Source organism: Vigna unguiculata, chromosome 1 (genome assembly GCF_037176805.1).
Source record: "Vigna unguiculata cultivar grain cowpea cultivar isolate G323 ecotype 2 chromosome 1, ASM3717680v1, whole genome shotgun sequence".
Taxonomy (NCBI): domain Eukaryota; kingdom Viridiplantae; phylum Streptophyta; class Magnoliopsida; order Fabales; family Fabaceae; genus Vigna; species Vigna unguiculata.
The window spans coordinates 33,098,129-33,170,217 of NC_140792.1; the positions used below are offsets into that span (position 1 = coordinate 33,098,129).

The 72,089-nt window shown below is 29.1% G+C and overlaps 3 protein-coding genes, 1 non-coding gene and 1 pseudogene across 5 annotated transcripts in view; 4 read left to right on the top strand and 1 right to left on the bottom strand.

The window, feature by feature from the left end:
• Window positions 1–21,172: 21,172 nt before the first annotated feature.
• LOC146888874 (putative disease resistance protein RGA1) lies at window positions 21,173–24,048 on the top strand (annotated as a pseudogene).
• Window positions 24,049–35,626: 11,578 nt separating this feature from the next.
• LOC114194705 (putative disease resistance protein RGA1) lies at window positions 35,627–38,559 on the top strand. The gene is made up of 2 exons (XM_085671663.1): window positions 35,627–38,073; window positions 38,156–38,559. The coding sequence occupies exons 1-2, from the start codon at window positions 35,738–35,740 to the stop codon at window positions 38,217–38,219; spliced, it is 2,400 nt and encodes a 799-aa protein (XP_085527789.1). The 5' UTR covers window positions 35,627–35,737; the 3' UTR covers window positions 38,220–38,559.
• Window positions 38,560–47,457: 8,898 nt separating this feature from the next.
• Window positions 47,458–47,529, top strand: TRNAE-UUC (transfer RNA glutamic acid (anticodon UUC)). Its single transcript has one exon. It is a non-coding gene; the product is annotated as a tRNA-Glu (tRNA).
• A 10,761-nt stretch (window positions 47,530–58,290) lies between these two features.
• LOC146888876 (putative disease resistance protein RGA1) lies at window positions 58,291–66,741 on the top strand. Its single transcript, XM_085671666.1, has 3 exons — window positions 58,291–60,027; window positions 65,473–66,226; window positions 66,309–66,741. The coding sequence occupies exons 1-3, from the start codon at window positions 58,443–58,445 to the stop codon at window positions 66,370–66,372; spliced, it is 2,403 nt and encodes an 800-aa protein (XP_085527792.1). The 5' UTR covers window positions 58,291–58,442; the 3' UTR covers window positions 66,373–66,741.
• A 3,310-nt stretch (window positions 66,742–70,051) lies between these two features.
• Window positions 70,052–72,089, bottom strand: part of LOC114173005 (calcium-transporting ATPase 4, plasma membrane-type-like) — an 11,229-nt gene continuing 9,191 nt past the window's right edge. Inside the window, exons 4-8 of one of the 2 annotated variants that reach the window (XM_028057191.2) lie at window positions 72,070–72,089; window positions 71,643–71,814; window positions 71,257–71,555; window positions 70,766–71,083; window positions 70,052–70,548 (exon numbers count right to left, since the gene is read on the bottom strand). The exon at window positions 72,070–72,089 is cut by the window's right edge and continues 139 nt beyond it. In XM_028057191.2, coding sequence (XP_027912992.2) covers window positions 70,778–71,083; window positions 71,257–71,555; window positions 71,643–71,814; window positions 72,070–72,089 — 797 coding nt within the window. In that variant the 3' untranslated portion in view covers window positions 70,052–70,548; window positions 70,766–70,777. The remainder of the gene's footprint in view (window positions 70,549–70,765; window positions 71,084–71,256; window positions 71,556–71,642; window positions 71,815–72,069) is intronic. The other variant, XM_028057200.2, reaches the window with a different exon arrangement.

Here is a 72,089-nt window from a genome sequence, read left to right on the forward strand (position 1 = left end):
TTGTTGTCGTGGTTTCGTCTAGGGTTCATCTTAGTAACCTTGTTTTCGTTCTAGTGTTAGTATTTTCAGCTCTCAAATTTGTTTCTTGAGTTGTGGTGCTCATTTTGTTGGGTGCCTGTTTTTATTTGCTAGCATCTAATCAGGTAAGGGAAGTTAGGGTTCACATGATTTTACAATATTCTACCTGTTTTAGCTTTGCTTCATGTTTATATGACTTGTGTGCTACTGTGGTTGCCTGAAAAATCTTGAAATGTTGTTTGGTATTGAATGTCTGGTTGTTGCATGTGTGAACAGTGGCGAGAACTGGTATTCTCACCCAAGCGAGCTTGCCTCGCCTAGGTGAGAATAATAGAAGCTCGCCCTGGTTTCTGCTCGAGCTCTTGCTCAAGTGGAGAGCTTTTGTTTTGAGCGACGAATCATCTCACTCAGGCAAGAAGGTCTCGCCTAAGCGAGAACTCGTGGAAACCTAATGTGTTCTCTGCTCGAATTGTCGCTCAGGCGAGGGACCTTAGTTTTGGGCAACAAGCGATCTCGCCTAGGCGAGAAGGCCCCGCTTAGGCGAGAACTCGCAGAACACTCACTATGTCACTATCGTAGCTCTCGCTCAGACGAGAATGTCTAGCTTAAGCGAGAGAGTTTATGTCACTTGGGCGAAGGCTTCTAGCCTAAGCGAGAATGGTGCAGATTTGATTTTTTTTCTTCCTTGTTTCATCTATGATTGGCTGTATATCTTGGAAATGCATGAAGTATAGGGCTCTGCATGTCTTATGAGATTTTATGAACTGGAATCGATGAGCTTGGTATGAATTAAATCATGAATCATGGCTGGTTGGTTGAGTATTGACATGCGATTTGGATGTTATGAGTTAACATGTGGAATATGGTGTGGTAACATGGATGTGGCATGAGATAGACATAATTCCATGAATCTCTTGGTGAGATTTCATGGTGGTGTTGTAGTGTATATAATTAGATAAGGATTCAAGTAAGGATTGCATCCCAAAACTCTAAAAAATCAGTTAGTCTCACGTAGAGCAGACTGATTCAAGTGGTAAGAGTAGCGGGAGGCCCTACTCTTTGGCAGGATAATGACCTTAGATGTTTGAAGGCTAACCTTGTGTGTGGTAGGGTGAAACCCATTGGCAATGACTTTGTAGAGCAGTAGAGACCACCACAAGTGCAGACATCCAATGAATCAGATCTTATTATATGTATCTAGATAATTAAGTCATAGTATCCTGTCTATTTGCTATCACATGATTGTATGCCTACTTTGTTGCATGTTTATGATTTGTTTCAATTTCTGCTCGCTATAACATGTTTAAAATTATTTTTACTCTAGCTTACCCTTTTGCTTGTGTTTGTTTCTTGTGTGATTTTTTCTTTTGTAATGATCATCAATTTTATTGGTGTGAGCCGATGTTGAAACCCCTAGTGGTCACCAGGGTGATGGAAACTCTACAGTGTAGTCAAGCCTGGGTTGGATCTCGTACCTTAGAGTACTCTTTGAAGGCACTATTGCTTATGTAATATCTTGCTCTATGAGCAAGCTTTTTGGACAACTATCAAACTCTTAAATTCTGTTTTGGTTCATGGCATCGTGGTGTGCCTTAGTTTTCCTTTCTAAGTATGTTTATGGATAATTGTAATGGTTGATATTTATATTTATGTGATGTTTAATTTAGTAGTTTTATTCTATTTAAATGGGATGTCACAATCTCCAATCTAAATTTTTAATATGTTAATTTTAAATAAACCCACATGTTAATTTAATTATGATAAAAAAATAAAAAAGTAGGTAGATAATAAAATGCTATCTTTTGATGTTTATTTAATAGAATAATTATTAATAATCAAATATCCCAAAGAAAAAAAAATCTAATTAAGTGTTTATATAAAAACATGTTTTAATTATGTTTTATAGATTAATTTCCAAATAAGGTTATATATATATATATATATATATATATATATATATATATATATATATATATATATATATGTATGTATGTATGTATGTATGTATCAGTTGACACTTTCTCATCAATCATTTGTTATAATATGAAAGTTTGGTAAAAATAAATAAATAAAAGAATGCGAAGTATGTGGAGACCACACCAAATTCATTCATGATAAAAAATATAAATAAATACATGATGGTAAAACATTAAACTACATGTAATGTTCTCTATGAATCAAAGTTAAGCATTATTGTCATTTCCTCTAATACTCCAAGGAACCATTCATTAATCCAAAAAGTCATGATAGATTCAAAAGAACCACTCTTTAACCAAACCTTTGAAAGTTCTCCCTCTAAGTATAATCCAAAGCATAAATAACCCCATAAATTCAACATAAATAGAAGTTTGGACCCCTTAAAAAGCTTAGAAACTATTCGCGTATTCACTCTGACTTTCTCCAAAAATAAAACACTTCATTTCAAACCAACAAAATTCCTTGTTGCACCGTCAATATTGATCTTGAGCCATTAGCGAGTGAAGTCTGTCATATTATGTCCATTAATGAAACCATTCTACCCTTTCTAATTTGAATTTTGAAAAATTTCAGCATATTGAAAATCAGCATAAAAAAAACTAAGACAATATTACTCGTATACACTTTTTAGATAAATTCTGAGTCATACACATTAACCCCTCAATTTGAAAAATAGGCAAAAAAAACACAATTGGATCCTAAATCTATTATGATCTTTCATCCTCCAAATTATCCAAATAATTACAATAATAATATCTTTAATCATTTTAAGCAAATGACTATAATGAAATTTCATAAACTGAACAATTAAATAAATAAAAGTTGCAACTCCTGAAAAATATTCAACATTATAAAAAAAAACATATATCCTACGACTATCGGATTATAAAAGTCTAAAATACATTAAAGTTAATTTGTTCATGTTTCTTTATAAAACTAAATGGGTGTGTTGCCCCTATTTTTTTCTTTTTTTTCTTTTCTTTTAATTTCTTATTTATTTTTTACGTGATCTCTCTTTTGGTCTCCGTTTCTCCAACTTCTTTCTTAATTTTTGTCTTGATTAACAATGTTTTTTAAGAATAGATTACAAACTAAGGTAAATGATTAGAGAACTTTTAATTTTTTCTCTAAGCTTTGTCTCCTTTTAATTTTTTTACTCAAAACCCTAAATCCTATACTTAAACATATATAAAATTTCATTGTTATCCCGGTCAATGAAAAATTGTTGTCCTCTTAAATCCTTCATCCTTTAATTTTTACTAACAATGATACTTTGTGATATGAAATAATTAAAAATGAATATTATGGAGAATAATATCAATAAAAATTTGTTCTTTAATCAACCAAGATGTATGACGCCATGTGATCCAGACCTCACCTACTAAAATAACAAGGTGAGATAAAGTTATTGAAATGGTAAACAATAAAGGAAAGAAATATTTTTTAAAAGCTTAATTAAATTTTTTAACGGAGTACTTGATAAATTTTTGTAATTTTTATTAAATAATTAAACTTTTATATTTTTTAATTGAATTTTTATAATTATTTAAATTTTAACGTGATTGTTATATTATCTTATCATCACTTATTAGTTATTTTTTTCACATATAAAAAATTAAAGTCTTAAAATATTGTAATCTATTACATATTAAGAAAAGAATGTATTACCAAAATTATTACATTATCCATTTTCTTTTATTGACATGTGTCAAAAAAATTAATTTTTTTGTCATTTTAAAACTTTGGTACAAAAGAACTCGGGTTTAAATCCTACAAAAGTTAATTTGTTTTTATTTTTTTATTTATTATGATTTCAACTATAATATTAATTATAAATAATATTATTAATTGTGATATTTTTATAAGTATTATTATTTCTAATTATTAATAATATTATTATTATAAATATTATTTATAGTGATAGTAGTCAAATTATAACAAATATTAGTATTATAATAATAATTGTTATTATTATTATTATTATTATTATTATTATTATAATATGTTACTATTATATATTATTACTATTAGTATTATTAACATTTTTAGCAGTCAAGTTATTACTCTTATTTGTAATATATAATATTATTACTATTATATATTTTTGTTAGTAATTATGTCTCAATTTTTATTAGATTATGATAAATTATTCTTTTGTCTTAAACTTAAAAAAATAGATATATTGATAAATATATGATTAATTTAAAATTTCACTCCAACATTTTATTGTTAATGTTCATACCCATTCAGATTTGAAGGATTTGTCAACCATTATTGAATTATATCAATCTTTGACAAAAGCAAACAAATTAAAGATATTTTACTTGATTGATTGTTTAATTCATTTTATTTAACTCTTAATATTTCATTTTTTACAACGAAGATTATCAAAACAAAATTCGAAATAAGATGAAAGATGAATTTCTTGAAAACAATATGGTTATTTACATTAAAAAATGAATAACTGGATATTTTTATTCTGAATATTTTTATTTATATTATTATATTACTATTATTATTAATAATAATAAAAACTATTATTATTATTGTTAGATACACATTTTACTTTTACTTCAATTACTTGTCATTTTTATTTGTTTTGTTGTTCATTTATCTTTCCATTTGAAAAATTATTTCAATTTAAAAAAATAGTTACTAAAATTAGTAAAATAATAAAACTGAAAAATAAATTTTTTATTGTAAATAGTTATTTAAATTTAAAATATAATAATTAAGAGGATAAAATTGATAAAATAAAAAGAACACCAAAGATGTTTATCTCTTTATATATATAGTTGTATTAATATTAATATTATTATTAGTAGTAGTAGTATTAGTATTATTTTTTTTATCACTATGCGATATTATTATAGTGATATTATTATCATTATTATTATTATTATTATTATTATTATTATTACTATTATTATAGTTAGACACATTTTAGTTTTATTTACTACGATATCATATTTCAATTACTTGCTTTTTGTATTTGTTTTGTTATTTATTTTATCTCTATATCTTGGTATTTTTGAATTAAAAAAAATAGTTACTAAAATTAGTAGAATGATAAAATTGACAAATAATTTTTTATTATGAATAATTATTTAATTTAATAAATAATAATTAAGAGGATAAAATTGTAAAAACAAAAATAGTTATAAAAAATGTGCATCTCTTTATATATTTAGTTAGTGGATTATTATTATTATCACTATTATTATTATTATTATCACTACGGTATATATTATTATAATGATATTATTATTATTATTATCACTACGGGATATTATTATAATAATATTATTATTACTGTTATAGTTAGACACACATCTTAATTTTATTTACTACGAGCTCATATTTCAATTAGTTGTCATTCTTAATTGTTTTGTTGTTGATGTATATCTTTATATATAATTATAGATTATTAGTATGTCAACATTAGCTATGATATTTGCATTGACACTAATATTTTTAGCATAAAAATTATTATTATCAATTGTTTGTTATTATTAGTATCATTATTATTACTATTCATAGTGATATTATTAGTGTAAGTGTTTTTTTTTAATTATAATAAACGTTATTATCTAAATACTTTTGCTAAATAGATTTCTAATCTTTTAAAAATTTTATCATTTATATTAATATTATTATTATTATTTTTAATGGTTAAATAAATATAATAACAATAATATTATTATTCTAAATAGATTTGAAATAAATAAAAAAAATTTGAGTACACGCACATGTCATATACTATTATAATTATATTGTGAAATCAATTAACTACACCATATTGTGATATTAATTTTATTTATTATATTTAAAACTGAATTTACAAATTCATTTCATTAATATTAACATTTATAACAATATAACCTAATTTTCATGATATTTATTATTTTACTTTTGTATTATTGTTATTATTATCAATTATAACTCTAATTATTATTATTATTATTATTATTATTATTATTATTATTATCATCTCTAATAATAATAATTATTACTATTATTAAATATAATTGTTGTTATCAACTATAATTATTATGATCAGTACTATTATAAGTATTATTATTATCATTGTTAACTACAATATTTCTATTATTATATTACTATTATTATTATTACTACTATTATTAATTAGAACTATAATTATTATAATATTTATTATTATTGTTATTGTTTTTATTATTATGGTTACATACACATTTTACTTTTACTTTCTATCTATGAATCATGTTTCAATTACTTGACCATTTTATTTGTTTTGTTGTTAATTTATCTTTACATTTGAATAATTATTTAAATTCAAAAAAATAGTTACTAAAATTAGTAAAATAATAAAACTGAAAAATAATTTTTTTATTTTAAATAATTATTTAAGCATAAAATAAAACAATTAAGACGATAAAATTGAAAAATAAAAAAGGACACAAAAGATGTTTATCGCTTTATATATGTAGTTGAATTATTATTATTATTATTATTATTATTATTATTATTATTATTATCACTACGCGATATTATTTTAGTGTTATTATTATTATATATTATTATTATCATTATTGTTATTATTATTATTATTATTATTATTATTATTATTATTATTATTATAGTTAAACACATATTTTACATTTATTTACTTCGGGATCATATCTCAATTACTTGCACTTTTTATTTGTTTTGTTGTTCATTTTATTTTTTATATCTGTGTAATTATTTGAATTAAAAAAATAGTTATTAAAATTATTAAAATGATAAAATGGACAAATAATTTTTATTATGAATAATTATTTTAATTTAACAATTAATAATTAAGAAGATAAAATTATATAAACAAAAGAGGACACAACAAATGTATATCTTATATATATATATATATATATATATATATATATATATATATATATATATATATATATATGTAATTGTTGTATTATTATTATTTTTATCACTACGATATATTATTATAATGGTATTATTATTATTATATTTAGACACACATCTTAAATTAATTTACTACGGGATCGTATTTCAATTAATTGTCATTTTTATTTGTTTTGTTGTTAATGTATATTTTTACATATAATTATAGATTATTATAGTTGACATTAGCCTTAATGTTAACATTAATATTAATATTTATGGCATAAATATTATTATTATTATTATTCATAATAATGTTATTATTATACGTGTGTTTTTTTTAATTATAGAAAACATCGTTATACTAAATACTTTTGCTAAATAGAGGTTAATCTTTCAAATAATTTTATAATTTATAATCTATATTAATATTTTTGTTAGTATTTTTAATGTTTAAATAAATATAATAACAATTATATTATTATTCTAAAAAAATTAAAATAAAAAAAAACAAAAAAATATTTGCACAGATCATAAATTATTATAATTATTTCTACAATTAATTAATTGTATTATATTGTGATATCAATTCTATTTATTATATTTAAAATTGAAATTATTATTGCATCACTTAAATTTACTAATTATTTTAATAACAATATTTATAATAATATAAATTAATTTTCATAATATTTCATTATATAATATTTTTACTATTTTATTATTTTAATATACAAAATAAAACAAAAACTATTTTAATATATAAAATAAAACAAATTAGCTCCTGCGTGGGTCATTATACTAGTAATTAATATAAAATGACAAATAATTTTTATTAATTTTATTAAAAGAATTGTTGGATAACAATATAATACATGAGATCGAAGATTCTCTAAAATGCAAATTTGACATGACTAGTATCAACTTAAAAGCTGACTTATTATCTGTCTATACAACAACAATTCTAGAGAACATGAGTCGAGTAACACAAGATGAGACACAATACTAGAAGAATTCATTCGAAAAAGAAAAATCAATAATAAACTAAAAGAAATTATTGACAAAAACTAAAAATTTTATTAGTTAACAATATCTAAAAGAATTAAGTCATATTAACTACTTAATTAATAATGTAAATATAAATTAACAATAATTCATGACATTATTTGAGATCTTACTATTACCTGCTTAAAAAACATTGTTTGTTTAAAATGTAAAATACTTTTGCTTTAATGAAATAAAATAAAATTTAAGTTTTAAGTACCAATCCGAAACCTTTAATTGTGTATCTAATATAGGGATGACAAAAATATCCGTGCCCGCAGATATCCGCGAATAAAATCCGCGACGGATAGTTACTATCCGCGGGTATTTATTATCTGCGGGTAGCGGGTAACGGGTATTTTAATACCCGGTTATAAACGGGTCGAGTACGGGTATCATACTATCCGCACCCGCGGATACCCGTTACCCGCAAAAAATTAAAATTAATATTTAATTTATATTTTATTAAGTTAAATTTAATTAAAATTAGAAGTAACAATATATTTTATTATGTCAAATTTAATTATAATTATAATTATAATTATAATTATAATTTAATTTAATTTATATTTTATTTTTATAATTTTATATTAAAAAGTTTATAAAATTCATATTTTTTTAAATATTTGCGGGTATCGGGTATCCACGGGTACCCGCGGGTTTTAACAATATCCGCGGGTATTTTTTAAGCGGATACCCGACGGGTAAACGGGCGGGTAACGGGCGGATTTTTTTTTAGTGGGTCGGGTACGGGTATCATACTATCCGTGCCTGACCCGACCCGTTGCCATCCCTAATCTAATAAATTTGTATGATGTATTAAAAATTCAATAAACTTATTTTTTTTTTCATTTGAGTCTTGCTATTTAATTTTTCAAAAATGATATTTAAACATATATTTTGAACTTACTTTTGAGATAGTGAAGTGTCAATCATTTTTCTTATTTAAAAATTTGTTTTATTTTCTTTTAAAACTAAAACACGTGTGGGAGAAGATGGGGAAGAGGTTCAGCAAAGAGAACTCATAGTTTTCTCATTTGGCATAGAGAACTGCAACTTGAGAGAAGAGAGAAGCAATGTCTCGCGACGTCATCGAACAGAGAAGTAGGGTCTGAGGTTTGGGTTCTCAACGGCGATGGGTGGTGGTTCGTTTTGACTTTGTTCTTTGTTTCACTCTCACAATCGCCAATGATTCATTTTCGTTCAAATACCATACGTGATTGAAATGTTTGTGGTTGGTTGTTTTGTGGGTGAGTTGTAGGGTTTTTCCATTCTATCATCGCTGTTGGTGTAGATATCATTTAGGATTTAGGTTTTTTCTGAGTTGAAGATGACAACACTAGAACCACTCTTAACAGAAAAAAATATGACAGCAAGAGTCACACAATGTGGGGATCTATATGCAAATAGGTGGGGAGTTGCGTTGGAGTTTTTGTACAAATACTGGACAGTTCTGCAAGTATGAGACATCATGTTCAATGTGAACCATAAAATGACATTGAAGTCCTCATGAAGAACTAAAAAGTCTGTTAGACCCAATCTTAATGAAAAAAAAATATGACAGCGAGAGTCACTAACATGTGGGGAGCCATGTGCAAATAAGTAGGGAGGTGCATTGAGGTTTTTGTACAAATACTAGACAATCATGTAAATATGAGACAACAACTTCAATATACCTAATGTCAACCACAAAAATCACATTGTAATCCTCATGAAGAACAGAAAGCTTCATTGGACCCAATCTTAACGAAAAAAAATATAACAGCAGAAGTCACACACATGTGGGGAACTATGTGCAAATAAGTGGAGAGTTACGTTGAGTTTTTTGTACAAATACTGGACAATTATGTATTTATGAAACAACATGTTCAATGTTCTTAATATGGACCACAAAAATGACATTGCAGTCTACATGAAAAACAAAAAAGTCTGTTGGACTCAGTCTTAACGAAAAAAATATGACAGAGGGAATCATAAACATGTGGGGAACCATGTGCAAAGAAGTGGAGAGTTGCGTTGGGATTTTAATACAAATACTAAACAATTATGTAAGTACGAGACGACATGTTCAATGTATATAATAGATTAATCATTAATAATCAAATATCTGAAAGGAAAAAAAAACTCATTAAGTGTTTATATAAAACATGTTTTAATTATGTTTAAAATGTTTTATAGGCTATTTTTCAAATAAAGTTAAGTTAAACATTACTATTAACTTTGAATTCTCAATTGATACTTTGAAGTTTATCAATCATGTGTCATCACATAAAAACTTATTAAAAAATAATAATAAAATAATACAAAGCATATGAGGACCACACCAAATTAATGAAAAAAAAATTACATCGAGGCAAAATATTAAACTACTTATATTCTTATTTGTGAATCAAGGTTAACTATTAGTGTCATTTCCCTCCAAGACTCTAAAAAATCATTCTTTGATCCAAAAATCCACGGCAGACTAAAGAATATCTCCCTCTAAGACTCCAAGGAACAACTCCTTTATCCAAAAAAAAAAAAAAATCATGAGAGACTAAAGAAGAATCACTTTCTAATCAAAGTTTCTAAAATCTCTCCCTCAAAGTATACTCGAGAGCATAAATGACTCCTATAAATTTAGCATAAATAAAAGTTTGCACTCCTAAAAAAGCTTAAACTACCTACATGTGCACCCTTACTTCCTCTAAAAATAAAAATACATGAAATGAAACCAAAGTCACTCTTAGTTGCACTATCAATATTCACCTTGAGTCAATTACTAAGTAAACCTTGTCATATTAAGTCCATAAATAAAACCACCATATCCTCCCTAATTTGAATATTGAAAAATATTCAACACCAAAAAATCATAAACGTATTGCTCATATATTTCTTAGATTAATTATGGAATCATAGGTACTAACTCCTCAATTTGAAAAATAGGAGAAGAAAACACAATTGAATCATAAAATTTAGTATGATTTCTCATCCTTCAAATCATCTAGATAACTATAATAATGATAGTGATTTTAATCACTTTCGACAAATGACAACAATGAAACTTCATAGACAACTAAATTCAAAGAAAAAAAAATGTAAATTCTGAAAAAAAATCTCTTCAATCATTTCCACAACCATATAGTAGCACACATAAAAAAAACAAATAAGAAAAAGATTTAACATTATTTCTACACAAAAGATATATCCATCTTATCACTATTGCATTATAAAAATCTAAAATACATTATTGAAGTTAAGTTGTTCATGTTTCTTTATAAAAGTTAATGGGTGGGTTACCACCTTTTTTTTTTCTTTTTTTTTTTACGTGACCTCTCTTTTGGTCTCCCTTTCTCCAACTTCTTTCTTAATTTTTGTCTTCATTCACAATATTTGTTTTACGAATAGATTTACAAACTAAGATGAATGATTAGAGAAATTTTAATTTTTCTCTATGCTTTTTCTTCTTTTAATTTTTTACTCTAAATCCTAGACCTATATCTTAAACATATAAAATTTCATTGTTATCCCGGTCAATGAAAACATGTTATCCTCTTAAATCGTTCATCCGTTAATTTGTATTAACAGTGATACTTTGTGATATGAAATAATTAAAAACGAATATTATGGAGAATAATATCAATAAAAATTTGTTTTTTAACCCACCATGATAAATGACACCACGTGATCCAAGCCTCGCCTAGTGAAAAACCAAGGTGAGATAAAGTAATTGATATAGTATAATATTAACAATAAAGAAAAGAAATATTTTTTAAAAGCTTAATTTGATTTTTTGTAAAGTACTTAATAAATTTTTGTAGTTATCAAGTAATTAAAGTTATATATTTTTTAATTGAATTTTTATGATTATTTAAATTTTGATGTGATTATTACATTATCTTATAATCATCTGTTTACTTGTTTTTAATATATAAAAGATTTAATTTTTGAAAAAGTTAAATATGTTTTTAGTCCGTGTATTAACATGCAAAATTAGAATTCGTCCATTTTTTAAAGTTCATATAAAATCCGTTCTTATACTTTAACAATGCATGAAATTTGTCCTCCAAAACATAGGATGTTAACTTTTAGCTTACATGACTAACACTAGATTGTCATGTCAGAACACATGACAACCATGTGGCTGACACATGTAATTTTAAAAGAAAAATATTTGTTAATTATTTTTCTTTTAGCTATGAATGACATACGTATTCTATGTATTATTAAAGTATATCGACGAATTTTATATGAACTTCGAGAGATGGATGAATTCCAATTTCACATATAAATACATACAGAAACTAAAATCATACTAAAAACATGCAAAACAATTGATTATGTTATATAAGTGCCAAATAACACTTATATAAATTAACATTGAAATTTTAACATTTTTCTAAATTTTGTATAAGTTGGTTGAATAAGTATTTATTAAAATAATATGTATTTTTCAAATTAAAAAATAAATTTATTATAAGTTAATATCTTATTATATATAATTAATATATTACAAAAATTATATGATAAATTCATTAATTTTCTATTAGTGTAGATTAAACTAAAAATAGTATATATCAAAGTATAATTAAGTCACTAAATTATTTAAATAATTTATGATAAAATTATAAATAAAAATTAATTAACATGAATCTAAAGATCGTGTAAATAAAAAGACAAAATGAACAAATAATATAGTAATTTAAATTCAGGTTAAGTATGTTTAAATTTAAATTATTATAAAATTAAATTAATTCAAGTTAAATTAAATTTAAAATAATAAATAGTTCAAACAATTATTTATATTTTTAATTTCTATGTTTACATCCGAAATTAGAATTTGACGCTTTTTCTTAAAATTCATATAAAATTTGTTTTTATATTTTAATAATGTATATATCATTTATAGTTAAAAGCACAATTTTTTTGTTGAAATTATATGTATCAGTCACGTGACAGACATGTGGTAGCCACATTATTTAACATCTCAGTTCAGTCAACATGTCTAGTAGTCACATTAGTTAAAAGTTATGTGAACGAATCTTTTATAAACTTTGAAAGAGAAATAAGTTTCAATTTCACGTATAAGTATAATGAGTAAAAATATACTTAACCCAATTTTAAAATATTATAATTTTAAAATATTATAATTAATGTAAATAATAAATAATTTCTATTAATTTGATTGAAAAAGTATAGATAATAAGTACAATACATGATAAGAATGAAAGATGCTCTGAAATGCAAATTGGACTCGACTGACATCAACTTAAAAGTTCCTAACAATTTTAGAGAACCATCAGTCGTGTAACACGAGATAGCACACAATAACAGAAAAACAAGAATTTGAAAAAAAAATCAATAATAAACTAAAAAATTAAAGGAATTATTGATAAAAACTAAATTTTATTAGTTAACAATACAATATTTAAAAGAATTAAGTTATATTAACCACTTAATTAATAATGTAAATATAAATTAACTATAATTCACGAAATTCTTTGAGATCTTACTATTACCTGCTTAAAAAAAAAAAACTGTTTATTTAAAATGTAAGATACTTTTGCTACGGTAGAATAAAATTAAGCTTAAGTTTTAATAAGTTTCTATAAATTCAGATGAAGTTTTATTAAGATACTTTTGATGTAGCTATTTCAATACCCACAAAATATTTTGACGTTTCTAAGTTATTTCATCTCAAATTCAGATACAAGGTATTATTGTGAACTAGAAATCTCATATTAGTCATTTCCTATAACAATCATGTCATCTACGTATATAATCAAAGTTGTAATTCTTCCCTTTCCTCTATTCAAAAATAAGGTGTGATCAGAGTTACTAGCTCTATAGCCAAAAGCCTTCATAGATTTGGTAAACCTTCCAAACCATGCTCTTGGGGATTGTTTTAATCCATATAAAACCTTCTTTAATTTGCAAACCTTCATTCCAATTGAATCTGTCATGCCTGGTGGAGAATCCACATAAATTTCTTCTAAAATTTTTCCATGTAGGAAAGCATTTTTCACATCAAATTATAAAAGAAGCCAATCTTGGTTTTCTGCTAGTGACAGAAGTATTATCACAGTATTGAGCTTGGCTACCGATGCGAACGTCTCTTGGTAATCTACATTATAAGACTGCGTGTAACCTTTAGCCACAAGTCTTGCTTTATACCTCTCAATAGTTCCATCAGCTCTATGCTTAATTGTAAATACTCATTTGCAGCTCACAATTTTCTTCCCTCTTGGTAAAGACACAAGATCCCAAGTGTTATTTTTTCTAAAGCTGCCATTTCACCAACCATTGCTTTGGTCCATCTAGAATCTGCCAAAGCTTCTTGTATATTACTAGGAATCAAAATTGAAGATAATTAAGATACAAATGATGCATATGATTGGAATAACTTGTGAGATGACACATATTTACTAATGGGATATTTAAATTTGACTTGGAGATCTGGTTCATATTTAGCTGGAGGTTGACCACGATTAGAATGGGGTGGAAGATTATATTAGACAGTAGTAGACTCAATGTTTGGTGTGTTAGTGGTCTCATGCAAACAAGGATCAATTTCATGATGTTAGTGGTCTAAATTAGTATCATAAAGGGTAGGATCAAGAGAAACAATTTCATGATTAGTTTCAACTACATTAGTATTATCAAAGATAGGATCAGAAGGTACCTCTAAAGAGTCAAATCGAACCTATGGAGAAGATTGAACCAATTGCTTAGGATCAGAAGACATTGTATTATCCAAAGGAAAAGTTTCCATATTTAGGATTGGCTCACTCCCTACAGAATGATCCTCACACGATAATTTATCTTTACAGTATAATTTTATATTTGGGATATCAAACATACTAACATCATGATTATGCACTTCACTTTCATTGTCGCCTTGAAGCGTATAATCAAAATAAAAAAAACTATGCTCATTAAATGTCACATCTATAGAGATATAAAATTTCTTTGATGGTGGATGGTAAGCACGATAACCTTTTTGAGTTGATCCATACCCAACAAAAACACATCCAAAAATATGAGGTGGTAAATAAACCATGGAAGGAAGGATATAATGATCAGACAACACATCTAAAGGCCTTCGAAAGTTAAGCACACTAGAAGGTGTTTGATTAATCAAATAAACTGTAGAACTCACAATATCACCCCATAAATGAGATGGGACATTACCATCTATCAAAAGTGATCTTGTCACCTCTAATATATGTCTATTTTTTTCTCTCAACCACCCCATTTTATTGTGGTGAATAAGGACATGTAGTTTGATGTAAGATGCCTTTGGAGTTCATGAAATTGATTAACCCAGTCTTAAAGTATTTCTTGTCTGATCGAATGACCTTAATATATGTGTTGTGTTAAATTGAGTAACTATCATATGATGGAAGGGACAAAACATATTACACACATCACTTTTATGTTTAAGCAAATACACCCAAATTACTTGAGTACAATCATCAACAAAACTCTAATAAACTATTTTTTTTCATTATGTGTAGATTGTGGGATAGGGCCCCAAACATATGTATGGATTAATGAAAAAGAAAAATATATTTTTTTATTGCTTAAAGGAAACACAACACGATGACTTTTTGCCATTACGCAAGTTTCACAAATAAAATAAGAAATATTGCATTTGTGAAATAGTGATGGAAATAATTTTTTTAGATAACTAAAAGAGGAATGTCCCAATCTTCTATGCCATAACCAAATTTACTTTTTGTTTTTATCTTGTATGTGTTCATTTGCAAGACAAGATGAGTTTGTTGTGAGACATTTTCAGGATAATACAGTCCTTCCCTCTCTCTACCAATACCAATCTATGTTTAGAAAAAAAAAAACAAAGGGTTGGGTAAAATAAGGTAACACAAGGATGTGATTTGGTTAACTTGCTGACAAAGAGAATATTATAGTTCAATGTAGAAAAAAAACCATTAGGAATTGATAAGGAGGGTGAGAGAGATATAGTAATTACACCTTCAATAGGAGATTGAGACACCATTGACATTAATAATAGCAGTTTTAGAACAATTAGGAGAAAATTAGTAAACTTATGTGGATCACAAGTCATATGATCAGTAGCATCTGAATCAGTTATCCAATCACTACCCCTAGTAACAACAGAAAGATTAAGAGCAGAGTTAGATATACCTGACTTGATCACAAATTCGGCAGCAGTAGAACTATGACTATTGGGAGTAGCTTCTTGCATATGGGTAGCCATTGGCGGAACTACATGTTGACAGAGGGGAGCCATGGCTCCCCCAAATTTTTTTTTTTGAATTTTTTTTATATATATTTATATATTTTTTAAAATTATATTTATATATTATTATTAAGTTTATATTATGAAAAATTATAATAAAAGATAAAATAAAATAAATTTAATGGAGACATTGATTTATAAAAGAGATTATCTTTTCACCATGTAAATTATCATGAAAGTGTGTGAAAAGAAATAAATACAAAGAGATAGATTAGGAAATAGAGGTTGAGAAACACATAGATTGATATTGAAGTATACATTCTGGCATGATCTCTCACAGATCAATGTTAGTATATCTTATTATGATTTATGTATATTAAATTTATGATTTTTTTTAGGATGTTTCTCCCAAATTAAGTTTATCTCAAATTAATATAAACCAACCCTAATTATGATTTTAGGGATTCTTTTATGAAATTGGTATGAACCCTAATTATAATTTTTCCCAAATTATTATAACCCTTAATTATGAAATTTAAGGATTTTGTGTTTTTCGCTGCCTATGGTATTTTTTTTTAAGTTTTGAATTTATACAATGTTGTTTATTTAATTAGAGTGGTATGAGTTTTGTTATGTTTTGCACTGTGATAATATTGTGATATGTGAATATAAATTTTATTTTTTTAGATAGGCGAGAGGTGATAGATTTGTATTAGAAAGATTATGATAAAAAGTAGAAAAATTGATTCTTTTTTTTTAAAGAGAAAGGTTTGTGATAAAGATGAAAAAAAATGCATTTACGTTAACTAAACTTTAGAAATTTCATGAAAACCAAGAATTCAAGACAATAAAAAACAAATCTCTAAAGTTCTTAGAGTTACATATAATAAATTTAAAAATTCATCTGAACGCCATCCGGGAAAAACAGCCTCAAATTTGACAATACCACCAAATCAAATTGATGAGGTACGAAGGACTTATCTAAAATGGTATTCATGTTTTTGTATCATGATATAATAGCGAATGATAGTAATATTTTTTTGAATTCTACTATTATGTGTGTTTGTTTTAAGCAGAGGAAATAAAGAGAAAAGATAAAGAGCTTGTTTTTCTAACTAAAAACAAATTATATATAACAAATCTAATTTGGCACCCCTACATTTTTTGTCTAAGTTCCGTTACTGTGGGTAGCAGCAGAAGTCCCAACCAATTGATTTTGATTGGAAGGAGCCATGAAAAATATTTAAATAAAGAAGCACCGCTTCCTGTATTATAGAGGATGTCGGTGTTTGACTCTGATACTATATAAAAAGGATTTAAAGAATAATTCTGATATATTATTTCAGAGAATAGGGTACCATATATATACATATAAGTGTGTTATAATTACTCATTTGTTAAAAGAATGAGAGTTGCACATATTTGATCACAGAGGTAATAATGCAGTTAGATTACAGCTAACACAATATTTAATTACATAATATTTATCTAATAGAATATTTGACATATCTTAACATTTCGACTATGTACTTAATAAATTTTTATAATTTATTGAATACTTGATATATTCTTTAATTAAGTTTTATTAATTTTTTTATAGATTGGATTGACACTATTATTTTATTCTATTGCCTTATTGAATTGTCATTATGTTATTTTATTATTATAAAATTCTACAATTTTAATATTATACAATTATAAAATTATAAAATTTTAAGGCGATAAGATAATATAAATAATAACATTTTAAAATTATAAGATAATAAAATCAACTTGTAACAAAAATAATACCTACATTTAAAATACAAACATATATGTGCAAATATGTAAAGCTAATTAAGTGTGTAAGAAAAATATAATATTTGAAGAATATATTTTTTTATTGTCGCTTAAGTTATTTTTCCAACCATTTTGTCCACTCTACCCAACTTTAGGGTCAACTTTCATTAGCATTACAAAGAAAATATGTTTCACCTGCAGCATTACAAAACAAAACGGTCGAAATTATAAAAAAAATAGTTTTTAAATATATAAGTATATTTTAAAGATATAAAAAAATATATTTTTTTAAAACACATGAACGAAGATAATTAAAACAATGGAAAATATATAAACACTCCAGAACCATGAATAAAAAAATTTATCATTGGTCTTCCTACTAAAGTTCTTAGCTACACCATTTTGTCTAATACCGACCACTAGGGATGGCAACGGGGCGGGGCGGGGACAGGTTTCACTATCCCATACCCATCCCCGCATAAAAAATTCATCCACATCCCCATACCCAAACCCAACGGGTATCAAACTTTTTTCCCATCTCCATCCCCACCGGGTAACGGGTATAATCTCGTACCCATACCCGTACCCATGTTCTAACTACTTCAATATTATTTTTTATAAAAGAAAAAAAATTACGGTAAAGAAAACATAATATTATGAAATATTCAATATTAGGAGGATTTTCTTCGATGCCAAATACATTAAAATAAATTATAATTGTTTATATTTTATATTAGAATACCAAATAAAATTTCATGTGAACCAAAACATTTATTAAATTTGCAAACTACAACATTAATGAACTTAGTTGATAAAATTAAAAAATATTTCAAAAAAGTATAAAAGGAAAACAAATATTCAAATTAAAATATATTTTAAATGTTTGTTTACTTCAATTTTTTAAATTCTAATGAATCTCTTTTTTATACACTAATAAAAGTTATAATATATCACTTGATCAAAATGACACAAAGAACAAATATTCAAATTAAAATATATTTTAAATATTTGTTTACTTCAATTTTTTAAATTATAATGAATCTCTTTTTTATACACTAATAAAAATTTATAATACATCACTTGATCAAAATAACACAAAAAACAAATAATAAACATAATAATAAAATTTTGACATAGATTTTGTATCTTTTGAACTTCAATATATGTTGCATAGTGACAAAAAAATATTCATAGAAATTACATTAAATTTTTATATTGTAGTAAATAAAAGTTATTTATACAATTAAAGTAAAAAAAATTACAGTATGATTAATAGTGAGTTATAAAATAACAAATAATTAGATAGAATATATCGAAATATTTTATTCTACATGATGAAAATAAACAATAAATAAAAATATTAAAAAACTAACAAATGTGTGTTTTAGAAATAATTTGAGAGACTATCGAAAAAAATCGCAGAAAGGAAATCAAATGTATAATTAAGGTATGATAAAATGAAAAAAACCTTAGAGAACTAATTATTAAATTATGTTTGAAGTGGTTAAAAATAAATAGAAATATCATTAGTGACCAAAAAATTTATCATTAAATTACAAATAAATTAGTAATTAAATTGGTCACTAAATCAAGTACCGATTCGATCATTGAATCAGTCACTAATTTAGACAATAAATCAACTACTACCACCAATGACGAAAAATAGTGACTGATATGGGTTACTGACTAAATCAGTCACCATTTCATTTTTTCTTGTAGTGAATTATCATATACTATTCCTAAATATCATTATATATATATATATATATATATATATATATATATATATATATATATATATATATATATATATATATATATATAATTTTAACCACTTCAAACAGAATTTAAAGTGAAACAATTACATTATGATATATTATTCTACATGATGAAAATAAAAACAATAAATAAAAATATTAAAAAACTAACAAATGTGTGTTTTAGAAATAATTTGAGAGACTATCGAAAAAAATCACACAAAGGAAATCAAATGTATAACTAAGGTATGATAAGACGAAAAATATCTCAGAGAACTAAGAAAACTTTTCAAATATCAACATATATACTTAATGGTTGAAAAATAACGAAAATTACTTTAATGAAACAAAAGAGTTCTTCAAATTAAACAAAAATTAATAATAATAATAATAATAAGTAAAGAATTTTTTTTATATTACCTTAAATTGAGAGTATAAACATTCTCATGTGAAAGGAAAATTTATAATAAATAAAAATATTAAAAAATAATATAAATATTCAAATGTAAGGCATAATTTTTTTTATTAACATACATTATTTTAACATAATTACATAAAGGTTATGATAAGATAAAAAATATATTGGAGATGAGAATGAGTTTAATGACAAATGAAATAATTAAAAGAAATAAAAAATAGAATATATATATATATATATATATATATATATATATATATATATATATATATATATATATATATATATATGGGTTACTTGATTAATTGTGAATATTTTGATAATTTAAACGAGAATGAAGATATGGCGGGGACGGGTATTATGGCGGGTATATGTACATCCCCATACCCATCCCCATACCCAACTGAAAAAGTCGGGGATTCCCCATACCCATACCCATACCCAGTCAATGCGGGTATTCTCCGTCAAAACGGGGACGGGTTCGGACAATACCCACGGGGACGGGTTTATTTGCCATCTCTACCGACCACTTGTTTGGGTATATTCTCATCATAAGCATTAATCAAACCAAAAAATCTGTTACAACAGCCATTATGATTTTTTAGAATAGCTGGCTGAGGTGACAAAGTAGAAGAGTTCAAAATCCAGCTCATAATAAAAAATATAATACATTACATGATCAAGAAATATAATATACTGATAGATAAATATTATATATATATATATATATATATATATTATATTTGATAAATCTCACATAATTTATAAAAGAGTTAAATTACACTTTAAATACTATTTTTTTTTTTTTTACTTTCTGATATATTTTTTAATGACAAAATCCAAAATCGAACTCCAAACCTCTAAGACCCACGGTACTTCGAGAGTTAAAACATAGATGGAAGTGGTAGTGGTATGATTAAACAACGTTACTATCACGGCTCTCGAACAAAGACGTTTAAGCTACCGAAGATGAAAATTCATATGCAAACCATTGTTTTAACTCCTGCAAAACTGATATGTTCTTATGCCGTAAGAAAAACTATTCAACTCTTGCTTTTGTTTTTTATTGACTCTAAAACTTTTGTTAGCATTTTTTTATCCCTCTGTCTAACTGTGGAAGATGTCCTGTCATGAAAGAAAAATATAGTGGCATTGGTCAATTGGTAGATCTATAATCCATTGAGCAAACACTCTGCCACAACAAAGTTGACTTGGAAACACTATTTTGGCTTCCCTTCTCTACTCTGCGGTTTGCATTTTCAGAGAACTATGGCCGAATCATTTCTCTTCAGCATCGCAGAGTCTCTCATAGCAAAGCTTGCTTCTCGTGCTTTTGAAGAAGCTTCTCGAGTGGTCTGTTTATATGACGATCTTCAAGACCTTACAAACACTCTCTCTTTAGTGAAGGATGTGCTGTTAGATGCTCAGCAAAAGCAGCAGCATGATCATCAGCTCCGCCAATGGCTCACTCAACTCAAAACGGTCTTCTCCGATGCCGAAGATCTTTTGGATGAATTTGAGTGTCAAACACTGCGAAAGGAAGTGGTCAAAGCTCATGGTAGTACCAAAGACAAGGTAAGTCACTTCTTCTCAACTTCTAATCCACTTGTTTTCCGTTACAAAATGGCTCAACAAATTAAAGATATCAGCATCAGACTAGACAAGGTTGCAAATAATAGGAATAAATTTACTCTTCAAAGAATTGATGTTGACACACGTGTTGTTCATCGGAGAGATATGACACACTCTCGTGTGAGTGATTCAGATGTGATAGGAAGGAAACACGATAAAGAAAAGGTCATAGAGCTTTTGATGCAGCAGAATCCTAATGATGATGATACAAGTCTCTCTGTTATCCCCATTGTGGGGATTGGAGGCTTTGGAAAGACTACGCTTGCGCAGTTTGTGTTCAATGACAGCAGGGTCCAGGAATGCTTCCCTTTAAAGATGTGGGTGTGTGTTTCTGATGACTTTGACATTAAACAACTGATTATCAAAATCATCAATTCTGTCAATGATTCTATATCTGATGATGCTCCTTCTCACCAACCAAATTGGAACAGGTTGGATCTGGAACAACTGCAAAATCAACTCAAAAACAAACTTTCCGGGGTCAAAAGTTCTTACTTGTATTGGATGATGTATGGAACGAAGACCGTGTTAAATGGGTTGAGTTGCGGAATTTAATCCAAGTAAGTGCAGCAGGAAGTAAAATTCTTGTGACTACACGAAGTCATTCAATTGCTTCCATGATGGGAACAATTCCCCCTCATATTTTAGGAGGTCTTTCTGAGGGGATTCATTGCTTCTGTTAGTAAAATGGGCATTTAAAGAAGGTGAAGAGGAAAAACATCCTCACTTAGTTGATATTATTGGGAGAGAAATCGTGAGAAAATGCGGAGGGGTTCCTTTGGCAGTGAGAACATTAGGGAGTTTACTATTCTCAAAATTTGAAGCCAGTGAATGGGAATATGTGAGACAATGAAGTTTGGAATTTGCCTCAGAAAAAGGATGACATTTTACCTGCCCTTAAATTGAGTTATGATCTCATGCCGTCCTATTTGAGGCAATGTTTTGCATTGTTTTCCCTTTACCCAAAGGATTATCAATTCGTTAATAATGAAACAACTTGGCTTTGGGGAGCACTTGGACTCATTGCACTGCCAAAAACGAACAGAACATGTGAAGAAGTGGCCAATCAATATTTGCATGAACTTATGTCAAGATCCTTTCTTCAAGATTTTGAAAACTATGGCACTATGTACGGTTTCAGAATACATGATTTGGTGCATGATCTTGCCCTATTTGTTGCTAAAGATGAGTATCTATATATGAGTTCCAATGTTCAAAATATTCCTGATAATGTTCGACATCTGTCTTTTGCTGACAGTAGTTTGTTTAGCAATTTAGTCACCAAGAAATCAGCAGGTGTGAGAACCGTACTGTTTCCAAATGGTGTAGCAGCTGCCAACTGTGAAGCTATATTAAAGACGTGTCTGGAGAAGTTCAAACGCTTGCGAGTTTTGGATTTAAGTGGTGCAACATTTGAGACTTTGCCTCGTAACATTGCCAAGTTGAGACATTTGAGATATTTGGACATTAGTCGAAATCCCAACATAAAGAGACTCTCCGAGTCTATTTGCAAGCTCCAAAGTTTGCAAGTGTTGATGCTTGACGGATGCATGGAGCTGGAAGCATTGCCCAAAGGATTAAGAAAACTGATCAGTCTCCGGATTTTTTCGTTTGGCACAAAGCAAACTGTTTTCCCTGTGAATGAGATCGCCAAATTAAGGTCACTTGAATTCTTGAATGTTGAATCATGCCATAATGTGGAGTCCATCTTTGGAGGGGTGAAATTCCCTGCTCTTAAGACTTTGTGCGTTTCAGACTGTCAGAGTCTGAAGTCTTTGCGGTTGGATGATCAAAATTTTCCTGAATTAGAAACATTGGTGGTTGACAATTGCAACAATTTGGACTTGGAAATGTGGAATGGTCACAATGAAGAAGAAAGTTCCAAGATGAAGTTAAAACTTGTTGCCTTTTCTGGTTTATCACAGCTGGTGACCTTGCCTAAATGGCTTCAGGAAGCTGCTAACTCTTTACAGAGCTTGCTTGTTTTAAATTGTCCCAATATCAAAACAGTTCCAGACTGGCTGCCAACTCTGACTAATCTTAAAGCACTTACTATAAGAAATTGTCCAAAGTTGGTATCTCTCCCGGATAATATGCATCACCTCTCCGCACTTGAAAATTTAAGGATCGAAGGTTGTGCCGACTTATGTAAAAAATATGAGTCCTATATCGGAGAGTTTTGGCCCAAAATATCACACATCAAAAACATATACATCAATGGACCAGAAGCCTAACAAGAATTAGATGTATAACAAGACCCAGTTTGAAGTCCCTTATTTTCTTTGTTTATTATTTTGTTAAAGTGTTTTCCATATTTGGGGCTTTGTAATGCATTTCAATTTAGAAGACCTCCATGACGTTGTAATGTAACAGTGCTGGGTTTATTTTTTTATTTTTTATCCTTTTGTCTTGTCGATCATTAATATTATTATTCACAAACTTCAGTATTTCATTTATATCGAAGATAAATAAAATAGTCTGCACCTGCTTACCTTTTAGCTCTTTGCGATAGAGTTCTTATTTCAATTATGATAAAAGTTCTCTTATCTTCATATTTTTTTCTTTTACATCTTATTTTCATTATTTAATGTAATTTCAAATAGGTATGGCATATTGAACTTTTTAAGAATTTCAAATCAATTTTAATTTCATCACTACTAAAATAATTTGTATTTTCTGTCAACTTTATTTAAAAAAAAATTGTAAGAAATAATTATAAATTTTGTACTGAAAAAATAATTTGCAAGAAATTGTTACCCAATTTTTTGTAAAATATTTTGTATAAAACATTTTTCGTAACAAATTTTGTAAGAAATATTTTTGCGAATTTTATAATTTTGTAAGAAATAATTACTCACAAATAAATTACTTTCCAATTAAGATTCTTATAAAAAAATACAAAAAAAAAAAATTTTTATAAATTTTTTTAACAAATTTGCAAAAAAAACTCTCATGTAATATGAAGAGTTCTATTAGTTATTCTCATATGTTTATAGCATAATTTTATTCTCTAGTGAACTACATTTCAAATCATGTAGGAAAAATAAAATAACAAGCCCCTAGAAAAGTTCTAAATAATAACAATATTAATAATTATAACAGTTGAATAATGTTATTTTACAAAAAAAGATTTTAATAGAATTTGAATGCTTAATACAAATAATATTTATAAGTATTCAATGGTATATGTAATTATATGTACACTTTTATAAAATTATGAAAGTTATTTTTACTCTTGAAAATGTCATTTATATTTTTGCAATGCACCGTTTTATTTTATAGTGGAGTTTATTATTTAATAATAAAAAAAAATTTTATAATATATAAAAATTTGATTAACTTTATATATTACTAGAGAACATACAAACGTTGTCGTGCCCGTGTGTTCGCATTTTTTATTTTCAAAAAATTTAAGTTAAGATCAATAACAAATATATAATTAATTTTTAAAATAGTTGTTAAATATAAAATTTAAAAATAAATAGTAAAAAAAATTAAAATAATGACAAAAAAGGTTTTTAGAATAACGGTTAACAGTCGATTATTTATAAAATAATTCAGGGTAAAACTGGTATTATGAGATGTGGACACAAAAGAGAGAATTTTCTTTATATATTGTTATAGATATTTGAATTAAAACAATTATAATAATAAACAATAAAATATTATAAAAAAATTACATATATATTAATTTAAATTATTATTAATTTATTTTGAAATTGAATTGAATAAATAGATGATTTATATAAAAAAGGCATTATATATTAATTATAATAAAAATTCAATATCTTCTTATAATAGATAATTAAAATTTTTAAATAAATTCAATAATTACTAATAACATACAAAATGACGTATAAACATTATTGTAATAACTAATGATGTTTAAATATGCATGATCGAGTAATTATATAGATAGTAAAAGATTTACGAAGTTCACCTGTATTTATTTAATAAATAGTTTCAAATTTAGGGTTGAGAAAGATATAACAAATAAACATATTCTAACCTTGTGTTTTGTGAAGCATTTCAACAATGCTGAGAAATTGAAATGCATTATATTTGAATTGTTTGCAATTAAATTTCTTTCATTTTCTAAATAACTTGTTTGAATAAAGAAATTAAAATACCTTACATTTCAATTTCTTGTTTGGATAAAATAATTGAATTTTCCTATGAGATAAAATTTCATTTTAACAATATCTATTTTAGGCTTAATTATATTTTGAGTTCATGATAAATTTGGAAATGGGCTCGGCGACCCAAATGGGTCGAGCCGACCCAACGACTCAGTCGGACCGGGAAACCCAAACGGGCTAGGTTGGGTAGGCTCGACGATCCAAACAAGCCAAATCAGCCTGACAGCCCATACGGGCCGATCATGCCCATCAAGTTCGTCGACCCAGGCCGACCCAACCTGTCTAGATCGTTGGCCTGACTTGGTCCCACTAGGTCGTTAGGCCAATCAGACCCATCTGGATTGTCGGGCCTATTTGTGTCGGGAACACCCGACAAGTTTGCGTTGATGGGTCAGCCCGACCTGGCAAGGTCGTCAGGTCGGTTGGTATCGCCCGGTCAGACCAGTCGTGCTCATCTAGGTCGTGGAGTTGGTCTGGTCGTTAGGCCTGCCCGACACGTCTCGGTCATCAAGCTCGCCTGACACCTCTAGGTTGTCTGGCCTGCCAAACTCGTGTGGGTTATCGAATTTGTTGGTCCGTCTTGGTTGTCAGGTCGGTTCGACCCGTCTTTGTCTTCAAGTCCACCCAACTCGTCTAGGTCGTCAGTCCCATTTGGGTCATGGGCCCTTCTGACCCGTTGATGTCGTTTGGCCAGCCTAGTTTGTGTGGGTCGTTGGGCCAGCTCGAGTAGTGTGGGTTGTCGGGCTTTACCAACCTGTTTGAGTTGTCAAGCTCGCTTGACCCGTATGTGTCATCAGGTCACCCCGGTCCATCTAAGATCGTTGGGCCTGCCTGACCCGTCTAGGTCGTTGGGCTTGCTCGACCCGTTTGTGTCGTCAGGTTGGTCCGATTTGTCTAGATCGTTTGGCTAGCCCAGCTTGTCATGGTTGTCGGATTTGCCTCGTCCATTTGGGGTGTAATGAGAAGAATTTTAAATTCCACATTTTTTTGGGATATTTAAATTTCTTCTAATTTAGCTAATTGAAATACTTCAAAAAAAATCATGCATTTCAAATGCTTTTTAATTTCTCTATCCAAACAAAACATTTCATTACAAAGAATTTCAAATTTTCCAAATAAATGAATCACCCTTTTGAATTGTTTCGTCCGAACACAATATAAAGATACATTATTTACTTATGTGGTACTAAAAAACTGAAACTCCTCCTACTTAGACAACACTCAATCTCCTTTCATTTTTTTCCCTTTCCAAAGAACAAATATTCTGGGGAATTTACAAACTGCAAGATCGCTCTTTTCTGAAGAACCCATTTCTCTTTCGTCCTCCAATCTTCATTTTGTGCACCTTAGAGGCTTCAAATCCTCAAATCAACAAATGGATGTTGTGTTCAAGCTAGTAGAAGCCATTATGTACATGTTCTTCTTAGTTACAACAGCGGTAGCTCCTTTAATTGATGCTTTAGAAAAAAAGTTTCTACCTTTTCAGAGGTCATTTCTTTTTTATTTTTGTATTTTGATTAATATGAATGCATGTATGTGATTTTGTTCTCTAAAATAAAATAAAAAAGTACAATTTATAAATCATTTGTCTACACTTTCATTCTTCATCGTCTTGTTTATTCACGCATGCCACTCAAGAATACAAAATGCAAACTTTTACATTTGACCACGTACCACTTAGATTCTCTATCATTCTTCTTGTTCTTGATCTTCACCCATAGGCTGCAAAACATAAATAAGCACAATAACTGGTTCTTACAATGATTGCACACTTGTAAAATGTAAAATTATTTACTCTATGAAGTCATTTACAAGAAATATGATTTATTGTGACAAATAAATAGTGATGAAGAAAAATTTTATCACAATTAATATATTATTTGTGACAAAGTTTTTATTTGTTACAAATATTATTTATATCAGTGACAAAATCAAAAAAATGTCACAATAAAATTTATTATAAAATTAAAATACATTTTACGAATTTATAAATTAATAATTAATAATTATTATTTATAAAAATATTAAAATGTTTATCTGAAAAAAAAATCATAAGTATATATATATATATATATATATATATATATATATATATATATATATATATATATATATATATATATATGAATTATTTTAAAATTTAATGGGAAATCTTTCTACTTTTTAGTTAACTAGTAAAATTTCAACTAACAGTGATAAATAAAAATATTGTCACTATTTACATATTAAATACATTTTACGAATTTAAAAATGTCACAATAAAATTTATTATAAAATTAAATACATTTTACGAATTTAAAAATTATTAATTATTAATTATTATTTTTGAAAATGTTAAAATGTTTATCTGCAAAAAATATTTATATATATATATATATATATATATATATATATATAAATTATTTTAAAATTAAACGTGAAATCTTTCTTTTTTTAGTTAACTAGTGAAATTTCAACTAACAGTGATAAATAAAAATATTGTCACTATTTACATATTAATTATAACTAATTTTATATTTGTCACAACTATGTTTTTGATAAAAATGTCATAATAATTATATTTCTAAAGAATAAAAACACATGTTAAAAAAAATGTTACATAATAAAACTATTTTTCTTTTAATAAGAATATAATTAATATAAAATTATTAAATATTTATAAATAATAATTATTTATTATCATTGAAATATTAATAATATTTTATTATTTTTTTACATATTTGTTATATATATAATATTAGTGGCAAAAAAATATTAAATTTCTGTTATTTTAGTCAATATTATTTAATTTTTTAATGATATAGTTAATTGTTATAAATTTTATATTTGTCACGGATTTTATTAAAATTCATCAAATATACATATCACAAATTCACTACTAAAATGCTATATAATAAAATTATTTTTATTGATAAAAATATAAATAATAAAAATTTCATTGTATATTTATAAATTATTATTAATTGCTCAAAACAAAAAGAAAATTAAATTCATTTTACTTTGGATATGGATTTCAAATCATGACCTTGTAAAAGTGAACCAAAATTAGACCATTATACCACTTCACAATTACTATATTTATTTTGATATTTTTTATTTATTTATAACCTTATACTTTCTATTTAATTAGTAAATAATATAAAATATATATTCATTACAAATTTAGATTCGTTATGCAAAATATAAACTGCTTACATTTTTTTTATCTCTATCTTTTTATATATATATATATATATATATATATATATATATATATATATATATATATATAAATAAGTAAATAATATTTATATCGACAGATGGATGAAAATAAATAAATAAATAAAATAAGAAAAGTTTGTTACAAAATGATATAAAACAATAATCAATTATCATCACTATCATCTTCAACAATAATATTATTTTATTCATCGTTCAATATAAATATTGTTTACTAATATCAATATAAATATTATTTACTAATATATAATCATTTACTAAAACTTAAAACTCAACTATTTTGTGATTTCAAGTAGATATGTATATCAAAATAACTTGTATATCGAAAAAACATGTGAATCTGGTCCACAAGCCAAGTGAAGTAATGACTTGTTTCTTATGTTACCTCCTATTTTCAAAAGTGCAACCTTAAAAAATAATACTAATGAGATAAATGTGGTTGAGTTATATAATAACAACCAATCAAGTTTAATTAAGTCTTAAATATTTCTCATATAAAGGTTTTGTTCTATCAATAATCTATATCCAATTTTTATTTAATTTAGAGATGTCAAAATGAATTCCAACTTGTGAGTCATCCCGGTTCACCAAGGGTTCAAGCCGTGAGCCGAGTTGGGTTGAGAAAATTTTATTTTTTTAAAAAGTGGGTTGATCTAAACCCGATTCATTTAACAACGAGTTAAACAGGTTCAGTCCGGGTTAAAAGTAGGTTGACCCACTTAACCCATCAACATCTTTTTACAATTTTTTTAAATTTTTTTTGTTATAATTATTTACTACTTCTAGTTATATAGGTTCATAATTTCATGTTTTTAAACACTAAAATATTGCTCAATAATATTTGAATAATTTGAATGTTTGACTTATTTGTTTGCTAAGTTATATAGGTTGATACTTTAATCTTTGACTATTATCTTCATAATAATATTTCAAGAATTAGGTAAACACTTTGATTTCATGTAATGCAATAAATATCTAAAATAAGTTGCAAAAAATAAAAACATTCTTAAGTGAGCAAATCCACTAATACGTGATAGGTCGGGACGGGTTGCAAATTTTGGCTTACTAAAAAGTGAATCAGGTTGAGCTGACCCTTTTTTAACTCAACCTGTGATGAACCAATCCGTGTGAGTCAGGTTGACTCACTTTGACACTCCTAAATTTCATACGTATCAAAGAAAAAAAAATACATTATCAAGTTAAAAAAATTCTTATTAAACACGATAAAGAATAAATAAAGTCTTATAATCAAAACCCTTTAAATCATAAAATAAATAACTAAAAATATATATTTTATAACTTACTAATTTTTTTTTATCTTTTCTCTTTAATTTAACACTCTCCTTCTATTTGATCATGTTATTCTTTTCTTTATCATGTCATTTGTACTTTAAAATTTATATAGACTATTATTTACTAAACTTTATCTCTTTCTAAAAAAAATTTATCTTTAATATATTTTATATTGTTAATTTGTTGAAAAATATACGTCAAAAAGTTTGTTAATATATTTAGAAAATAACAAAATTTAGTTAATAGAATAATATATTAGAATAAATAAATAATAAAAAAGTGAGAAGACAGATATATATTCTAGTAAAGTTGCATTCTATTAAGTAATAAAAACATTCAATTTGTAATTATTTAATTAAATTAATAAATATAATTATAAATTAGTATGATAAGTGTTTTTATATAGCGCCCTTTGACAGTTATCGAAAAATTTCCCCCTTCTCAATTTTTCACATTTACGTTTCTCTCTCTCACACACGTAAATCTCCACTCTCTAGAAAAAACCTAATTTGCTTTTGGGTGAAAACAAAATTATGTGTTCAACCCTTATATCGTAAAATTTGGTGCAATATTTTAATCGTAGTATAACCACAATTTCAAGGCTCTACAAAATCTCGCAAGTTACAGTTTCAAGGTTCCTCCTCCAAGGTATCATTTTCATGGTTTTGATTTCTATTTTTCCAAGGTATTAATTTCTACCTTTTATAATTTTATAATTTATTACTTTTAGTTCTATTTTGTTGGAGTTGTACAGATTCAAATTCATGGTTTCATCTCTAAGGTATGAATTCCTATCCTTCATTCCTTTTTATTTATTGTAATGGTTCATGTTTTCTCTTCCAAATACTCTATGACAATGTAAATATTCTTTCTTATGCCATACAACAACATTAATATCAATATTTTATCCCAAACAATTCAGAATCTTCAAGGTATTTATTTCTCTTCTTCTTTTCGTTCCAATTGATTCCTTTTGGAATTAAATATAATATTATATAATTGTTGTTGTTCTCTCTAATCTTTTTTATTTGGCTTGTATGAAGAGTGTAAAAGAGATAGGGAAAAAAAGAGTGAAACTGATGAGCCAAGATGCGGGATACAAACAGAGAAAGATTTAGATAACAACAATTGACAGAATTTCAGCACCAAAAGGTAAGGACTTTCGTTCCCTTTAAGTGCAATCCAATTGTAAGGAATACATTTTTTTTTTCTTCTAACACCATCAACCATTCAATTTGATGGGACTTGTGCCTTCCTTCTATACACAAATTACGCTAAAAGCTAAAAAAAATGAAGACAAGGAAAGGGGAGTGAATGGTATTTATGTTGGTAATGGAATGAAGAACAAATGATCGTTTTTCATTTATGGCTATGTTGGTGAGCTTGTTTCATACGGAGATGAAAAATATAACAAAAACAAAAACATTCATTTATTTATTTTTGCATTATTTATAAGGTATAACTATTTGTATCAAATTGATCTTATGAAAGTTTGATTATATGAGCTATGTATATCTATTTATATCAGTATTACTATTCAATTTGTTTCTTATATACGTGAATTACAATAAGGTTTGAGTATTTTATTCTCCTAATAACATTACATTGGTGTAGATAACTGATGTGCAAATATGGCATCTAATGTTTGTTTGGTTTTTTTATGACTATATTAATTTATATTTTTATATTCCTTTTTTACTAAAACAATTAACATATTTGCACTAGTGATTGGCTAAAATGTATATGTTTTTAAGTACAAAGAAAAATGGTAAGGTAATTAAGATTATAGACTTTGGGATGGATTATCATGTTACATTTATCCTTTGAAAGCCCTTATTTATCATACAAAAAAGAAGAAAAAAAAATGAAGATGTGTATATGTCACAAGACTTGAAAAAGTTTTAATATTCAATGAACAAGAAGAATAATAAAGTAAAAATAAGGTAAATAATAATATTCTTATAGTAATTTGAATGCTTATATTTAATTTGCTCATATGTGTAATTTGTATAGTCAAATTCATATTAATAGTATAACAATGTTATCTTCTGTTGGTTATTTTTCCTACTTAAAATTTGTCATTAATATCTTTACTATTATATCTTTACATTTTAAAATATTAATTGTTTATTTTATTTATTTGCAGGACCAAATATTTGGAGGACCAAAATATTCGAAGATACTGTATTTTATTATTGTATTTAAATTACTTATTTGTATTTATTGTTAGATATTAATGGTATACCTTTTCATCATAAATGTAATGAATATTTTATTTTATATATTTCAATTTTTATATGTGATGTTTATTTATTTTAACATTGTAGAATAATTTATCTATTGTTATGGCGCGATAGTAATATGTGACATATCAATTCAATTTTCAATAATAATGATAAATATTTTATTATAAAAATAATTAATAGTGATATCAAAAGTTGACATTGTCACTCTTGCAAATAATTAAAAGTGATAATTATTTTTGTTACAATAAAAAAAATATTTTAATAAGATTTAAAAATATTGTCACAAATACAATAATGATTAAAGTACCAATTGTGACAACTAATATGTCACTATTATCTTATGTATTTGTGACAATTTATTATTGTTACTATTACATACAATTAAAAGTGACAATTATTTTTGTCACAATAAAACCTAATTTTTGTGACATTTGAAAATATTGTCACAAATACAATAGTGATAAGATTTCTAGTGACAATTTAATTTTTGTCACAAATTAATTGTGACATATTTATAATTTTTAGTGATGAATATGTGTATCACTAAAACTATTTTTTCTTGTAGGTAGGATTTTATCTTAACAGAAGTCGTGACATGCTTCTACTACTTCAGTTCGATGGTTAAAAGTCGTCCATGAACATTTCTTCACAACGAAGTTTATGTAAGCACTTGACCTTGCATGTAATTATTTTAAAAACGAACCCATATGTGTAATTTTGAAATCAAATTGATCTTGTTTGGTAAACTCTATTATTATCTAGACTCTGCCATCAAATATTTCATAGAATGGGTGATAAAAGACAAACAAGTAAATTTGTATATATTGCACCACATAGTGTATCTTGTTAAGCATAAATCAATTATGATTCACGGAGAACCTAGATTATAAAATAAACAAACCCTAGATCCATGCAATGAAACGATATAATGAAGCTGAGAATATTAAAAGAATAAGGAGACCTAAATCACAAATAAAGCTAATATGAATCGAGTCAAAAACTTTTCAAAAAGAAAGAGCATATTGAGAAGCACAATAGAGTGAGGATTGAACAAGTACAAAACCAATAACTGCGGGTGCAAAAATCGCGTGGAACAAAGAATGAAATATCAAGTTCCGTCTATTTTGAGTGAATCAAAATATCAACTTACTTGACAAAAAAAAAATCTCAAATTTTATTTTATTTTTATTTTTTTAGTTTGTTTATTTTATTACAAGCACATATGCTATAAGTTACAGTATAAAACTACACAAAAAAAATAAAAATAAAAATAAAAAAAAAATATATATATATATATATATATATATATATATATATATATATATATATATATATATATATATATATATATATATATATCATGATGCAACACACTCCAATAAAAGAATAAAACATTTAATTAATTAGTAGAGCTAATAATAATAACTTGAGAATAAGCGCTTAAAATGCAAAAGATAAGTTTTACACACTAACCAAACTTAATGCATAATATAAAAGTGGATAAAAATATTTTGGCATAATTTTGATTTAAAATATAGGTTAAATTACTCTTTTGGTCTCTCTATTTGTCATGAAATTTTATTTTGGTCCTCATGTTTTTCGTTATCTTAATTTGGTCCTCATTTTCTTAAAAATGACTCAATTTGGTCATCACCGTTAACTTTGACCACACGGTGTTAAAGTCAATGTCACGTGTCAATTTCTGATTTTTTTTTTGAATTTTTTTTTTGAATTTTTTGAATTTTATTTTTATTTTTGACACGTGTCATTTCACCATTGTGCCACGTGTCAAAGTGACTCAATTTAGTCCCTATATTTGTTTTTAGTTTCAATTTAGTCCCAATTTTTGTAAAAATGAAGCAATATTATCCCTCCTTAGATTGAAACTCAATTTAATCTTTGTATACAACTTATGATGATATTCTTAATAAACTTGTCATTTTTATTAAATATTTATAGAAATATTTTTAAATAATTTTTTTTAGTTTAATTATTAAACAAAGTTAAACCCCAAACTTAATTTCAAAAATTAACAAATTTGTCATCACATATAAAGGCATCAAGTGTATCATATTATACAAACTTGGTAAAGATTAAAAATCAAATAACTTGTCACACATAAATTTAGGAACTAAATTTCCAGTTCAAAACAAAATCAAGGTCTAATGTTTTGTGTAGAATTTAAAGTTAATTTAAAATATTTATAGAAATATTTAATAAAAACGTTAATTTTAGTAAGAATATCACCACAAAATTTATAAAAAAGTAAATTTAGTGTCAATTTGAGGAAGGACAATATTGTTTCATTTTTACAAAAAATGAGACTAAATTGAAACTAAAAACAAATATAGGGACCAAATTGAGTCACTTTGACACGTGGCAAAACTGTGAAGTGACACGTGTCAAAAAGAAAAAAAATTAAAAAAATATATAAAAATATTAAAAAAATTCAAAAAAAAAAAAATTCAAAAAAACCAGAAATTGACACGTAGCGTTGACTTTAATACCGTCTGGTCAAAGTTAACGGTGAGGACCAAATTGAGTCATTTTTAAGAAAATGGTGACCAAATTGAGACAACGAAAAACGTGAGTACCAAAATGAAATTTCATGACAAATAGAGGAACCAAAAAGGTAATTTAACCTAAAATATATTATAAAATCTTATAATGACGTTAAATTAGACATATGGTCACATGCTCTCCATTATATTTAACTCCTGCAAAACTATGTTCTTATGCGTAAGAAAAATTATTTAAGTCATGCTTTTGTTGTTTATTGAATCAAAAAGTTTCTTATCAATTTTTTTTCCGGCTTTTCCTCTGTCTAGTGTTGGAAAGATGTGATGTTGTCGCGGAGAGAAAATATTTAATACTTCATAGTCTTCGAAATAACGAGCAGAACCAAAAAAAATACTTAAGAACACGATTTCAAAATCCATTTTCATAATATTTGGTACATTTTAAATTAAAAAAATACAAGTAGTATGATTAAATATCATGTCCATGCAAAAAATATGGTAAGTGGCATAGGTTACTGAGTACATCTGGAATCCATTGGGCAAACTCTCTCCCTTCAAAGTTGACTTGGAAACACTGTTTTCCCATCCCATCTCATCTCTGCGTTTGCAATTCAGAGAACTATGGCTGAATCATTTCTCTTCAGCATCGCAGAGTTACTCATAGCAAAGCTTGCTTCTCGTGCTTTTGAAGAAGCTTCTCGAGTGGTGGGTTTATACGATGATCTTCAAGATCTTACAAACACTCTTTCTTTAGTCAAGGCTGTGCTGTTAGATGCTCAGCAAAAGCAGCAGCACAACCATCAGCTCCGCCAATGGCTCACTCAACTCAAAACTGTCTTCTCTGATGCCGAAGATCTTTTGGACGAATTTGAGTGTCAAACACTGCGAAACAAAGTGGTCAAAGCTCATGGTAACACCCAAGACAAGGTAAGTCACTTCTCCTCAAGCTCCAATCCACTTGTTTTTCGTTACAAAATGGCTCAACAAATTAAAGATATCAGTAACAGACTAGACAAGGTTGCAGCTGATAGGCATAAGTTTAGTCTTCAAATAATTGATGTTGACACACGTGTTGTTCATCGGAGAGATGTGACACACTCCCGTGTCAGTGATTCAGATGTGATAGGAAGAGAACAGGATAAAGAAAATATCATAGAGCTTTTGATGCAGCAGAATCTTAGTGATGACGATACACGTCTATCTATTATCCCCATTGTTGGGATTGGAGGCTTGGGAAAGACTACACTTGCAAAATTTGTTTTCAATGATAATAGAATCCAGGACTACTTCCCATTGAAGATGTGGGTGTGTGTTTCTGATGACTTTGACATTAAACAACTGATTATCAAAATCATCAATTCCGCTAACGATGCAACCTCTGCTGATGCCCCTTCTCAGCAACCAAATTGGAACATGTTGGATCTGGACCAACTGCAAAATCAACTGAAAAACAAACTTTCCGGTCAAAAATTCTTACTCGTATTGGACGACGTATGGAACGAAAACCGTGTTAGATGGCTTGAGTTGCTAAGTTTAATCCAAGTAAGTGCAGCCGGAAGTAAAGTTGTAGTGACAACACGTAGTCATTCAATTGCTTCTATGATGGGCACTGTTCCCTCTCACATTTTAGATGGTCTTTCTGAGGAGGATTCATTGTCTCTGTTTGTCAAGTGGGCATTTAAGGAAGGAGAAGAGGAAAGACATCCTCACTTAGTAAATATCGGAAGAAGAATTGTGAAAAAATGCAGAGGGGTTCCGTTGGCGGTGAGAACATTAGGGAGTTTACTATTCTCAAAATTTGAAGCCTATGAATGGGAATATGTGAGTGACAATGAAATATGGAATTTACCTCAGGAAAATGATGACATTTTACCTGCTCTTAAATTGAGTTATGATCTCATGCCGTCCTATTTAAGGCAATGTTTTGCATTGTTTTCTCTTTACCCGAAGGATTATCAATTCATTAGCAATGAAATAACTTGGCTTTGGGGGGCACTTGGACTCATTGCGCTACCAAACACAAATAGGACACTCCAAGATGTGGGCAATCAATATTTGCAAGAACTTCAGTCGAGATCCTTTCTGCAAGATTTTCAAAACTTTGTCACTTTTTATAATTTTAGAATACATGATTTGGTGCATGATCTCGCGCTATTTGTTGCGAGAGATGAGAGCCTACATGTGAATTCCAACATTCAAAATATTCCAGATAATGTTCGTCATCTGTCTTTTGCTGAAAGCAGTTTGTTTGGCAATTTAGTCATCAAAAAATCAGTAGCTGTGAGAACAATACGGTTTCCAAATGGTGCAGTAGCTGTCAACGGTGAAGCTTTGGTAAATACTTGTGTGTCAAAGTTCAAATGCTTGCGAGTTTTAGATTTACATGGTTCGACATTCGAGACTTTGCCCCACACCATTGCTAAGCTGAAACATTTGAGATATTTGGACATTAGCCACAATCCCAACATTAAGAGACTCCCCGAGTCTATGTGCAAGCTCCAAAGTTTGCAAATATTGATGCTTAACGATTGCATGGAGCTAGAAGCATTGCCCAAAGGATTAAGAAAACTTATCTCTCTTCGTTGTCTGCAGTTTAGCACAAAGCAAATTGTTTTGCCTGTAAATGAGATCGCCAACTTGGGGTCACTTGAACAGTTGAGTATTGATTCATGCCATAATGTGGAGTCCATCTTTGGAGGGGTGAAATTCCCTGCTCTTAAAACATTGTGCGTTAACAATTGTCAGAGTCTCAAGTCTTTGTCGCTGGATGGTAAGAATTTTCCTCAATTAGAAATATTTGTTGTTCATGCCTGCGATAATTTGGACTTGGAACTGGGGAAGGGCCACCATGAAGAAGAAAGCTCCAAGCTGAAGTTAAAAGTTGTTGTATTTTCAAGTTTATCACAGCTAGTGGCCTTGCCTGAATGGCTTCAGGAAGTTGTCACCTTACAATGCTTGATTTTTTTCAATTGCCCCAATATTGAAACATTTCCCGATTGGTTAACAACTCTCACTGATCTGAAAATACTTACTATAATAAATTGTCCACAGTTGGTATCTCTCCCAGATAATATCCATCTCCTCACAGCCCTTGAAAGTTTGAAGATCGAAGATTGTGCTGATTTATGTAAAAAATATGAGCCCTATGTTGGAGAATTTTGGCCCAAAGTATCACACATAAAAAACATTTTCATTCAAGAACCAGAAGAAGAAGAAGAATCAGATGAAGAAGAAGATGTAGTTTGAAGTTCCTTATTGTCTTTATTTGTTCTTTTATTAAGGTGTTTTCCATAATGTTGATTTCTTTTTACGGTTTTCCATTTTGTCTCATGAAAATTGTTGGGGCTTTTAGTTAAAGCATTTCAATTTAAAAGACCTACATGACTTGGCTGTGTAACAGTGCTAAGTTTGTTTTTTTTCTTTTATCGCATTGCTTTATTCAACCATTGATATTGTTATACACAACTTCAGCATTTCATTTATATTTATAAATATAATAAAATATTTCAGTGTGCTTAAACCAATTAGATACATTTATGGTAAAATCTGTCTTCATATGAAAAAAAAATTGAAGACAAATAAAATAGTCTGAATGTCCATCTTAGTGAGCATACATTACATACTTACAAACACATAATTATTTCTGCACCAGCTTATATACCTTTTCGCTCTTTGCCTCAAGTTTTATTAATTTCAAACACACACAACAACATATCGGACTTTTACCATCTTTAGTGAGCTAGCATAGCACGATTATTGTTAAGAATATAAGTGTGAGTTTAAGTTTCATATTGACCAGAAATGAGAAAGTAGACCACTATATAAAAATAAAGACCCATAAACCCATTGCCTTAAGATTTTGGGTTGAGAGTGGTGTCAATGCCTTATATGGTTAGGCTCAGGTCTCATTGGTGTTAGTGAAACTCCTTCCTTTATAAACCTAACAAGTGGTATCAGAGCCGATGGTTAAAACCGGCTCAGACGAGTGCAGTATGGTCCTAGTATCGAAAAAAAACGGCAGTACAGAAAAGGGTAGAAAAGGATCCCGTTAAGAAAAAAACGGCGGTACAAAAAAGGAGTACTCGTGGTTGGGAATGCTTCCGCTGGAGGGGGAGTGTACCAATGTGGTTGAAGGGACTCACCCTTGAGAGAGAAATGAGAAAGTAGAGCACTATATAAGAATAAAGATCGGGCAGAAAAGGAGTACTCGTCCCTTATATGGTTAATCTCAGGTCTCATTGGTATTTGATCTCCCCGGTGAAACCCCTTCTTTATAACTCTAACAATCATGTAGGAAAAAAATAAATCAAAGTCTATTACAAAATGTTCAAAAACAGCAGTATCAATTATTGAAACAGTTGAATAATATTATTATACACAAAAATATTTTAATAGAGTTTGAATGCTTAATACAAAGACTATTTTAAAATTATTCAATGGTACATGTAAGCTATGAACACTTTATAAAATTCTAAAAGTTATTTTTTATTTTCTTGAGAATGTCTCTAAACACAGAAGAAAAAAATAATTAAAATATTGATCAATTCATCTTTAAAGTTATCTTTTTTAAGTTTATTGCACGATTAATTTTAAAAATTAATTATGTTCCTTGAGTTTATTTCTATCGAAGTGATATAAAAGTTGTTAAATCTTGCCACAACAAAAGTGAAGAAGAACACAATTGTAATAATGTTCACGTTCTTCTATTTATCGGAGAACACAATAATTTCTGTGTGATAAAAGTGAAAACAGCATAAAGATTAGATAAATTGATGTAAAATGATCTTTTCACTTTGGTTCTGGTGACAACTGACTTTGATCTTCTTATAACATATTCACTTTGACAGTGACATTAGTACCATTAGTATCTGATTTTTTAAATTGATATGAAAATGAGATGATGATGAATAATTTTAGAATACATATTTGATTTTTTATTTATTTATTTTAATTATGTTAAATATTGTTTCAATAAATTTTTATAAAATTATTTAATTTTTTAATTCATTCTCATGAGGGTAATTTTACCTCCACAAATATATAAAGAAGTTTCATTAACTAATATATAATAATTTAATGTCATGAAATATGTTTATCAACATCTAGTAAATTTGAATTATTACTAATTTAATTTTTTTCCCTTACAATTTCATTCGAGCTGTTTCATCTAAGTGGTATATTATAATCTTTATTAATATAAATAATATAAATCTCATTAGAATTTAAAAAAAATAAGTAAAAGGATATTTAAAATATTTGAAATTTGATTATTTGACTTCTTTTTATATTTTTCAAAAATATTTTTTAATTTTTTATTAACATAAGTGAAATTACTCAAAACATTTACAAAACTAAAGATATTTTAGTCGTCATGGAATTTTTTAGTTATGTGTAATTGTTTATTAATTTATACAACTCTTGGATTATCTAGTTTGAGATTTATAAAATAATTTATTTTTAAATATTTAACATTGAAGAAAATATAACATGTTCTTTTAATATTGAATATTTGATAATATCATGCTCTATTTGTTGTTATTTTTATATATTTTTCATAAAAATTATTTAATTAATATTGAAATGGTTAAAATATCTTTTTTGTCTCAATTTTTGTCAAATTATGTCAAATCAGTCTTAATGTTGTTTCTGTGTTCAGATAGGTCTTAATTTTTGTCAATTTTGTTCAATTAGTTTTTTTTTTTGCTAACACCGTTTAAATCATTAACGGTCATGAACAGTGACTACCACATGTCACTTTGTGTTTTTATTTTTTTTTTATTTTTTTTTTATTTTTTTTTATTTTTTAAATTTTTTTTTTAAATTTCAACGTGTCAATCTAGCAGCGTGTCACATGTTAGAGTCAATGTTTTATATTCAATTTGGTTCCTATATTTGTTATTTTTGTTCAATTTAGTCCCAATTTTTATTAAAATTGAACAATTTTGTTCCCGCCAAAGATGAGACCAAATTTAATTTTTATATAAAAATTATAATGATGTGAATTTTAATATATTATATAAAAATATTTATTTAAAAATGTGAATTTTAATATAAAAATTAAATTTGGTTTCAAGTTGGAGAGGGACAAAATTGGTTCATGTTAACAAAAATTGGGACTAAATTGAACAAGAATCATGAATATAGGGATCAAATTGAATATAAAATATTGATTCTGACACGTGGCACACGGCTGGATTGACACGTGGACATTTAAAAAAAATTAAAAATACCACAAAGTGACAGGTGGCAGTCAATGATTTAAACTATGTTAGCAAAAAAGGACCTAATTGAACAAAATTGACGAAAATTATGACCTATTTGAGCACACAAACAAAATTATGACTGATTTGACAAAACTTACGAAAATTAGGACCAAAATGGTATTTTAACCTAGGGTTAAATATGTTTTTGGTCCCTCAAGTTTCATTGAATTTTAGAATTAGTCTCTCTTCGAAACTTTATATCAATTTTGTCCTTCATTTTTAGAAATACAAGGATTTAGTCCTTCTTACCCAATTTTGATAGGTTTATTTGACATTTTAAACGCGTTTTATGATAACATTTGAGTTAATATTGAAGCGAAAATGTGTCAAACGGTGTAAACAATTCAAATACTATCATGAAATGCGCTTGAATGGTCAGATAAACTTAATAAAATTTGGTTAAAAGGACTAAATTCACGCATTATTAAAGATGAAGGACTAAATTGGTCCAAAATTTTGAAGAGGGACTAATTCCAAATTTTACTGAAACTTGAGGGATCAAAAACATATTTAACCATTTAACCTATTAAAATAATAAGAAACAGGTATCATTTTTGCCGTAATTTTTAATCATTTTACATTAACAAAATTAACTCTTTAATTTTTAACCTAGTCCTCATTTTGATAATTTTTTTCAAGAAGCAATTGGGTTAAGCAAAACAAGAGTGAAATCCAATAAAGTGTACAAGAAAGGTCAAAACGAGAAATTTCAAAAGATCACCTACACCGAGTGCCATGAATGACGCCCAACACCATAAGACCATAGAGGAAATTCTTCATTGGATTTGGGTGCCACAAGCCTAGTGCTTAGTGTCACCACTTAGTGTTGACTTGCGTTGAATGCTACTTCCCAGTTGGTGAATCATGTTGAGCGTCGCTTGCATAAAGACTTCTTTTCTTGCCTTTGAGTGCATGTGCTCAATGTGGAATGACTAAGGATGAGTGCTAGTTAAACAAAGAATTGCATTTATGTTAAAGCATCTAAGGTCGAGTGTTTAGCACCGGACACTGCTTTTGTTGATGTGATACTTTTTTCTCCTTAGAGAGAGAGAGAGAGGGAGTTTTTGAGTTTTGAAAAAGTGAAAAACACATTCTTTTGAAGACATTTAGGGTTGCTAAGGTTTCTTGGAAGATTTCTTGTCTCCTCTTTGGATCTCATCTTCTTCTATTGTTCATTTTTCTTTGTGTGCTCTTAATGATAATGAAAAGTTAAATAAAAATAGTAAAAAATAATCATGAGTGTTGCACGAGTTAAGATACTAATTCATTACATACTACAAACATACATATGATTATTTCTTCATCACCTTTTATACATTTTTGTTCGTTAGGGTTTTCCTTATTTCAATTTTCATAAAAGTTTTATTATCTACATAGCTTATCTTTTAAATTTTATTTCCATTGGCTAATGTATTTCAAATACATATAACATATTGAACTTTTTAAAGGAATTTGAATGCTTAATACTAAGATTTTTAAAAATATTTAATGGTATATGTAATTTTATGAACACTTTTATAAAATTCTAAAATTCGTTTTTTACTTGAAAATGTCCCTAAATACACGAGAAAAAATAACTAAAATAATTCAATTCTAAAGTTATCTTTCTAAGTTTACTGCACAATTAAATTTTGTGAAAATTAATTATATTCCTTGAGTAGTAGATACATCACTCCTTGTATATCTCCATTGAATTGGTATAAAAGTTGTACAACCTTGCGACAACAAAAGTGATGAGGAATGGTCAGATGCAACACAATTTGTAATAATCACTAGTGCAGATTTAACATTTTACTTCGCCTTATAGGCCTCGGTTATAGAGGAACCGAAGCCTATGAGGAGGCGGTGGCATTTTTGCAATTTCGTCCAACTATATTGCCTCGGGTCCACTAAAAACTGGTGCAATAAGGGGTTTTAGGCCTCGGTTGCAAAAGAACCGAAGCCTATAAGGCAACCTAGTAACCTTAATTTCAAAAATGCCACCAGTGTCAGTATTATTGGCCTCGAGTTTTTATTGAACGAGGCAATAAAGGGCTTTATGCCTCGGTTATTAATTGAACCGAGGCCATAAAGCCTCTAATAATTCCCAATTCGCAAACGCTCACTGTTCATTGTCTCCCACAACTCTCTTCCCTCTGCGCGAACCCTCCAATTTTTGGTCTCCGGCGAGCTTCATCCAGCGGCTGTGCCAGCAGCTAAGGTTTTTCATCGGAGCCGCCTTACCTCAACCCCGTGAAACCTCCTCCATCACGACCGTTGCGCCGCCTCTGAACGGCTTGCTCCTCCGTCTCTTTCTCTCGCGCATAACTCAACACCTAAGCCCTAAGCTGCCATCTCTAGCATCCCACCGTGGTCCGCTGCGATTGTCGCTCTCGCTCAACTCCTGCATCTGATCGCTACTCTGCCACTTCGAAACCCTTGTCTTCCGCTGCAATTTCCAACGAAGGTTTCACTCTCCGTTCTCGTAAGTCAAGTTGGAGCTACAACAAACTGGTTTCATCCTAACTCAACTCCATTGGTGTTGTTCTGGTGTTTTATTCATTCTATTTGTTGCTCACTGCATTTTGGGGACTCTGATGGGGGTTTTGAAAGGGGAAGCATGTATGTTATTTTGTGTTTACCGAATGTGGCTGAGCCGAGAGTGGTGGATCCTTGAACCACGTTTCTGTTGCCAGTGACGACAATTTTGTCTATGCCATCTACTATGAACATCATGTTATGCAGATTCTGTCCAATGTTCACCTTCTCGTTATAGATCCTTGATTTTACATATATGATTGTTCTTGCAGGATGATTGTTTCCCATTGCAGCAAGTGCATTCACTGCTGCTTGGATTGTTCTGTGTGTCCCTGCACCATCTTGTGCTACTGTGAAATGGGGTTGTTTCTGAATTGGTTGCAACGTTCCGAGTATATGGCTTCGGTTCGACCACAACCGGAACCGAAAAGAGGGTATTTTTGCTTCGCTTAACACCCGGGACCAAAAGTTACCCGTTTTTGCCTCACCCCAATATGCCTCGGTTCTAGAACCGGGGCAGAATATTAAAAATAACCGAGGCCAAAAGGCCTTATTGCACTAGTGAATGTTCATGTTTTCTCTATTTAAAAGGAAAATACACTAGTATAGTAAAAGGATATTACATCTGGTTTTTTGGACATATTACATCGATTTTATAATCGATGTTATATTAGATGATGTAATAAGTAGAAGACATATTAGAACGGTTGGTAAAACTGATGTAATATAGAAAATAGATATTACATTGGTTGTTCGTGAGAACCGATGTAATATCTTGTACTGTATTTTTTTGTCAAATACAGTACCAATTTTTCTAGCTTCTAATCCAAAATTTGCAAATTTAAATAGATTCCAGAGCACACAATTGAAGTACTTGATGATATAAATCATGTGGACTAACATATTACAAACAATAACATCATTCTCTTCAACTTCAATTTCTTACTTCTGCAGGCTAAAATAGGTTTACTGTTCATCATAAACTATATAATACCACAATCCAAAAGTTTCACAAGCCAAAACCCTATTAAAGTTAGAAGCCAAATGAGAAAAAACAAGCAAAGAGCACCAATTATAGAAGTTTCTCCCTAGAAATAAAAACTTAAAGAAAAGGTAGTAATATTTCATAAAAAATGAAACTGAACAAAAGATATGAAATGTGTGAAGTCATCAAACCTCATCAATAGGGCACCAGCACTTCACCCCTGTGAACCTATTATAACCCAAAATGTGTGCAAGCTATATTTTAAACCCATTGAGAGCAAACAATCTAATTCATATATTCATAAGTGAACCCAATATTTAGAAGGCTTGATTAAAAATTGGTATCATCATTGCTTCACAAGTGCCTTCTACTTCATATATTCAGAAGTGATGGAGAGGAAACTCACTAAAAAAATAATGTCATTGTGTATTCCCAACCCACCACGATCTCTTTCACGAAAAAAATGGAAATCCACGCCCTCCTTCCTTTTCGCATTCTTGTTTAGCTTAACCTCCTCGCTATCACATAATCCGAAGCTAGGAAACATGGAAGAAGCAACAATTGATATTTGGGCTTTCCTAGAAACCCCTTCCATGATCTAGTGCTCTATTTTTTAGTGAACCAATCAACGAGAAAAGAATAAAGAAAGGGAAGTTAGGGTTACGTTGGCTTGAAACAAACCCTAGACCCCAACAAAAGCCACAAACATTGGAAAGCTTGCCGTCTTACACCACCACACTTCAACCCACAACACCTGAAGACAAAAAACCCTCTCGCTGGTGACGGATGGGAAGAATGGCATCACTGGTGGTGGCTAGGAACGAAGTTAGAGATGCGCAGGTTGAGTGCAATGCAGTTGCGGCCTAGGGCTAGGGTTTAACAACCACAATAGAGACCCAAAAATAGCTCTTGTTCGACATTTCAAATGGAAAACGACGTTTAGAAGTGAACAAGGCACAGAACAATGGTGAATGTGGTGTGAACTAGGCGCGAGTGGGTGATGAACTGTTGAAGCCAGGCACGAGAGAAAAGAGGATTTGAACTGAAAGAGATGAAGGGAAAGACGCGTTCTTTAAATAAAAACTTATATTACATCGATTATTTGCGCAACTGATGTTATATTGTTTCAAGTATTTACGAAACTGCCACCACATTATCTATTACATCATTTTTTTGATAAATGATGTTATATGTTGTTGTTATATTCTCATTTTGCACTAGTGATAGTGATTTTTGTATATAAGGAGTGAAAACTTTGTTTAGCTCTTTACATATTTCAAAGCTCATAAAAGCATGCACAAGTGGGAAAAAAGTTATAAATGTTAGAGTATATGAGATGATTTAAAGAGAAGTTTTACTAGTCATATACTAATGCAAAATAGAGCAAATATGTTACACCTTCTACGTTGGTTGGCCAAAAAATAAAAAAATAGCATAAAGATTATGCATGGAAGAGTTGCAATTTTGTTCAACTTTTCTACTTTGGTTACTGTACAAACTGATGTGAAATATCCTTTCTGATTCGGTTCTCATGACAGTCGACTTTGAATTTCTTTATAACATAATTAAATTCCATTTTTTCCTCATCTTTCTTCTTTCTGTTTCTCTCTTGCATAATGTTTCATCTGTCCTCTTGTACAACATGGTTGATGCTCCACTATTAGTGATTACAAATAAATCTATCGATGTGAGTATTGTCTAAAATCGTCCATGTTTTGATAGAGTCCTTACATGACGAGATGCAAATATGTTTATGGGTAGTATCTAAGTTTTTAAATTCAATGTGGGGATAAGTATGTGTAAATATTGGTCCCATCTTCATACTTGTTTGAATACTCATCCTCGTTCCCATTTAAATTATTAAAATATCTACAGTTTATTAGGTAACCTAAAATCGATATATATATATATATATATATATATATATATATATATATATATATATATATATATATATATATATATATATATATATATATATATATATATATATCATTAGTGAAAAAAAAAATCAATGATGAAATATTATGACAGGTGTAGTCCATCATATTACTACAACTTGTTTGATTAATTTATGATTATTTAACTAGTTTAAATTAAGTTGAGAAACTAATTTGAATTGAGGTCCAACGATCTTGCCAGACCTTTACTAAGCAATTGTAAGCGGTTGTAAAGGATCACAACATACTTCTGAACAAAATTCATTTTAACATGCAAAAGAATATCACTTTAATTTAAACAAATATAAACAAAGACTTGGGTTTGATTCTGGATAACTAATCAAAAGGTGAAGATAATGTCATCAACCTAACAAAAAATAATAAGCAAAGATCCGTTGTCGTCCAGTGGTTAGGATATCTGGCTTTCACTCAGGAGACCCGGGTTCAATTTTCGGCAACGGAAAATTAATTTTATATTAGATTATTTAGATTAAATATAAGAATAAATAGAAAAATATAAACTAACATTTTTATGAAAACAATTTTATTATGAATGTGAAATGTGAAAATAATTAACAAAATGTGTGAGGCAAATATTAAACTTGAAAGCTCAAATTAAAATAAACAAAACAAAAATCCATTGTCGTCCAGTGGTTAGGATATCTGGCTTTCACCCAGGAGACCCGGGTTCGATTCCCGGCAATGGAAAATTGATTTTATACTAGGTTATTTAGATTAAATATATGAATAAATAGGAAAAGATAAATCAACATTTTTAAGAAAACAATTTTATCATGAATGTGAAATGTGAAAATAATTAACAAAATGTGTAATGCAAAAATTAAACTTGAAAGCTCAAATTAAAATAAACAAAACATGGGTGCAACTGTGAAAATGAAGTGCCAAGAGGGAAAAATAGTCCAGCCCATTGGTAAGTGTTTATTGGTACAAGTATACAATGTAGGGTGCAAAGAGTATGAAACGTGCCCAGTTCATTAGCAAACAAAACAATAAAACAAGCAAAATATAAGCGGAAGGGTGTAAAATAGGAGTGCAGAAAATACTTCTCAGCCCAATGACAAATAACTAAAATGGGGTGCTGATAATAAGATGGAGGTGCAGGGAGTAAGAATGGGCTTAGCCCAACCAATTTTTTCAAAGGGGGCTGCACCTCCAAATTTTTCTCTCTAGTACCCCCAAGTCTAAGAATTTATGACCATAATAACCTTACCTACTTTGTATTGTGGATGTCGACAACTATACTAATGTTGAAACGAATATTATTTTTGTATTAAAAATGTCAACATCAGCAACTTTTTTTTTAACTTTTTTTTTTTGCTTTGATTCTTGATCCATTTGATGCATTAACCACATTATAACATGTATAAACATTAATACAGTAGTTGGTTAATTTATTTTCAATCATATGAAACTGCTTTAATTTTAAAAAATTTAATTTTAAAAAATTTAAAATGATTTTTATGAAATTGATTTAAAATGATTTCCATGACTACCCATGCATAGTTCCATTAAATAATATATCTGTGACAACAAAATCTAACACCAATTTGTGAGTTTGCTTCCATCATGACCGAATTGCTATAGAATAACAATGGCAAGTCCTATATCATTTAGACCTCTTGAAATTGCCACCTCATAATCCATATCATGCAAAACCAAATTGTTAGGAAACATGCACATGATTCTAGAAAAACTTGGGCTAAAAAAATATCCACACCAAATTCACAACTTTGGAATAAATTAAACAACGACTTTTATTGAAGAAAAAATTTTAAAATAAAGTACATGAATAAAACACAACACCATTTATATTAATCTGTATATAAATGCAAATGGAAGCACAAGACAGTACCTTAAGCCCTAGAATATACGAGAGACCCACGTAAAAAGGTAAAAGCAAAAATTAAATATCAGTACATTAAAAGAAAATAATAATCTAAAGTGAAATTGGATTTAAAAGGCAAAGATCGTATTTTATTTTCAATGGAAGAGAGAAAATTAAGAAAGCAAACTTGAGTCATACATAAGTTCCCAGGGGGGAAAGTTCAAACCTTCTCAGGATCGCGTGTATCTCTCCAATAAGCCATGTATGATATATTAAAAAATGTAAATTTTTGTGATTAGTACAAAAATGATATTTTGGTTGTTAAATAAAAAATAACTTTTATTATTTTAATTGAAAACTAGTATCCTCACCCGTGCATACGTATGAGACGTATTTGTTTTATTTTGTATATTAAAATAATAAAATACTGAAAGTATTATGTAATGAAATATTATGAAAACTAAGTTATATCGTTGTAAATGTTGTTATTAAAGTAATGAAATAGTAAATTTAAGTGATGCAATAATAATTTCAATTTTAAATATAATAAATAGAATTGATATCACAATATAATACATTTAATTGATTTTACGAAATAATTATAATAGCTTATGATCCATGCAAATATTTCTTTTTATTTTAAATTTTTTTAGAATAATAATATAATTATTATTATATTTATTTAACCATTAAAAATAATAATAATATTAATAATATTAATATAAATTATAAATTATAAAAAATTTAAAAGATTAAAACTCTATTTAACAAAAGTATTTAGTATAACAACGTTTTCTATAATTAAAAAAAGTACACTTATAATAATAACACCATTATGAATAGTAATAATAACAATAAAAATAATAATGATACCAATAATAATAATATTTATGCTATAAATATGAATATTAATGCTAACACTAAGGCTGATGTCAACTATAATAATCTATAATTATATATAAAAATATACATTAACAATAAAACAAATAAAAATGACAAGTAATTCAAATACGATCGTGTAGTAAATTAATTTAAGATGTGTGTTTAACTATAATAATAATAATAATAATAATAATAATAATAATACCATTATAATAATATCTCGTAGTGATAAAAATAATAAAAATACAATAATTACATAAATAAAGAGATATACATTTGTTGTGTCCTCTTTTGTTTATACAATTTTATCCTCTTAATTATTATTAGCATAAATACATGCGCTTTCGCGCCTGTGTGTAATGGCGGAGGATAATGGTGGCAGGGGGCCATGCCCCTCCCCCCCCAAAAAAAAATTTGATTTTTTTTATAATAGGTATTTTAATTTTTTTTATTATAAATATTAAGTATTCTGATTTTTTTATTATAGATATTAAATCAAATATTTTATTTCTTTTATAAACATAATAATTAATAATAAATAATAAAATATAAAATTAAACATAATAAAAAATAAAGAATAAAAAAATTTATCAAGATATTTTTTATTTTTTTTATTTATTATGATTTGAGTTTCTCACAAATTATTCTCATATTTCATTCTCACCTGTTTTTTCTTATTTTTGAAGAGAAAAAAAATCTATTATTTTTGCTCTTATTTCTCCAATGTCCTCTTCCATTCTCGTGGGAGAAAAAAAAAAGGTAATTATTTGGTCTCAATTGATAGTGAAATATTAGTTTAATAATTTATTTAATGATCCTCTTTTATATTAATTTTTTTTTTTCATGAATATAAAAGAAAAAATATTGTACTGGGTGTTTCTTTATAACCGAATTTTAATTGTGGTTCTATTATATGTCTTGAGTTCCTGACAAATTGTTCTCATATCTTATTCTCAACCGTTTTCTTTTGTTTTTGAAGAGAAAAAGATCTATTATTTTTGCTCTTATTTCTCCTCTATTCTCTTCCATTCTCGAGGGAGAAAAAAAGAAGGTAATCTTTGGTCTCAATTGATAGTGAAATATTAGTTTAATAATTTATTTAATAAGTTTGTTTTATATTAATTTTTTATTTTATGAACATAGAAGAAAAAATATTATACTATGTATTTTTTTTATAACCGAATTTTAATTGTAGTTCCATTATATGTCTTGAGTTTCTCACAAATTGTTCTTACCTATTTTCTTTTGTTTCTGAAAATATAAATATCTATTATTTTTGCTCTAATCTCTCAACGATTTTCTTTCATTCTCGAAGGAATAAAGAAGAAGATAATTCCTTCTTGTCTAATTTGATAGTAAAATATTAGTTTAATCATTTATTCAATTAACCTCTTGTATATTAATTTTTTACTTTATGAACATAGAAAAAAAATTGTACTGTATGTTTTTTATAACTGAATTTTAAGCGTGCTTTGAATATCATTGAATTTTCTGTTGACAATTTTTTTGATATGTGTGATTTTTTTTTAGTTATTGTTATACTAAATTATGTATTTATTTTTATTTTATCAATGACAATAATGTATAAACTTTTGATGTATTATTTTGGTTCCCCCAACAATTTTTGTCAAGATCCGCCACTCCTTCTGCTGTGTGTATGCATTTTTTAAATATTTGTCTAATTTGATAGTAAAATATTAGTTTAATCATTTATTCAATTAACCTGTTGTATATTAATTTTTTACTTTATGAACATAGAAAAAAAATTGTACTGTATGTTTTTTATAACTGGATTTTAAGCGTGCTTTGAATATCATTGAATTTTCTGTTGACAATTTTTTTGATATGTGTGATTTTTTTTTAGTTATTGTTATACTAAATTATGTATTTATTTTTATTTTATCAATGACAATAATGTATAAACTTTTGATGTATTATTTTGGCTCCCCCAACAATTTTTGTCAAGATCCGCCACTCCTTCTGCTGTGTGTATGCATTTTTTAAATATGTGTGATATTATATTAGTAGGTGATGACATTGTAATGTTATTAAGTTAATATATAAAATAAAATTATATTTATTAAAAATAAAGTGAAATATATCAGAAAAGACGAGAGAATAATTGTTGATAAATAGGAAAAAAAACACCGTATTATAAAAAGCTTCTAAAATAACGGTCAATTTTCAAAAATTTAATAAATAATTATATTTTAAAGGGTAAAATTGAAATTTTGAAATGTGAACACAAAAGAGGAAATTCTCTTTATATATTGTTATAGATTTGTTAAATTGAAATAGTTATTCATAATAAAAATTATTTGTCCATTTTATCATTTTAATAATTTTAGTAACTATTTTTTTAATTCAAACAATTACACAGATATAAAAATAAAGTGAACAACAATACAAATAAAAAAGTACAAGTAATTGAGATATGACCATGTGGTAAATAAATGTAAAATGTGTGTTTAATTATAATAATAATAATAATAATAATAACAACAATAATAATAATAATAACAATAATAATAATAGATAATAATAATAATAACACTAAAATAATATCGTGTAGTGATAAAAATAATAATACAACTACATATATAAAGAGATAAACATTTATTATGTCCTTTATTATTTTTTTAATTTTACCCTCTTAATTGTTATATTTTAAACTTAAATAATTATTTAAAATCAACACAACTTTAAAATAAAGTACATGAATAAAAACACAACACCATTTATATTAATCTGTATATAAATGCAAATGGAAGCACAAGACAGTACCTTAAGCCCTAGAATATACGAGAGACCCACGTAAAAAGGTAAAAGCAAAAGTTAAATATCAGTACATTAAAAGAAAATAATAATCTAAAGTGAAATTGGATTTAAAAGGCAAAGATCGTATTTTATTTTCAATGGAAGAGAGAAAATTAAGAAAGCAAACTTGAGTCATACATAAGTTCCCAGGGGGGAAAGTTCAAACCTTCTCAGGATCGCGTGTATCTCTCCAATAAGCCATGTATGATATATTAAAAAATGTAAATTTTTGTGATTAGTACAAAAATGATATTTTGGTTGTTAAATAAAAAATAACTTTTATTATTTTAATTGAAAATGTAAGGAAAGATGCATTATGAGACGGGAAAGATAACAAGGAAGGTTTCTGCAAATTAGACTTCAAGAGTAACAACTTCAAAGTTCCTTTGCCTAATTATTTGTCTATAATTTTAGAGCACTGTCAGTCTTATAACACATGATGACACAATTATATAACAGCAACAATCTGGAACCAAAACAAGAAATCAATACTAAATTAAAAGTTAGAAAAATATTTTTTTATTGTTGTTTAAGTTATTTTGCTTAAGTGCAAAAATATATGTTTCATATGATGCATTAAAACAGGTTGAAATTATAAAATATAGTTTTAAAATATATAACTATATTTTAAAGGTATAAAAATGTTTAATTTTCTTAAAACATATGAACAAATAGACATGTCAAAGTGAGCCAACCCGGCTCACACGGGTTGATTCACCACGAGCCGGGTTGAAAATGAATTAACCCAACTCGGCTCACTTTCTGGTGAGCCAGAAACTTTATAACCCGGTTCAACCCACCACGGGTTGGTGGGTTAAGTGGGTTGGCTCACCAACCCATCTAAAAAAATTTTTTTTTTTTTTTTTAGTATTCAAATATTTAAATAAATTTTTAAGTAACCTATGAAATGACAATCATAGTAAAATCAAGAACCAATATTTTGATCATGCTCACCACTAATATATGAAGAATTATTTCCAAGAAAGTACCCATTAGTCTAAGAAAGCATGACTAATATTACAAATTTTCTGTCATGCTATTCAACAAAATATAAATAAAAAAAATTATACATTTTTTTCATGCTAATTTAGAAAAAATTGTTTATAAGACGATTACTTGAGTAATTTATTATAAAGATTATAGTTGAAGATTAAAGTATTAACATATATATAACTTGACAATCAAATTAATTAAACATTCAAACTATTCAAATATAGTTAAGCAACATTCTAGCATTTAAAAATATGAAATTGTGAACAAATATAATAGGAGTAGTAAATAATTATTAAAAGAATTTAAAAAAATTAAAAGAAAATTTAAAAAAATTTAAAAAAAATGTAAAAAAATGTTGGTGGGTTAAATGGGTCAACCCACCTTCAACCCGAATCGAACCCATTTAACTTGTGGGTTAAGTGAGCCGGGTTGAGTTCAACCTACTTTTGAAAAAGATGAATTTTTCTCAACCCAATCCGGCTCGAACCCGTGGTGAACTGGGTTGGCTCACGGGTTAAAACCCATTTTGACATCTCTATGAACAAAGATAATTAAAACAAGGGAGAATATATATAAACATGGTTATAGAGTCTAGAAGCATGAATAAGAAAAAAAAGCAGAAATTACCTTTGGTGTTTCTATCATAAAAATGGACAATGATACTATCACTCTCATTTTTTAACTCTCATTCTTTATTTCTTAATATGACTTAGTATGTGTTATTGATTAATGTAACACTATCTTTTTTTTTTTTAAAGAATCAATAGCTCACACTAAGCCATATCAGAAAATAAAATATGAGAGTCAAATTGGAAGTCAAATTATAATTTTCCCATAAAAAAATAATACATTAGTTGAACTAGAAACATAATACACTATGAAGCATATAAAAATAACATATAAAAGGTCTTTCACGTTCGACGTTTTTTATATTTTTATCTGATTTAGGTAAGATGTAAAAGTGGTAGTCATAAATTTATGTTTGGCAAAATAATGGACATAAATTTATGTTTGATGCGTGCAAGACCATACGTGAAGTTAGTGCTTTGGACTTTAAGACCTAAAATTGTGTTTCTATAGTACAAAAAATTATGGGTCAAAATTTATGTTTGACACCGCATAACAGACATAAATTTATGATAGTTAATGCACTGTCAGATGTAAATTTATGTATGCTAATGCATTATTAGACATAAATTTGACAGATTTTTTTTTAATATTCATTTAGGTTAACATAAAATTAACATATGAAATCCAGAAAAGATCTAAAATAAATTTTATCTTTTAACTTACAAAATTAATACTACAATAAGAGTTCAAATCATAATAAAAAAATGGTATAATTACTGATTTGGTACTCTAACTTTTTCGTTTAGTTCAATTTGGTACCCAATCTTTTGGTTTGTTCAATTTAGTACCCCAATTTTCTAAAGAGATTCAATTTGGTCATCTCCATTAGGTTGGAGTTAACATCGTGTCCGTACAGGACACGTGTCAAGCCATGAAATTTTTTATTTTTTTAAAAAAAAAAATATTTTTTTTTCAAAAAAATTAAAAATTGTCACATGTTAGTTTATCATCGTGCCACGTAGCAGTTTACAATCATGACACGTGGCAGTGTAATAGTTGTTTTCAATTTAGTACCCCAATTTAAATTTTTGGTTCAATTTAGTACCCTAATTTTTTAAAATGATCAAATTTCGTCTTTTCCCATTTGAGACTAAATTAGTAAATAAGCTTAATTACAACCTATATATACATGTTACAATAACTTTTTCTAATATATACATCAAATCATTTCACCTAAATACTTAAATTATTTTATTTTTTATATTTTAACCTTTGTAATTTTTTATACATGAAATTTTTTACACTTGTAAAAAATAAAATAATTTGAATATTTAGGTGTAGTGATTTGATGTATAAATTCAAAACAATTATTTTAACATGTTTATATAAGTTATAATTAAGCTTATTTACTAATTTGGTCTCAAATGGGAGAGGACGAAATTGGATCATTTTAAAAATTTTGGGTACTAAATTGAACCAAAAATTTAAATTAGGGTACTAAATTGAAAACAACTATTACACTGCCACATGTCATGATTGTAAGCTGCCACGTGGCACGATGATAAACTGACATGTGGCAGTTTTTAAATTTTTTGAAAAAAAAATTAATTTGTTTGAAAAAAAATTAATTTTTAAAAAAAAAATTAAAAAAAATAAAAATTTCATGGCTTGACATGTGTCCTGTACGAACACGGTGTTAACTTCAACTTAACGGAGTGGACCAAATTGAATCTCTTTAGAAAATTGGAGTACTAAATTGAACAAACCAAAAATTTGGGTACCAAATTGAACTTAACGAAAAAGTTGAGGTACCAAATCAGTAATTATACCTAAAAAAAATCAAGTTGGTTAAAATAATATATATATATATATATATATATATATATATATATATATATATATATATATATATATATATATATATATATATATATATATATATATATATATATATATATATATATATCAGAATACATAAACAATTTAATGCAGCAGGTGGAATGTGAACAACAATTAAAGCTTAATTCCTAGTATCCATCCATCTATATATCGCAGACTACATAAACAAATTAATGAACAACTTGATGCCAACGAGATAGATGTAAGTGGTAGGATTAAAAAACATTACTATGGCTCTTAAGAAAGGCGTATTGGCTACCGAAGATGAACGTTACATGCGAATGAATGTATCAAAGGTTCTGCAATAAACTATCGACCAACCTTATTCCATAACATAAGAGTAGATGCAAGACATATTTACCGACCCTTCAGAATAAAGTCATCCAAATATACAACAAAAATATTTTGGCATAATTTTAATTTAAAATATATTATAAATTTTTTTATGTGATATCAAATTCCGTAGATATTCATATGTCCTCCATTGTTTTAACTCCTGCAAAACTTGTATGTTCTTATATGCTGTAAGAAAAATTATTTAACTTGCTTCTGTTTTTTTTTTACCGAGTCTAAAACTTTTTTTTAGCAAATATATTTTTTCCGTTTCTTCCCTCTGTCTAATTGTGGATATGTCATATGTTGTGACATGTAAGAAAAATATTTAATACTTCATAATCTTCTTCTTCTTTCACTATTATAAGCAAAAAGATGGTAGAAATAGTGGCATTGGTTATTGAGTAGTTCCGATTTCATCAACAAAGTTGACTTAGAAACACTGTTTTCCCTTCCCATCTCTCTCTTGTTTGCATTTCAAACAACAATGGTTGAATCCTTTCTCTTTAGCATCGCAGAGTCGCTTGTAGCAAGACTTGCTTCTGGTGTCTTTGAAGAAGCTTCTCGAGTGGTGGGTTTATACGATCATATCTTGTGTAGGTGTTATCCTGTGTGTAAATATTTCTAAACATTCTTAATACGTATTTCTATATATTCTTAATATTATATTAATAGATAATAATATTATAATATTATTAAATTAATTTACAAAATAAGTTTATATTTATTAAAATTATAAATGAAGAAAAAAATGAAAAATAAATATTGATGAATAAAAAAAAGAGAGTAGAAAGTTTTATAAAAAATATGTAAAAATAAATATCAATTTTTAAAATTTTAACAAATAATTATATTATAAAAAATAAAATTTAAATTATAAACACAGAAAAAATTCTCTTTACATATAGATAAAAGGAATACATATCCTATCGCGGATTATAAAAATCTAAAATAAATTCAAGTTAAGTGGTTAATGTTTTTTATAAAATGATAGGGGTGTGTTACCATTTTTCTTTTTTCCATTTCTTTAGTTTCTTATTTACTTTTTACGTGACCTCTCTTTTGATCTTCGTTTCTCCAATTTCTTTCTTAATTTTTGTCTTGATTCACAATTTTTTTAAAAATAAACCTTACAGACCTGTAAATGATTAGAGAACTTTTAATTTTTGTTTAAATTTTTTCTTCTTTTAATTTTTTTTTCAAACCCTAAATCCTATATAAAATTTCATTGTTATCCTTGTCAATGAAAAAAAATGTTATCCTCTTATATAGTTCATCCTTTTAAGTAAATAAAATTATATATTTTTAATTAAATTTTTATGATTATTTAAATTTTGATGTGATTGTTAAATTATTTTATCATTTTATTTACTCTTTTTCATATACAAAAAATTTAAAAATTTAAAACATTGTAACTATTGTAAAATGATAATTTTTAAAAAATTTTATTGAAAAAAACGTTATATAAGAAGGACAATACAATTATGAGATTGGAAGATGCTCTAAAATGCAAATTAGACTTGACTAGCTACAACTTGAAAGTTCCTTTGACTTATCATTTGTCTATACAAAAACAATTTTAAAGAACCATTATTCGTGTAACACAAGATGACACAATAATAGAAAAACAACAATTTGCAAAAAGAAATCAATAATAAACTAATACAAATTAGAAAAATGAAGGAACTAGAGATTATTGATAAAAAGTAAAACTTTTATTAGTTAGCAATATCTAAAAGAATTAAGTTATATTAACCAATTTTTTGGGTATGTTCTCGTCGTAAGCATTAGTCAAACAAAAAAAAATTGTTATATGATTTTTAGAAAGATAATAAAATTTTAATTCATTTTTTTATTTACTTTTAACTAATTATGTCAATTATTATTAAATTATTTATTTTAATTTTAATTAATAATATGATGTAATGATAATTAAAATAATGATTTAATAATAATCGAAGTAATAGATTGAAAATAAATCAACTTTTTAAAATTGAGAGTTGATGTAGAAGAGTTCAAAATCCAGCTCATAATGAGAAGCATAATACGGTGGTTGATAAAGAAACATAATCTAGTAACTGTGGATGATGTCATGTAACTCCTCTCTTATAAAAGGGTGTTTCAATATTATATACATAAAGATGGTAGCAAGTGGCATTGGTTATTGGGTAGATCTGGAATCCATTGGGCAACCAATCTGCAATCAACAAAGTTGACCTTCAAACACTGAACACTGTTTTGCCTTCTCATATCATCTCTGCCGTTTGCATTTCAGACAACTATGGCCGAATCATTTCTCTTCAGCATCGCAGAGTCCCTATTAGCAAAGCTTGCTTCTCGTGCTTTTGAAGAAGCTTCTCGATTAGTGGGTTTATACGACGATCTTCAAGACTTCACAAACACTCTCTCTTTAGTCAAGGCTGTGCTGTTAGATGCTCAGCAAAAGCAGCAGCACAACCATGAGCTCCACGAATGGCTCACTCAACTCAAAACTGTATTCTCCGATGCCGAAGATCTTTTGGACGAATTTGAGTGTCAAACACTGCGGAACAAAGTGGTCAAAGCTCATGGTAGCACCAAAGACAAGGTAAGTCACTTCTTCTCAACCTCCAGTCCACTTGTTTTTCGTTACAAAATGGCTCAACAAATTAAAGATATCAGTAACAGACTAGACAAAGTTGCAGCTGATAGACATAAGTTTAGTCTTGAAAGAATTGATGTTGACACACGTGTTGTTCATCGGAGAGATATGACACACTCCCGTCTGAGTGATTCAGATGTGATAGGAAGGAAACACGATAAAGAAATGGTCATAGAGCTTTTGATGCAGCAGAATCCTAATGATGATACAAGTCTTTCTGTTATCCCCATTGTGGGGATTGGAGGCTTGGGAAAGACTACCCTTGCAAAGTTTGTGTTCAATGACAACAGGATCCAGGAATATTTCCCATTGAAGATGTGGGTGTGTGTTTCTGATGACTTTGACATTAAACAACTCATTATCAAAATCATCAATTCCGCCAATGATGCAGCATCTGATTATGCCCCTTCTCACCAAACGAATTGGAGCATGTTGGATCTGGAACAACTGCAAAATCAGCTGAAAAACAAACTTTCCGGTCAAAACTTCTTACTCGTATTGGATGACGTATGGAACGAAGACCGTGTTAAATGGGTTGGGCTGCGGAATTTAATCCAAGTAAGTTCAACAAGTAAAATCCTTGTGACCACACGCAGTCCTTCAATTGCTTCCATGATGGGCACAGTTCCCTCTCACATTTTAGAAGGCCTTTCTGAGGAGGATTCATTGTCTCTGTTAGTCAAGTGGGCATTTAAAGAAAGAGAGCAGGAAAAACATCCTCACTTAGTAAATATTGGGAGAGAAATAGTGAAAAAATACGGAGGAGTTCCATTGGCAGTGAGAACACTAGGGAGTTTACTATTCTCCAAATTTGAAGCCAGTGAATGGGAATATGTGCGTGACAATGAAATCTGGATTTTGCCTCAAAAAAAAGACGACATATTACCTGCCCTTAAATTGAGTTATGATCTCATGCCGTCCTATCTGAGAAAATGTTTTGCATTGTTTTCCCTTTACCCAAAGGATTATGAAATTAATAGTTATGAAATAACTTGGCTTTGGGGGGCACTTGGACTCATTGCACTGCCAAAAACGAATAGGACACCTGAAGAAGTAGCAAGTCAGTATTTGAATGAACTTATGTCAAGATCCTTTCTTCAAGATTTTGAAAACTTTGGAACTGCGTATACTTTTAGAATACATGATTTGGTGCATGATCTCGCCCTGTTTGTTGCGATGGATGAGTGTCTACACGTGAATTCCAAGATTCAAAATATTCCAGATTGTTGGGTATTGGGCTCCCTTCCTATGTGGAGAAAAGGCCCAAAATTTGAGAAGCCCATGTCTCACTTAAACCTAGTGGAGAGGAGGCTATAAAATAAAGAGAGAGGCAGAACAATAGAGTAAGAACACACTGAAAGCCCTAACACATAGAGGGAGAGGTAGAGGGAAAATTCTGTTCACGTTTTTCATAGAGCTGTCGCAGTAAATTCGGCGCTGCGGATTCGTTCACCGTTGGATCGGGCTGAAATTTTTACAGCAGGTTCGGAACTCATTGCTCTTCATTCTGACCGGTCGGATCTTTGATACGAGGTCTGAGTTGGGAGATATTAATTTCGCACTGCAGCAGTGATTTGTAGAGGTTTTCCTCTCTTGTTCTTCTCTATTTGAAAGCTTTGTTGCTTTGTTATTTGGTTGGGTGTTGGCACTAATTTGTGCTATTGATTGAGACTCTTTTGTACTCTTGTTGATCATAGTGAAGCTATTTCTTTGGTCTGGACGACTCGTGGTTTTTACCCTTGATTTGAGGGGTTTTCCACGTTAAAAATCTTGGTGCCTTTATTTGTGCTTTTGGTGATTTATTATTGCTGCTCTTTGATTATTGCTCCTCATAGATTCTTGCAAGTTAGGGGAAATTATATCCGCTGCATTCTCTGGTATATTGTTTGTTGTTGTTTTCCCCATCAGAGTGGCATCAGAGCTCTTGGTTGGGCTATATTTACTTGCTTGAATGATGGAGGCAAATGCAAAGATGATTACTTTGAATGGTACAAATTATCATTTGTGGAAGGGCAAGATGAAAGATTTATTATTTGTCAAGAAATTGCATCTTCCGGTCTTTGCTACACAGAAGCCAGATTCTATGTCTGAAGAAGAATGGGACTTTGAGCACCAACAGGTATGTGGTTTTATTCGGCAATATGTTGAAGATAATGTTTATAATCATATTGCTAATGAGACACATGCCAGAGCTTTGTGGGAGAAGATTGAGTCTTTGTATGCTTCTAAGTCGGGCAATAATAAATTGTATTTGTTAAATTGCTTGATGAATTTGAGGTACATGGAGAATTCTTCTATTTCTGATCACTTAAATGAGTTTCAAGGGCTCCTAGATCAATTGTCAGGAATGAGCATAAAGTTTGATGACGAAGTTATGGGATTATGGTTGCTTAATACTCTACCAGAGTCTTGGGAGGTATTTCGGGTTTCAATTACAAACTCTGCCTCGAATGGTGTTGTTTCTTTTCAGATGGCAAAGAGCGGTGCTCTTAATGAAGAGATGAGAAGGAAGGCACATGGTTCTTCATCTCAGTCTGAGATGCTTGTTACAGAAGCTAGGGGGAGAAGTCAGAAAAAGGAACATAAAGGTGGTAGAGAGAAGAGTAGGAGCAAGTCCAAGTCAAGATACAAGAATTTAGAGTGTCATTTTTGTCATAAAACTGGGCACATTCAGAAATATTGTTTTAAGTGGAAAAAGGAGAACAAAGACAAGAAGGGCAAACAGAGAGAGAATGATCATGATGATGATGATCGTGTCACTACTGCTACAGATGGTGATCTTGTTCTTCTTCGTAACTTTGAGTCTGTTAATCTTGTATCTGATGAGAGCATGTGGATTATTGATAGTGGTGCTACACTGCATGTTACACCTAGGAAGGAGTTCTTCACATCTTACACTTCTGGTGATTTTGGAGTGTTGAAGATGGGTAATGATGGTGAGTCTAAAGTGATTGGTGTTGGTGATGTTTGCCTGCAAACCAACATGGGAGTGCAGTTGTTGCTTAAAGGAGTCAAACATGCTCCAGATGTTCGTTTTAATTTAATCTCTGTGCAGTTGCTTGATGATTGTGGTTATGACAATCACTTTGGTTCTAGTAAATGGAAGCTCACTAAAGGTAACTTGGTTATGGCCAGAGGGGAGAGACAATCTAAATTGTATTGGACTAAAGCTTTGGTTGCTAAAGACAGTGTGAATGCTATGTATATGGAGGCATCTTTGTGGCACCGGAGGCTTGGTCATATAAGTGAGAAAGGGCTTAACTGCTTAGCTAAAAAGGATGTGCTTATGGGATTGAGAAATGCAGAATTGGAGAAATGTTCTCATTGCATGGCTGGTAAACAAACCAGAGTATCTTTTAAGAAGCATCCTCCCTCAAGGAAGTCAGAATTGCTTGAATTGGTGCATTCTGACGTTTGTGGCCCATTAAAGGTAAAGTCATTTAGTGGTGCACTTTACTTTGTTACTTTTATTGATGATTGTTCCAGGAAGCTATGGGTCTATGCTCTTCAGCGGAAAGGTCAAGTACTTGAAAAGTTCAAGGAATTTCATGCTATGGTTGAGAGGCAATCAGGTAAGAAGCTGAAATGCATCCGTAGTGATAATGGTGGTGAGTACCGTGGACCTTTTGATGTTTATTGCAGGCAGCATGGTATTAGACACGAGAAGACTCCTCCTAAAACTCCTCAGTTGAATGGTCTAGCGGAGAGGATGAACAGGACCTTGGCTGAAAGGGTTACATGTATGCTTTCAGAAGCAAAGTTGCCTAAGCACTTTTGGGGAGAGGCATTGCTTGCAGCTGTGCATGTTATTAATCTCAGTCCCGCAGTTGCTTTGAATACTGAGGTGCCAGACAAAATTTGGTTTGGTAAGAATGTTAGCTATGATCATTTGCGTGTCTTTGGTTGCAGGGCATTTGTTCATGTTCCTAAGGATGAAAGATCCAAGTTAGATAAAAAGACAAGGCAATGTATCTTTATTGGCTATGGTGAGGATGAATTTGGCTACAGGTTTTATGATCCTGTTGAGAAGAAGCTTGTTAGAAGTCGTGATGTACAATTCATGGAAGACCAGACCATTGAAGACATTGATAAGGTGGAGAAGACCACACCCGAGAAAGATAGTAATCTCACTGATGGTAATCCGATGAGGTTGCCCGCTCACAATTTGGAGAATGTTGAAACGGAAGCTCAAGACAATGAGCAACATGGTGATGTTGATGATCAACAGTTTGGAAGTGGAGTAGAGGTTCCAATTGATGATGCTCAAGAGGAACATGATGATGATGACGATCTTGGTGATATACCTGAATCACCTCAAGTCCAACTCAGGAGGTCTAATAGACAAAAACAACCTTCTACAAGGTATTCCTGTGATGAGTACATAACCTTGACTGACGGTGGAGAACCTGAGTGTTTTGAAGAGGCTTTGGATAGTGAAGAGAAGAAACAGTGGCTGGATGCAATGCAAGATGAGATGAAATCTTTGCATGATAATCACACTTACGACTTGGTGAAATTGCCTAAGGGCAAAAGGGCATTGGAAACTAGGTGGATTTTCAGGGTGAAACAAGATTCAAATTCTACGCTTCCAAGGTACAAGGCCAGATTAGTGGTGAAAGGTTTCAGACAGAAAAAGGGTGTTGATTTCAATGAGATTTTCTCACCTGTGGTGAAAATGTCATCCATCAGAACTGTGCTAAGTTTAGCTGCTACTCTTGATTTGGAGGTTGAGCAGATGGATGTGAAGACAGCTTTCCTTCATGGTAATTTGGAGGAAGAGATATACATGAAGCAACCTGATGGTTTTCTTGTTAAAGGCAAGGAAGATTATGTGTGTAGACTAAGAAAGAGTCTATACGGTTTGAAGCAGGCTCCAAGGCAGTGGTATAAGAAGTTTGAGTCTTTTATGTGTGAGCAGGGTTACATGAAGACTACTTCTGATCATTGTGTCTTTGTTAAAAGGTTTTCTAATGATGACTTTATTATCCTGTTATTATATGTTGATGACATGCTTATTGTTGGGAAAGATATTTCCAGAATTGACAGGTTAAAGAAGACACTTGGCGAGTCTTTTGCCATGAAAGACTTGGGAGCTGCTAAAAGGATTCTTGGCATACATATCTCACGTGATAGGAGAGAAAAGAAGATTTATCTATCACAAGAGCAATACATTAGGAAGGTGTTGCAGAGATTCCAGATGGAAAATGCTAAAGCTGTGAGTACTCCTCTTGCTACTCATTTTAAACTGAGTGTTAAACAGAGTCCTTCAAATGAAGTTGAGAAGACCAATATGAGTAGAGTTCCTTATGCATCTGCGGTGGGCAGTTTGATGTATGCGATGGTGTGTACAAGACCAGATATTGCACATGCTGTTGGTACAGTTAGTCGATTTTTGTCAAACCCAGGTAGAGAGCATTGGAATGCTGTGAAATGGATTTTGAGGTATCTTCATGGTACAGTTGATATGAAGCTTTGTTTTGGAGGTGATCAACCTACTTTGATGGGTTACTCAGACTCAGATATGGCTGGGGATATTGATTCCAGAAAGTCCACTTCTGGCTATTTGATAAAGTTTGCAGGAGGAGCTGTGGCTTGGCAATCAAGACTACAAAGGTGTGTAGCGTTGTCTACTACAGAGGCAGAGTTCATTGCTATTACTGAAGCATGCAAGGAGGTGTTATGGTTGAAGAAATTCTTGCAGGAGCTTGGTTTTAGGCAAGATAACTATTCATTGTTTGTTGATAGCCAAAGTGCTATCCATCTTGGTAAGAATCCAACTTTTCATTCTAGATCCAAACATATTGATGTGAGGTATCATTGGATACGTGATGCTTTGGATGCTAAGTTGTTGGAGTTGGAAAAAGTTCATACAGATGATAATGGTGCTGATATGATGACTAAAGCATTGCCAAGAGGAAAGTTTGAAGTTTGTTGTGAGATCGCCGGTTTGGCGGTTATCTCCACATAGTTGTGAGGGGGAGATTTGTTGGGTATTGGGCTCCCTTCCTATGTGGAGAAAAGGCCCAAAATTTGAGAAGCCCATGTCTCACTTAAACCTAGTGGAGAGGAGGCTATAAAATAAAGAGAGAGGCAGAACAATAGAGTAAGAACACACTGAAAGCCCTAACACATAGAGGGAGAGGTAGAGGGAAAATTCTGTTCACGTTTTTCATAGAGCTGTCGCAGTAAATTCGGCGCTGCGGATTCGTTCACCGTTGGATCGGGCTGAAATTTTTACAGCAGGTTCGGAACTCATTGCTCTTCATTCTGACCGGTCGGATCTTTGATACGAGGTCTGAGTTGGGAGATATTAATTTCGCACTGCAGCAGTGATTTGTAGAGGTTTTCCTCTCTTGTTCTTCTCTATTTGAAAGCTTTGTTGCTTTGTTATTTGGTTGGGTGTTGGCACTAATTTGTGCTATTGATTGAGACTCTTTTGTACTCTTGTTGATCATAGTGAAGCTATTTCTTTGGTCTGGACGACTCGTGGTTTTTACCCTTGATTTGAGGGGTTTTCCACGTTAAAAATCTTGGTGCCTTTATTTGTGCTTTTGGTGATTTATTATTGCTGCTCTTTGATTATTGCTCCTCATAGATTCTTGCAAGTTAGGGGAAATTATATCCGCTGCATTCTCTGGTATATTGTTTGTTGTTGTTTTCCCCATCACAGATAATGTTCGGCATCTATCTTTTGCTGAAAGCATTTTGTTCGACAATTTAGTCACCAAAAAATCAGCTGCTGTGAGAACCGTACTATTTCCAAATGGTGCAGCAGAAGCTGCCAACGGTGAAGCTATACTAACGACATGTCTGGCAAAGTTCAAATGCTTGCGAGTTTTGGATTTAAGTGGGGCAATATTTGAGACCTTTCCCCGTAACATTGCCAAGTTGAGACATTTGAGATATCTGGACATTAGCGACAATCCGAACATTAAGAGACTCCCCGACTCTATTTGCAAGCTCCAAAGTTTGCAAGTGTTGTTACTTGGCGGATGCAATGAGCTGGAAGCATTGCCCAAAGGGCTAAGAAAGCTGATCAGTCTCCGTTGTCTGGAGTTTAGCATAAAGCAAACTGTTCTGCCTGTGAATGAGATCGCCAACTTGGTGTCGCTTCAAATCTTGAGTATTGAATCGTGCATTAATGTAGAGTCCATATTTGGAGGGGTGAAATTTCCTATTCTTACATCATTGTTCGTTTCTGGTTGTCAGAGTCTAAAGTCTTTGTCTTTGGATGGTAAAATTTTTCCTGAATTAGAAACATTGTTTGTTGACAACTGCAGCCATTTGGACTTGGAACTATGGAAGGGCCACCATGAAGAAGAAAGCTCCAAGCTGAAGTTAAAACTTCTTGCGTTTTCAAGTTTATCACAACTGGTGGCCTTGCCTAAAGGGCTTCAGGAGGCTGCCAACTCTTTACAATGCTTGTTTATTTCAAATTGCCACAATATTGAAGCACTTCCCGATTGGTTAACAACTCTGACTGATCTGAAAACACTTTGTTTAATAAATTGTCCAAATTTGGTTTCTCTCCCACATAACTTCCATGACCTCACTGCACTTGAAACTTTGAGGATTAAAGGTTGTGCTGACTTATGTAAAAAATATAAACCCCATGTTGGAGAGTTTTGGTTTTCTCTCCCACACATCAAAAACATTTTCATTGATGAACCAGAAGAGCCGGAGAAGAATTAGATAAAGAGCAAGACGAAGTTCAAAGTCCCTTATTTTCTTTATTTGTTCTTTTATTAAGGTGTTTTTCATAATTTTGATTTTTTTTTTATGGTTTTTCATTGTCTTTAGGAAAATTAATTGGGGCTTTTAGTTAAGGCATTTCAATTTAGAAGACCTACATGTATTTGCGTAACAGTGCCACGCTTGTTCTTTCTACCAATTTGCTTTGTTCAATCATTAATATTGTTATACACAATTAACTTGGACATTTCATTTATAGTTATAAAAGTAATAAAATAAATTAGTATGCTTAAATAGAGATGTCAAATAAATTTCTTTTGGGTATTACTTAAATCCATCCCTGTTTTGACGGGAAATCTCCACATTATCTAGGTATGAAAAATTCCCGACTTTTTAAATTCGGTATAGAGATGAGTATGGAAATGTACATATCTACCTCGTCTCCGTCTCCATATCTGCCATAATACCTGTCCCCATTTAAATTATTAAAATATTCATAGTCAATTTAGTAACCTTATATATATATATATATATATATATATATATATATATATATATATATATATATATATATATATATATATATATTACTACACACTTTTTTATTTTTTAATTCTTCTAATTGTTTGTTTTTAATGAAATTCGTTCGCATTTTCAATATATTTTTCATCATATTATAACCATTATCAAATTAGGTTCAATTGATGTATCTTAATTAAATATTTTTGATAACTCGCATTTGAATATTTTTATTCTTTTTTAACATTTTCTATTTATTGTATATTTTTCTTTCACATGGAAATGTTTAACACTATCAATTCAAGTGTTTAATAACATAAACTTTTTCATTTATTAGGTAATATAGAAAAATTATCTTTTTTAGTCTATTATTATTAATTTTTGTTTCATTTGACGAACTTTTTTGTTTTGCTAAAAACAATTTCTTTATTTCTCAATCATTGACTATGTTGATATTTGAAAAGTTTTCTTAGATCAATTTTTCATCTTTTCACACCCTTAATTATATATTTGTTTTCCTTTGTGAGATTTCATTCAATAATCTCTAAAATTGTTTTTAAGACACATATTTGATTGATAATTTTTTAATATTTTTATTTGTTATTTACTTTTATCATGTAGAATACTATTTTGATATATTTTATATAAGTTTTTTTTATTTGCTAACTTAATATCAAACTGTAATTTTGCCACTATAATTGTATAAATATATTTTATTTACCATAATATAAAAATTTATATAATTGCTATGAATTTTTTATCACCATCCAACATATATTGAACTTCAAAAGATACAAAATCTATTTAAAATTTTATTATTATTAGTTTAAACTTTATTCTTTGCATGATTTTAATCAAGTCATGTATTATAACTTTTATTAGTGTAAAAAAAGAGAATCATTAGAATTTAAAAAATTGGAGTAAAAAGACATTTAAAATATATTTTAATTTGAATATTTATTTTCCTTTTATACTTTTTAAAAAAGATTTTTAAATTTTATCAATTAGGTTTCATTAATGTTTGTAAATTTAATAAATATTTTAGTTCTCATGAAACTTTATTTGGTATTATAATTTGAAATATATACAATTATAATTTCTTTCTAAATATTTGATATCAAATAAACAATGTTAATGTTCCTGTATTTATAGGAGAAACTAGTGATTTTTGTGTGACAGAAAGTGAAAACTCTCCTTACCTCCTTTTATATATTAAAGTACATAAAAACATGCACAAGTGAAAAAAAAACCATACATATTGGAGTACATGATAAATGTATAGTATAGTTAACATTACATATAATTTTGACACTTATTTTATATGAAATTAATATAATTCTTTGTGAAATAGACTCTTTTATTTTATATTACAAAATGACGAGTAGAGAAGTAAGAAAATATGGAAATTGATGTATTTATGATGTTTTTTTGCAGTATTTTCAAGAAATTAAAGAATATAGCGCTAAGTCCAAAAGTTGACGTTGAGTACCAAAAAGTGATTTAAAGAAGATTTTCCAATAAGCTCATGTTAAAAAAATAAAAAAGGGAAAAGAAAATTCACATGGGAAGACCACATCGCATAGATAGGCAAAAAAACCTATTATGAAAACAAAAATCAATATTTCTATCATAAAAATCATTTCATACTTTGAACTCCATATACTAGGAAAAAGGCAAATTCCTTAGCTTATTAAAATTTATTATCAGTCACTCCTCTTACATTCCAAAAAATACCTTAACCTTTAGAAGTTTTTGCTTTGGAGGATTTAGTATTAACTTTCTTCGACATACCCCTACTAGGCTTTCTTGTAGTTTGAACCTACTGATCATCCTCTTCCATATTAGAATCTCTCATCTCATCAAACATATTAGCCCATTTCAAAGCTATTTTCAATTGCTATGCAAAACAAGTCTCTTTAGACGTCAAAGTAGTAAGAACTATCGTTGAACTTCTATGAGTTGAATCTAATTGTTGTAAACCCGACAAACTATTGACAATAGGAGTGACATCCTCCAAACAAGACATATCCGCTGTCACAACCGAAATCGCGGCGGAACGATAAAAATAATTGAAAAGATATAGAGGACCCGCCACCATAGTTTATTATGAAAAACTATAAAAAAAAAACCTTTAAAAAAATATAGTCTTTGAAACCAAATATGGGTTCGGGGGTCGGTTACTTATGGAGAAGGTACTACTAGCACCCCACAACGTCTGTCATAAGACAGTTCCCTTTAATTAAGTATACAAAATAAAAGTAGATTTTTAATATATTTGTTGTTCCCCAAAAATCAAACAAAATAATGCACATACAAAATAATAAAGGTAAAAAAAGTTATTATATGTTTTCTTATTTTGGATCTGAAGAGGATTGATCTTGTTCCTACGTAATCTAGTTCAAAAAGAGAAATCAGGGTTACATAGTTTATTTTTTAATATTTGTTGGTTGATTTTTTTAAATTTTTTTTAATTATCAAGGGAATTCGAGATTTACCATGAAAAAAAAATTTCAATTATCAAGCAAATCCAAGAATTTGAGATGATAATAATGAGATAATAATAAGGATTGGTGTATGAACAAATTTTAAAACAAAGGTAGGTTAGAAAGAATAAAAGTCCAAAAGTATCAAGAATATGTAGAAAATATGTGATTCAATTGAAACATGCGATAGTTAGAAAGTTAGGATTCACATGAAGTTAGGATTAACAACCCATTAATCTTATTATTCTCGATGCTTCATCCAAAAGACATACCTCTCATATTCTTTTCTCTTATTTATTCAGGCTCTCTTCTCTCTCCTCTTATTCTTTTCTATTATCTGGGGTTATTTACTTTGTAAAGAGTATTTTCTTGCTAATTTTGAGATCCTTAAAAAAATCCGAAAAATTCCTATAATATTCTGGAAGACTTGCGTAACACACCGCGAATAAGTCTTTAAGGACAATAAATCTACATGCCTCCGAAAAGTGCTTTTTAGTTCATGATTTGTCAACTTTCACAACTAGATATAATTCAAAACTAAAATGAATTCCAAGGTAAGGCACAAGAAAGTATGTTGTAAACATTTAACAGAGTATATTGTACACTACAAAAATGCACCAGTCAGCACTATAGTTCGAGGACTAGCTAGTTTCTGTTCAATAAATATATTTGTATTCCAAACCAAACGGTCAAAACTCTGCTCAAATGCAGCGGCTAATAATATGAGAGGTTCTCCATCATCATCTTGCTCGGTATCAGATAACATCGTCCCCTTGTCATGCTGGTAACAAGACCCATGAAAGGAATTTTAGAGAATTGCATAACAATATTTTCAAATGAATTCTATGAATATTTATGAGAACTATAGGCTGTAAAAATTTGGAACTGTCCTCGAATAAATAGGCTTCTCAAACAGTGGTTCTGACAAGCAGAGAGGACTACTGTTGATATATGCCTTCAATCATATCATTCCCAAAACCCTTGTATGTTTTGTCTTGCCTGGAAATTCCGTATAGTATCAAGTCCTTACAAAACTACGTCAAATGGCAATGCTGCAAAGAATGACAGCATTAAAAACAGACTACACTAGTAGGAGAAATCAGCAAAAGCAACCCAGATAATGTCTTCATGTAAAGTAACATGGTTAGGCATTCTTGTCAACACTCATCCAGTTGTTGTGAGGTTAGTTTCCCAGTAAGAAAACGTTGAAAATAAAACAAAATAAATGTTCTTAATCAAAAAACAAAGAAAAGGAAAACGAGACCATACTTTTCGTATACTTTATGCCAGCTCGGGTCCAGATGGCAATGCCTCATAACCATCATGGTGCTGCTTACTGTTATCTCTTTCAACAGGGATGCACTTGAGGATAGCAGCTATAGGAATGCTAACTGCTCCGATTAACACACTCAGTACCCAGAATTGCCAGTTTAGGGGCACGGTGCTGGCAAAAGTTCCAAGGAATTCAACTATCACCACTTGAAATGCCACAGTGGCGAAAATTATCGACAAAAATATCCAGCTGTCGAACATGCCTCTGAATACGTTTATCTTTTCAATATCTCTGCTGTTTATCTCATTGAACACCTGAAAATAGAGAGAAAGGAAAAAAAAAGCTAAATAAAGGCGAAACAATTTATCATGCCACTTCTTTTGACAGGTATTATGAACTTTTGTTTTAGCATCCATGTTCGGAATTTCCCATTTTGGAGTCTATAAAGTATAACCAACAATTCGGACATGATGCGTGCAGAGAGTACCTGGCAAAATACAAAGGTATTGAATATCAGAGTGTTGAGAACTTCTGTTGCATCCGAACCACTAATTCCGAGGAGCCTCTTCCCGTCAAAATTTAGAATCGCAAGGATAATTAATTGGTATATACTTTGACCAACGATATTCCTCCACATAGGTTTGGTAATGAAGTTTGCTCCCCTTGCAACAGGGGGTCTTTTCAAAAGTCCATCGTTAGGAGGTTCAGTAGCTAGGGCTAATGCACCAAGAGTGTCCATGATCAAGTTCACCCAAAGCAACTGAACAGCTGTGAGTGGAGCAGATCCTGAAAGAAGGAAGACTATCACCGATGTTGCGTGAAAAAGAAGAAACAGAATATCTAAGTCAAAATAAACTCCATTAACCAACAAACCTGTGATACATGCAGAAAAGAAATTGATTACCAGAGCAACAACATTAACTGTCAATTGAAACTGCACAAATTTTTGAATGTTTATGTATACTGAACGTCCCCATTTGACAACATTCACAATAGTCGTGAAGTTATCATCCAGGATAATGACATCAGCATTTTCTTTTGCAACCTACAAAAGTTATTAATTAACAAGGACAAAAAATGTTATGAGGAATCAATTGCAGCAAAGAGTCATCAATATAAAAAGGGAAAAAGATAACTCCACGTATGGCATACAATTCTAGGGAAGGATAGATAAGATAGCAAAGAAAAAAATAAAGAAACGGTACGTAAACTATGTAACTGGAATAGAATTTAACAAATGGAGAATTGTACAAAACTAAGACAGCGCTTAACTGCCACATAGTAAACAAGAGATACAAACCTCAGTTCCTGCTATGCCCA

Excerpts from the sequence above, each read along its gene's own strand:
- LOC146888876 (XM_085671666.1), top strand. The coding sequence starts at position 58,443 with ATGGCCGAATCATTTCTCTTCAGCATCGCAGAGTCCCTATTAGCAAAG. Across the intron at positions 60,028-65,472 it reads GATTCAAAATATTCCAGATT|ATAATGTTCGGCATCTATCT; the intron begins GTTGGGTATTGG and ends TCCCCATCACAG. Across the intron at positions 66,227-66,308 it reads GCCAACTCTTTACAATGCTT|AATTGTCCAAATTTGGTTTC; the intron begins GTTTATTTCAAA and ends CTTTGTTTAATA.
- LOC114194705 (XM_085671663.1), top strand. The coding sequence starts at position 35,738 with ATGGCTGAATCATTTCTCTTCAGCATCGCAGAGTTACTCATAGCAAAG. Across the intron at positions 38,074-38,155 it reads GTTGTCACCTTACAATGCTT|AATTGTCCACAGTTGGTATC; the intron begins GATTTTTTTCAA and ends CTTACTATAATA.